Genomic DNA, 72,089 nt, shown 5'->3' with positions numbered 1-72,089 from the left:
AATCGGGAGCTAAGTTGAGTGCCCCACCCATTAAGGTAAGGATTACAATGAAACACAACACGAAAACTTCCCAGGGAGGTCACCCATCCCAATATTACTCTCGCCCCAGCACGCTTAACTTCAAAATTTGGATGGAACTTAATACGTTAGTGCTGGTATAATCACGCGAGACAGAAGCATCTGACTAGTAACGGAGAAACGAGATGAGATTATGTACCCGGAGTATTATAAGATAGGTAAAGAAAATCGTAACAAGGTCTTAAGAAAAACAAGAAGGATTAGCTATTTGCTAACTGACGACACACTTGAATGCCATAGCTCTTCAACATAGAACTAGTTAATGAGAGAAAAACCGCAGAATGGCTATATAGGCCAGTGGGCGAGGGAATTTCGAACCACTTGGTAGCCAACTCTGAGGGCGAAAAAGCAAAACCCAAAGGTAAGGGTACTAGCGGATGTAATTTACAAATGACAGGAAGCAGTGCCCAAGGTCGAAAATCCCATAATATGACTAGGACTACAAAACTCATTTTGCACTCCAGCGCCAGATGACTCTGGAGGGAATGTTACTTGTGGAATAACGATATTAGTCCCTACTCCTTTGATCAAAGGTTACCTAATCCGCCGAGAAGGTGTAAAATTATAGAGTAAAAAAAAAAGTGGTAGGACCTTACGGAGTCCCCACAGCTATTATCCCAAGCGAAGGAGCCCAAGTTGCAACTAACTACCAAGAGGTGCAAAGATAAGTTCAGCCAAACTACCGAGATGGAATTAGTACTACGGGTGAAGTAAGACATGGCCACGATTGGACCAAAGATCTACCCCGACCTCGAATGTAGGAAGGGAGGAAAAGCAGGGTAAGACATGAGGACTGGCGAGGTAACGCTAGGATGCTTCTTGTACCCTCTCGTATTTTTGTAAAGGTAAAAAAATGACACAAGATATGTGTCTAAGAGGATTATAAGCGGGGGTAAGGGAAATTGTGAAAAGGTTTAAGCAAAACTGACTGAACTAGCTGGTTACTACAGGATAGCGAGCTTCTATGCCAAAACTCTTTTGGAATTACACCAGATCATGTTAGACAAAGCACAGAACGACTACGAGCACCGTTATATGGGGGGACTGCAACATTATTCGGTAGCCAACCCTAAGGATTGGAAAAAGAGGGGAAGAAGGACCCAAAAGATCGAATGCCAGTTAAAGTTCTGAAAAGAGTCGAGAAAGACTATACGAGGCTAACGGTTCCCAAATTATCCACATCATTATGCACCCATTTTATACTCGGTAAGAGTAGGGTGCTATATGAGTTGTTGTGATTAGGCTAATGAATCAACTCATTTGCTTCCAATCAAGAGCACCTATGCTGCTGAAATTAGAAGGAGTTATAGAACATGGATAATGGTAAGGTTCCGTGAGGTTTCCTCATCTAATATCCCAGATAAAGGGACTTCAATTATAATTAACGCCTTGAGATCAGTCCAAGAAGAGGTCAGGAGCACAGACAGGTCTTAGTACCGCATTTCTCCCTCGAGCTACTAAACAGACTGAGCGCACTATTAGACGCTAGAAGATATGCCACAAGCCGGGAGATTAACTTCGAAGGTAGCCGGAATGATTATCCATCACTTATCAAGTTGCCTACAATAATAATTACTACTCTAGTATTCCAATGGCCTCGACATGATTAAGCAAGCTATTGACTAAAAGCCCAGAGTCGGCAGGAATGATATACAGATAATCGACGTCGACATACAGAGTTCAAGTTGATGATTGGATGTTCATCATAGGGTCACCTAGAAAAGGAACTTGACCCAGAATATGTTAGACGGTATCAAGTTACTCATAAGGTGGGCAACGTGGCTGGTAAGTTAAGCTTACCACCTCAGTTGGAAACTATACGCCCAGTCCATTAGATACTGACGAGTCACCCAGGGTATATTCCATAAATGAGGTCCAGTAGATGGAATCCTATGAGGAAAATCCTACCACCATCCTGGATCGGCAAACTGGAAGATTGTAGACTAAAGACGTACCTTCCGTCAAGTTAAGGTGGAAAAACCAAAACCAGAAACAGGATGATCGGGGAACTGAAGAGAACATGGAATACAAGTATTTGCACCTGTAACTGATGTCTACAGGTAACTCCAACTCTTGAGCACTCGTATGTTAATAATATAGATGGGAATATATGTGATAGCATAAAGGAAAGGAACCCCTCTATAATTTATATAAAGTCTTACAGAAGGTTGCATTTAACATTCGGGGACGAATGTTCTAAAAGGGGGAAGGATGTTACACCCCACATCTTTGAACTCGGAATGTCGCTTAAGTTACTTAGAAGCTAGCATGTGAGCCACTTAAGTTACGACACTATCAAACGGCTCTAAGGAAGGGAAAAAAGATGACACGTGGTAGCCAATGAAGAAGCGACACGTGGCAGCACCTCAAGCAAGCAGGTGACCCACCTGCTTGGGGTCAAGTAGGTGACCCACCTGCTTGGGGGGGTGGACCCCACTGCCACGTGGCAGCCCATAGTTGGCAGCATGATACGGTGGCCCAATAGGGGCTGGACACGTGTCACCTCTTGGGGGTTGACACGTGTCACACCCTAAAGCCACATATATATGTTGATATATATCATATACTTCAGTTATCCATCAAAACATCAGCCAACATAGAGAAAAAAAACGTGAGGGAGAGAAATAGAGAGGCAGCCATGGTTCTTGAAGTTTAAAGGTTAGTTTTCCACTTTTCTTCCGTGAATTAATTATATACGGTGTACCTTAAGTACGTGGATACGTATATATGTATTTTAAGACCTTCATGGAAGTAAAACTCCAGCTTTGCAATTGGAATTTGGAAGAGAAAATAAGAGAAAACGTTAGTTAACAAACCCATTTTTGGAAGGGACAGTGGTTAGTAATATTGGTATAACTTCTTGTGTACAGATTCGTTTTGAGTGATTTAATATGTTTTGGAAAGGTATTTAGTGGATATGTAACTTTAATTCAGACTCCAACATCCAGTTTTACATATATCAGCTCTAAAAATGGTGATGAAGCGTAGAGGAGGTACTGCTCAGATTTGGTTTTGGAAATCCTACACGGACAGCTGTAAGTATTTTGGTCATATCCTTTTGTACAAAATTGATGTAGGGATGATTCTAAATTTTTTGCGACCCTAAGACACATGTATATAACTTTCATGAAGGACATAAATCCTTTTTCCCTCCATTACCCCTTCGAAACGAAGCGACAAGGTAAAACAGTAAGCTGTCCAGATTTCACATTTTGGATAGTTTTGGCGAGTTTGACAAGTTTAACATAAGGTATGGCCTTTCCTTTTAAATTAGAGTTTATGGTATTTTTATATGGTGTATTACACCCCTTGTATGCTGCTGGAAGTTTAAGAATGTCGTAGAAATGCTCGACGTTCGAAATAAACTAAATTGGAGTCGCTAGAGGTGAATTGTCATCGAAATAAAGTGTCGTTCTTGTGAGTTGCTGCTGCAGGGGTGTGGCTTGTTGTTGCAGGGCCTAAATATGTCCTAATGTGGGTTAGGGTGCTTCTGGTCGAAGCCACATGGCCCCTCGTTACGTATAATTAAAGGCGTCACAAAATAAAGGCTAGACGCCCTATTTTGATATCGTATTTTTGAATAAGTCGTTTGGAGTTTATGTTGTATATTGTTGGTATGAATTGCTGCAGGTTGTTGTTGTTGGTTAGTTGTAGGTCTTAGGGACCTAATTGGAAATTCGGATAGGGCACATTATAGGGGAGGTGCTGCCCAATTTTCGTTAACGCCTTAACAAACTAAAGAACTAGTCGAGGAAACGACTAAGGAAATAAATTCCATTAACATTAAGGCGTAACCTCAGATGCTGAAAAGTTAAAAGTAGTTGATATTCGTATTACTTTATATTGAATAGGTTCAGAAGACGACGAGGCGAGCAGGATAAAGGGTAACTCCCAAGAGGTATGTAAAGCTTTCTCTTGGCATGTTTTGGTATAAGTTCGTAAAGCTATCTTTCTTTCCTTTTGGCAAGTGTTGGCCTTAAGTGAACTGTGTGTGGACTGTGGGGATAATTCCATTCCCAGGATTCCAAGTATGCCTCATAACCCCCACCCACTGCTCAGTATTAGAGTTCTTGTGAAGATTAAGTATTGCCTAGTAGAGCTTCTACGTGTCAGAATGGAATGTGTGGGAAGCTATCTCTCATTTCCCTTGAAATGTATTTGATACGAAAATGAGATTACAATGCCATGGTGGTTCACCGAGCCCCATGAAGGGCCGGGTATGAGATATGTATGTTATGACCACCAGAAGAAAAGTACAGACCACATAAAGTGCACTTACTTTCTTTTTGGCATGTCCTAGTTGTAACCTAAATGTGATACGAGCTCCAGGGTAATTCCATTCTTAAGTACCTCTTATTTACTACTGGATGTTGAACTCTGCGGTAGTTAAACTATTCCCCTGGAAACTCCTATACGTTAAAGAGGTATGAATGTACAGACTCCAAGTCTTAAAACTAGTTGATAAAAAATGTTCTGATTCCATAAGTGAATTGGCCTTACCTTAGTATGCGTCTAGGGTACCTGAGATCTTAACTGATATAGCCCCGAGTGAGAGTTAGAGGGCACTTGAAACAACTACATTCCTACCCTGACCTCCAAGTGATGATTCGCTTGATGACTTCATTGAGTCTTAGATAATGATTTAAATTGTGTTTTGTTCCTCACTACTCTACTCGTGTATATTGTAATATTTCTTTCCCTGAGTCCCGGGCCAGGATATGTTCTCGTGCACAGTTCACTGCATTATTCACTGAGTCCCTCAATAGAGGGCCAGGATACGTGTATAGATATATGATGATGTGATGTAATAAGGTGGAGATGGCACCGGACCTATGATGGTCCTATAGATATGATTCACCGGACCCCTGAAAGGGCCGGCTATATGGTATGACTTGAGCATGCATGCTTTCGTGATTCACAGAGTACAGGTACAGGTTTCGAATTTGATATATTATCCCCTGCTTCTCTATTTCGAATATACCTCCAGTGTATTATGTTACATTTTACATACTCAGTACATATGTCGTACTGACCCCCTTTCTCGGGGGGCTGCGTTCATGCCCGCAGGTACAGATGCAAGTTTTGGGAGTCCGTCAGCTTAGGATTCCATGCAGCTCAGCTGGAAGAGGCTCCATTGTATCGGGGCCTAGTTTTTGATACTGTCCACTGATGTATAAAAATTATTTCGTCCATTCAGGGGTACGGCGGGGGCTCTGTCCCACCATATGTTGTCATTTATATGTTTAGAGGTCTGCAGACATGTATATGTGGGTTGTGTATGTAAGTTTGATTCAGCTGGGTTTACATGAGATATGATATATGTTATTATGTTATGGCAGCCTTGTCGGCTTGCGTGCCCTATCGTGTTTTGGTACAAACGAAAAGGGCTACAAGTTTATGAAAATGTTATCGCCCAATGGGGCTTTGTTACATGCTACTGTTTATTTACAGTTTAATGTGACCACAGCTGATAGATATGTATACGGGGGGTCCAGATCGAACCCCAGTCGCGGCCTACGGGGTTGGGTCGTGACAGTCCCTAATAGGACAATGTGCACCTCAACTCAGGCTAAAAGCCTAAGGTGAGGGTGGCTACTATAAGAGAAAAACGAGAAGAAAAGGAGTATGAGAAAAGAAAAACAAAGAAAAGAAAAAGAGATGTGCAATAAAAAAGAGCGAAAAGAAGAAAAAAGGGTGAGTGGACAAGATGAACAAATAACTTAGCAAACATTAGCAATAAAAAGTGTGAAACATAAGAAATATATTGAGAAAAAAACAAACAAAAAGCCACACCAGAAGTTAAAGTGAAGAATAAGAGTAAAATCAAGTTGTGGGTTGTAAGATGTGGAATCAAGGTTAAGGTAGTGTTTGGGGAGGGACAAAAGTCACTAAAATCTAAATACACCACACCCATCCCCGAGTCTACGTTACAGGCCGAAAAAGTCCTATAGTGATCCTAATTCAACTGTTCAAGAGTCTAAGTATTGAAAATAAGGGCAAGCCTATGGTATTGTGCATGAAAGATTAAATTTTTTTGTGAGCGTGATTGTTTTGCGTGTACCTAAGTTTCAAAGAACACAATATGTGTGAAAAAGGGACTTTTTTTTGGTGAGGGCACAAGTGACATTGCCGAAATATTTATAAAAATGGTGAATGTTGTTTTTGCATGTGAATTTGTCTATTAGTGTTGAAATGTCTCATATTGATCCGCATGAGCTAGTTTGGTTTGAAATATTGATTGTAAGTATATCATAAATGAAAATTAGAAAAGGTCGGGAGTCAATAGCCTTGTGATTGCTGTAAATTCTTGGTCTTATATTGGTTGTGTTATTTTAGTATAGTAGTGCCGCTTGAGGACAAGCAACCATTTTAAGTTGAGGGTGTTGATGTACCATGGATTTAAGAGACTTTTAATACTTTAAAATTGAGAAATTGCATATCTTTTGAGCATTTGTTGGTAGATTTGATGTTATTTGTGTTTTTTACAGAAAACTAAGCTAGAGTATTAATTGAGGATGCACATCACTAATTTCAGGGAGTTTGAAGTTTACGAGGACAATTGACGAGTTGTAGTAACTTCTACGAGTCATAGTTGGTAGCCGTCAAAGTGATAGTGAAGAATTGGAGCAAATTTGAAGTTATGAGTCAAGTATATGAATCATTCAAATTCCTACGAGTCGTAAAAGACACTCGTAGAAGAGACTGTAGAAGATGAAACCAGGACCTGATTTACGCCTGAAGTTTATGAGTCATCTTAGAAGTTATGAATCGTAGAAGTCTGCAGTGAAGAAGAAGAGTTCCTTAGTGCAAAGTGCTAGATTACGAGTTAGGTCTACGGCTTGTCAACTTAATGACGACTCATAGAAACAAGTCGTAGAACCCAACCGACTCAAAGTTTCCTGTTTATTATAACTCAAATATTATTGATTGTGATCACTAAGTTATGAGTAGCTAATTCCACAACTAGGGTTGCGGGAACCATGAAGAATTAAGGACGTAGACTTATTAAAAAGTAATTTTTGAATAGTGTGCATGCATGTATTATTTTTTCCTTTTTTTTTGATTGCTTTTAAACAGTGGCCAATGTTAGAACTCGCCTTATCCCTATTTGCTAGATCAAGGAGGTAACAAATGCAAAAAGGGATTAAACAATGAGATTTGAGGCTAATTATCCTCATCTAATTAGCTTGAACCGATCAAGGAATAGCTAAATCTCGTATCACTGGTAAGAGTTAGTAAAGCATACACTCGTAGATGGATCAAGTTGCGTAGTGAAATTTTCTTATTTGCCAAATCAAGTTGTGTAGTGAAATTCGCTTATTTGCCAGATCAAAGACTTAGGTGAAATTAACTTACTAATAAGGATTACTAATAAAAAAAGTCTACATAGTTAAGGACTCGTGGGGAACACATAAACCCTAATTTCACTTCATATTGATTTAAAACAACATTAAAATGTTGCTTTGTTACTTGATTCTTGATATTTGATTTCCTAATTAGTTTTTATAAAAAAGCCACCCCTTTTTCTCTACGGAAATAATTTGATTGCCAATACAAATAATAAATGATTAAACTAAGTCTAAACCATATTCCTCGTAGGATCGAACCTAACCTCTGTTAGATTCTATATTTGATCAACAACCACTTTATACTACTTTAGGGAGGTGTAATTTGAGCATATCACACCCTGAGGCGATACACTAGGCCGAATAAATACCTTATCCAATAGATCTTAAAGCTGAACACCAAACTCCTTGAGCTTCGTAGGGACCATATGATAAGGTGGAATAGAAATAGGATGAGTACTCATCTCCAAGTCGATGGCAAAGTCAATATAACAGTCGGGGGGAAGGTATGTAGGAAATACATTCACAAACTCTCGCACTATAAGGACTAAATCAATAGAAGGGCTATCCTTATTAATGTCTCGAACATAAGCCAAATAAGCCAAGAATCCGCTAGACACTAACCTTCGACCCCGAATAAAAATGATAACTCCAACAGGTGTGCGACTACAAGAGCCTTGACACACCACTAAAGAATACTGGGCATGGCTAAGGTAAGGGTCTTATCATATCAATCCAAGACCACGCGATGCAGGGATAACCATTTCATGCCTAGAATTATATCAAAACCTAACATAACAATCAATATAAGGTCAGCTTGGGTGTCCCACCCTGAATAGTCACCAAGCACGATCTAATTACTTGATCCATTACTAAAGACTCACCTACTGGGGTTAAAACACGTGATGACAATGCCAAGGGCTCTAAAAACATACCCAACCAAGGAGCACAATACACAAAGCATATGAAAAAGTAGATCCTGAATCAAATAAAGCCAAGGCAGGGTGATGGCATAAAGAAAGTGTACCTATGATCACATCATTTGATGCCTCAGCCTCTACCCTTGCTAGAGCTGCGTAAAAGTAACCTTGAGAGCCTTTACATTGAGTATCAATCCTACCACTTGACCTTCCTACCCTAAAACCACCCGTTCACCCTGATGACCACCCCGACAATCCTGACCTTAGTCTCTGTCGGAGCTGGTCGAGCTGCCTGTGGAGCTGGAGCAATATCCCTACTCAAGGGGCACTCTCTAGACCAGTGATCAAGCTTCCTACAATCATAAAAACCCTATAGAGGCCTTCTTTCAATAGCAGGGCGACTACCATGGCATGAAGTACCCGAGTGTAAACTACCTCGACCTTGATCAAGTCAGCTCTAGAACCAACCTGATGGTGTTGGTCACCCTTTGAAGTATGTAATAAGGACTAAACCAGTCGGCTGGACTTACCCTGCTGAAACATCTAGCGAGGCCTATCATACGAATCCCTGGGCCTAGGATGAGGCCCACTATAGCTATCCTCATATCGAGCCCTCTTACCGCTGCCCCCATAGGCCTCATGATGGAGTTGCTCAAGTGTATGGGCATGGTCCACTAAATCCAGAAATTAATGGCTCGCTAAAATCATAAACTGAGTCTCACTGTGTAGTTGGATTCTTAACCCTCAAACAAAGCACCAAACTGTTGATTAAATTATTTTTTAGACTTTTCTTTATTTTAGAAAAACTCAATTGAACTTAATTATTAGTTATTGAATGGTCTTAATTTGATTCAATCTTGAGTTCGATGGTTCTTCCTTTAAAGTTTGGTGTGGGTTCCACTCATGACTATTTGGATCACGACATAAAGAAGGCTAATTGTCAAACTAATACAAAATTTTAAACAAATGGAATTAAGAAAGTAGCAAAATATTATAGAAAATCACCCTTTGTAGAGTAGAAAGTTGGAGTGCTGGATTGAGGTTCCTTTTCAGAACGCCTAATTATTTTCAAACTCAAAGTTGAGAGAAGAGAAAAATCATTACAAGAAGTTAGCTTTTAGAACATTAAACTTAGAAGAATTCAAGGTTTAAAGTTTCCCTTTTTCAAGTTCATCTAAGTAGAGAACACTATTTTTGTGCATTTAGCTATTTCTTAAACAAATGAGTCACGATATGATCTCTCGAGTCATGATGATACCTACTATAATTCACCAGTAGGTAAGGCGACCCTTATCTCTAAACTACAAGTAATGGAACTGAGGGTAGAAATTAAACCAAAAATAACCAACTTATAGAAATAAAGAAGATTCTAGCGTAAGCAACCCAAAACATATATACAAATAAAGATCCCTCCCAAAACCTAGAAATAACTATTATAGATCTACTACAAAATGGATACAAGAAGAAATACAAACTAGTCTCAAAAAGCAAAAGACTAATCAACTATATACAAAAGGAGACAAGTAAATCAGGGACACCATGTGCTCACCCTTGTCTCCAAAGTAAGACTGTTGCAGGCTCAAAATAGTGTTGGTAACTGGTGCTCAGACCAGCATCACGAAGACATATGCAGAGTGTAGTATGCATACCAAAACAACAAGTACTCAGTAGACATCATAGGTAGACTGAGCAAGAGTAGTAAAACTAATATGAAATCCTAGAATTTAAACATAACAGAAATGTCAAGGTGGGAGAAAATTATTAGTTATACACATGAGTGTACTAAGGAAAGACAAGAATAAGATACAAATAACTGAATCTAATAGTCCCCCATAAGCCCGATAGGTGCACAGAAGAGTTAAGATCCATAAAGAGAACCTGAAAGTACTTCCAAGTTTACCACAACCTTTCACAGACTTGAATCGAAGCAAAGAAGGAGATGAGGACTTTAATCAAGGCTGAAGGTAGCCATGGACTCTAACCAAGACTGAAGATAGCGAAGGACTCTAACCAAGGGTATAAATAGTAAAGGACTTTAACCAAGGCTGAAGATGGACAAAGACTCTAACCGAGAATGAAGATAGCTGAGGACTCTAACAAAGGATAAAGATAGCCAAGGACTCTAAGTAAGGCTGAAGATGGTCAATGACTGACTCTATCCAAGGACAAAGGTAGAAAAGGACTCTAACCAAGGCAGATGATAGTCGAGGCATGGACTTTAACCATAACTCGGTTGGGTAAATCAGGGACTTAAATTGCGAATAGAGATGAGTTGGCTAAATTTAGGATCAACAGTTAAACGAGTGTCTGTAATACCCCGTAAGACAAAAAGAAAAATGAAAGGAAAATCACATAAAAAATCGATTGAACTCAAGTCTACGAGTTGGTCTACGACTCGTAGGGACTTGTATGGGTCATAGAAATGAGTAGTAGTGTACATGGGTACAGGACTAGAAAGTTTGGCTAAGGAAAAGTCAAAGTCTACGAGTCATATGAAGACTGGTGGAAGAGTCTACGACTTATAGAAAGGACTCGTTGTCCATGCCTTAAACCCTGCAAACTACTGAGCCTCAAGACTTCGTCTATGACTCAACAGGATGAGTCGTAGACAAGATTACGGCTCATAAAAACTAGTCGTATGGAAACTTCAGGGACTATCCAAACTTGATGGTTTTCAGACCTGTAAGCGAGTCACTTTGACAAATCGTAACACCCACGATGAGTCGTAAACATGACTCATAGGAGTAACTTTAGAGGCTTGACTTTTCAGGTTTTTCTAAATCTACAGGAAGACTCGTAACTATGACTCATCACAATTCCTACGATTCGATGAAATGCTCCCGTAGGTTCAAATTTTGGAAATTAAATGAGGGATAGTTTGGTATTTTCCCTACATTCTAATAATGTATGTGGATGTTTTTAAGGACTAGATTCATTACGAATTGTATCCTAAATACTCCTAAAACTCTTTTATTCCCTCATTACTTCCCCAAACAAATCCTAGACTTCTCTCCCAAGGTTCCTTAAGAGTTCATCAAGCTTTGGTTAGGGTTTCTTCAAGATCAAATCTCTTTTCTCAAATTCAAGTCTAATTTCAATCAAGGTATGTGTGGATTGATTCATGGGTTCCTTCCACCCATGGAGTCTAAGATTTATTTCAAAAATCTTATGAAATCTCATTACTTTTAAAATTTAATTTTTATGAATTGTGGTGAGTTATTTTAATTTCATTTTAAATCATTATTTATGACCATTATAAGAATGTTTCTACGTAAATCACATGATTTCAAGTTGAATTACGAATGCCCATGCATGAAGCTATTTTCTATGGTGAATTATATGAATTATGATTATGGAGTTCAATGTTTTCAAGGTATCCTTATGGTTTTCAATCAAATTAATTATGTATATGAGTTTTACTCTAAATTCAAGTGTGAATTATGATCATGAATTATAAGTGTGTGTAAGATATGAATTTCATGAAAGTTATGAAAAGATGTGACTTAAGGCCCTATGTGGTGACTTAGGACCTTATGCTATGAATTATGCAAGTATGATATTGTAATGATGAAAGGCCAATTCTCACATTGCAATTATGTTATGAAATGAGCTATTCTATGAATTATGAAGTTTATGAACAAGTTATGATATATGCTAAGTATGTTTACTATGTTAATGTATTCCGTAGGATCTGACTTAGCACCGAGTCGACTTGAGGTGGGGGCCCTATCTAAAGCCTTAGTAGAAGCCTCATGTCTCTTAAACTACGTGCCACCATAGGTTGCCTTCATGACTTAGCTAGTAGATCCACATATAGCGTATGTACATGACCCGCCTAACGGGGTAGAGTCTACCTTGGCAAGTAGATTCCTCTTTTTTTCGTTGTATGGGGAGACAACGAGATTTCATGTTATAGCTCACATGGTCTTATTATCGGTCATGGTTCCTATCCCATATATGTATATGATTTTTATGTTATCTTATGATCATCAACTACGTCTCTTAAATGCTTTGATCATTATGACTTTTCTCATGGTTTTACTCATCCTCCTTATCATGTATATTCTTGATCATTACATCTTATGACTTATATTGCATGTCATGCCCACATACTTAGTACATTCAAATGTACTAACACATATTATTGCCTACATTGTATCATAATGTAAGGGTTGAGGTTGAGGATCATTCCCACACACGTGGCTAGTTGAGTTCCTACGGCAAAGTCTTGGTGAGTCCCCATCCATCAAGGGCAGTTTATGAGTTGTTGCTTCTTTCAAAGATATTTATCTTCTTTCATTTTGAGGGTGAGCTAGGGACATGTCTCAGCCCCCACCCATGTTCATGATTACAGGCATTAGTTGGATAGAACGTTTGAGTCTATGTTGTCAAGTTACATTCTTCGTTTATGATTCAAGATTTAGACTCCCTTATGTTGATTCCACATTTACTTTACCTTATGTATGCTTTATGATATGTCAAGAGGCTTGATTGGAGCCATCTGGGGTTTTGATCATCGTGTTATGATTAGGTCCTAGGTCGGGTCATAATAGCATCAAGGGAAGAATCCCAAATTGAGTGCCATCAATAAATCAGTCCAAGCCCAAACCAAATTCAACTTGAATTGACAAGAGCCTCCGAACAAGGACCAAGAATATAAAAACCGACAAAAGAAGGGACTTATGGATATAAGGTCCCAAGAACTGGGTTATTGTCTAGCTAAGGCTTAGACTATCAGACTCAAGTCTTCTACATCAATCTACAAGGAGCTAAGCCATCCCAAGTGACTTCGAAGAGATTTTAAGGCCTAACAACTCCAAATTACGCAAGTCTATGGTAAACACTACTCTATGCATATACTAAGGGAAAAAATGCTTCCATAATAACTACAAACCATATACAAGTCATACCACAAGGTAAGGATGATCAACTAAAGTAACTAATATACTATTGATGCACGAAAAACTCGACAAGGCCTAACATATAAATTCTAAGAATCTAGACATGGTCAACTAGCAACCCACCCCTAAATTCACACAAATCAACATATAATTACATATTCATGCTCAATCTAAGGAGAGGGAAGTCATAGCCTACCTTTAGATTTATCGTGTATGTTCCAAATCAAGTCTCCGAAGCTTTTATCTTCCTTACGGCCTCGGAATGCAGCCACACTATAAAAAATAAAATCACAATATTAATACGGTCATTTTGGCACCAAATTCGCCATAATCAGAGATGAATTCAAAATTTGATCTAAAACGGGATGTGGGACTCGCGTCGGGAATCCCAAAATCAACTCCATCAAAAGTTCCTAATCAACTTACTGAGCTTATGTCCCTAAATGGGATACAATTCAAGGATCGAAAAAGGAGAAATCAACCCATGCAAAAATTATCCAAAAATCACCATAAAGGAGCTTAAGTATCTCTTTCCGGGCAGAAATTACCTTAATTCAAAATGTCCCTCATGCTTCCCTGATCACTCCAATACATAGACACCCAATTGTGAACAATGTGCAACTTGAATCACCCAAAACAAAGGTCTAGAGCTCCCATAATCGCATTTTGAAAATGAGTAAGAAGGCTGAGATTTATAACTCAGCAATCTCATCGCTAAAAGTCATTTCCCGTTAAAATTCTATGTTTTTGTTCCTAAAGGTCTACACCAACAACACTAGATTTTGTTATTTTTCAAAGTTACCTAACAGACCCTCGTGATTCATTCATGACTTGATAAAAATAAATCAGATATGCTACCCCATTAAATTCGACATTCTCGACTGAATGAAATCATTGGATTTTCGAAAAAAAAAATTATGACAGAAATACCCCCTCGGAATCTCTTTAGGCCTAAAACTCAACTTTTCGCCTAAACACTCAAATCGCAACCCAAAACCTCGGGACTGAACTAAAGGTCCTTCGAGACCAAACTCGACAATATGGAGCTAATTGTGCAGATGAAATTTTCATCCAAGCACATTTACCAAGAATGTTGACTAAGGTCAAATTTAGGCGAAAACTTAATGGTTCAAAAAGGCCTAATGGTTCAAACTCGCACCGAGAGCCTCGTGACTCAAGCTGGCCATACTATTAGCCTAAAATGATAATATATATTGGGATGTTATGCTTAAAAATGACAAAATAAATTGAGTGTCAAATACTTGTACAAAAGACCCAAACCTGGAATATAATAAATTACTGTACATAAATTTAGGCTATGATTCTTAAATTTCATAGCTAAAAATAAATAAGAAGGGACTAAAGATATTCTACTACCGCCTGTGGCAACATATTTATTGTACATGAGCTCATTTTTTTACCAAACAATGTGATGATTTACACTATAAATACACTCGTGGCATCACATTTTCTTACTTTCTCAAAGTGGAAAGCATTGAAAAGATGCTTAAAACTCCCATTGAAGAACTGGGGATGCTTGAGCTTCAACAACTGAGAGAGTTCCTGCAAGAAAAAATGGAGGAAGTTGCACGTGTGGCGATGCAACTAATGGAGTGTGGTGTTATGTTCCCATATGAAATCCTTGGAAGTGCATTGACTCCTTCCAGGGATGAGTAAATCCTTCGTCAAGTTTCGATGTTGGACCAACTGGGTCTTGTTAAATATCTACTATTTTAATTTACAAAAACTATATATGTTTTCTTTTAATTTTGGGTTTAATAAATAAGTTAGTTATTTTAATATTTTGTTACATTTTATTTTTAGAGATTAGACATTTAACTTTTATATATATATTTTTAGTATAGAATAATTTATATATATATATATATATATATATATATATATATATATATATATATATATATATATATATATATATATAAAGAAGAGTAGTTTGCCATGTGGCAAGCTATTGAAAAGTCACTTGACAAATTTATGATAAAGTTAATAAATATTGTAATAAAAAAATTTAGTTGAAAGATTAAAAGTATTCGAATTTGAAAATATACTAGATTTTAATAAGCAAGATTTATTTTACTAGATTAAAAATAGAAAACCACAGATAGAAGAATTCTAAGTGAACTCTTACTATTTCATAAACTTATAATTTTTGAGATATTGTAAATTAAATTTAAATACATTGTATTTAAATATTAAATTAAAAGATAATAATAATAATAATAATAATAATAACAATAACAATAATAATAATAATAATAATAATAATAATAGGAGTAGTAATAATAATAATAATAGTATAAATAATAAATTAATAATAATAATAATAATAATAATAATAACTAAAAAGAAAGAAAGAAAGAAAAGAAGAAGAAACGAGAAAAAGGGGGAGAAAATGTGGGAAAGTCCTCTTTTTATTCGGTTATTGTTAGCTATAAGCAATATTTGAATTGTATTTAAAAAATTAAAAATAAATAAGAGTAATAAACTGATTTTTTTAACAATAGATTGTGATATTTGAATTTAAAGTTAAATGAAATTTGAGTTGGAATGAAATTCTACCTTCTTAACTTCTTCTTATATATTCTCCTACAATTATAAATAATATATAGATGATCATTAGCTATACTGGTGAATTTATTTACTTCATTTCTCATTTTCTAATTTTTTTTGTTTCAATATTTTTATTTTCATATGCAGATGAATGATTGACATATTATAAGCTAATGTTGTTTTCCAATTATATTCAAGCCTGAAATCAAGTAAGTTGTATATCTTATTCTAATTTTGTTCGTTTAAATTTTTGATAACAATAAATACATTTGATTACATAAAGTCGTAACTGAAAAATAAAATATTATTTTATTGAGAATTTTAGTCAAACATTTAGTTTTTTAAATACTAATTATTTTTATACTATTTTGTTTATATAAGTGTTCATACTATTTTATTTATTTTTGTTTTTTATTTTTGTTCTTGTAATAATTTGTTTAGTAATCCGATGTCGTGAGAAATTGTGGATGAAGACAAGAAGATTGAACAACTGATAACTCAATAATTTTATTTTGATGAAAAATATTTTTAGAACTATTTAAGGTATTTTCTTTAAAGTCTTTTACATAATGAGTTTATGATTTGCAATCATTTACAGTAACCAAGCGGGCGATAATATTTATACTGCATCCTAAGTATCAAATTCAAAAAATGATATTGTTGGCCCCTTTCGATTATGTGATTGGTTCTCTATTATCCAAGTTCTTGGAAGCCACCCCTTTTCCTCTTGCAACATATTCCTTCTCTAACCAATAACAATTGATTAAAATATTCACAAATACATCTAAAAATAAAAGAAAAGCAGCAACCAGAAAGAAAGATAACTTGGACCTTGATAGCTTCAGTTGTTTGGGCATTATGTTCTAGACAACAAAAGACAATGCAATTTCTTTAACCAACTTAGTTTGAAGAAAATTAATAACATTAAGTTTTGACATTAAAAATATTTCCTTTTCTATTTACTTTATTCAATCAATATACAACAACAACAATTCAGTGAAATTCCACAACATGGGGTCTGGACTTTATTCAATCAATATAATTTAATATATTTAATTTAAATATTTAATAAAAGATAAACATATATTTACATATAATAGCAATATAGAAAAGTAATTTGTAATGTAGTTAATAATATTATATTTTTTCAACTATAATATTATTGTGCTCAATTATTTTATCTTTATGATGTTATGTGTATTTGAAAATTATCTCATTTTTATTTAATAAATAAAAATTATTTTTCTGTAAGTATAGATAAGTCCATTAGACATATTAAAAGAGAAAAATATAATAGAAAATAATATCTAAATACTTTAACTGATATGAGTAGTAGTAATATTATAATTATAATAATAATTGTTTAAAAAATTATTATTATTATTATTTCATTATTGTTAAATATTTATCTTGATTCAAATAGATAGATTATAAGATAAATATATTATATTTGAAAAACTCAACTGCATATCCTTTGAACACAAAAAATTAATTTAATTCAAAGTTAAATTAGAGAAAAGTAAAATAATTAAAATACAATAGAAAATGTAAATGGGGGGTTGGGGGAGGGGGGATGAACTATTTTTGATAGTATAACGATGTAATTAGATAATGCACATATTATTATTTATAAATTTTAAATGGAAGAAATGGGAGAAAAGAAAAATAAGAATTTAAATTGGTTTTGACAATAAAAAATCTTTATATTGTAAATAATATAATAAGAAAAAAATATTAAATGCAAAAGCTTTATTGTTAATTACATAATTATTTTCACACATATTTGATTAGAGATAGGAGAAGGGAGGGGGGTGGGGAAGGGGGAGATATTAACTATCTAATATCCTTAGATTTTGAATAATATAATTTAAAAATATGAAGAATAAAAGTATTTTCTTTTTACAATTAGATGAATATTTTTTTCGTACAAATTGGATTAGAGGTTGTGGTATTAGAGTCATGGAGTGGTGGAGGAGGGGTCGCGGGGGTGGAGGTGTGGGGAGAGTAGAATAATTTTTTTTTTAAGAAAAAATGATGGGTGGAGGGGTGAGTGTAGACATTCTTTCCTGTATTTTGTTTTTGAGAAATACGATGATAATTGAACCTTTTTTCAAAGTTACATAATTTTAACATGTTCAAATGAGATATTTTAATATGAAATAATCAAAAATATTAATTCAATATTATCCGAGCATCGCGCAAATATATATATATATATATATAAGCCTAACCTAAACTACCCATCCTACAAAACCTACCCTATTCTACCTAAAAACCCAAACCACCATCTGCCCTCAACTCCCCCCACGTTCCCTCCCATACCCCTCACGTCTCTTTTCCCAAAAAAACCTCAAACAAATTCCATTCCCCCACGTTCCATTTTTTCTGGAAATACACCTATTGCATATTACTATATATATCACATACACAGAAGAAAAGGGACCACGCACAAAACAACACATGCACGAAAAAAAAGGTTAACGGAAGAAGAAAATCAAAGAGAGCACAGAAACAGGAAAAAAATCGAGAGAAAAATCAAGAGAGAGCACACCTAAAAACGCACCGTAAGTCAAATTGGGTCCAAATTCGAGTTTTCGGTAATTGTCGCTTAAAATTGTCTCATTTAATAGTTAGTGTTGGTAAAATTACAAGATTACAAATTTCAATTAAAAAAATAAAATAAAGAAGATAAATTCACTTCTTGGCTGAGGTGCGGATATCTCGCTCTCTTTAAGGAGTTTCAAACCCACTGTAACAAATATTTTCACTGATCCAGCAGTAGTCCTCTTGACTTGTCCCTTTCAGGATACAACAGCCTTATCACCAAATATAACTCAACAAACTCTGGACAAGAGTTGAGTTTAAAGCTCCACAAAAAAGATTACCTCCCTTCAATTAATAAGAACTGTCTTTTTTTTGACAAACTTAATGCACTCAATGTTTTCTTCCATTTCAAAACAAAGAAGACATCTCTATTTATAGAAGAGGAAATTATTCAAAGATAAAAAAATAATAGAATGTCATCATTATCACTTAGTGCACCATTATGATTTAGTGCACCACTTATTAGTGATAATTAGATTAAAAATACATAATGAAATGAATAATCTTGCACTAACTAAAGATGATAATGAAAGACATTTTTATGCAGTAAAGAGAGAATTATAACATATGTCACTTATGCAAATTAATATCACTCAATATTGATATTAAAATGTTAAAACTAACAATCGCCCACTCATTTTAATATTATATAAGAGAGTTTATCTGTTGAAGAAAGACTACTATACATAATAAAGGTGTGCTCTGCATTGAACCTCCAGTTAGTAAAATAATAACATTTACTCCAGAGTTGTAGTAGTCTCAGACTTGAACTACAACTGCTTAAGGGACATAAAATATTATTGCTCACACATAGTAATCAAGGTGTTATCATGAGCTTTATAAGCCAGCATATTACGGCCTTGTGCTATCCCGATTTTATGAGTGCTTTTGAGAATAAGCCCAATTCTCATAGGAAGTGGCCTACTTCCGCACTCACATAGGTGAAATTTGTCGAGAGTACTCCTGTAAATTTAACACTCCACCCATACGGGCTACAGATTTTCATTAAGAGCTTTTTTACACTCAACCTCCACAATTCACTACAGGAAACAATGCACTCACATCATAGGGAGGGAATAAAAAATAGTGCATTTTTTTCACAACAGGTCATCATATGATTCGTTTTCCCCATTGAACCTGGTTATAGGATCTCTAGTCTCCAGGCTGGGTTTCCTCATATATGACTCATGAATTTTTAAGCTTCAATCCCATCTCCCTCGATGTGTTTCAGACCTTTTCTCTTGTTAAAGCCTTAGTAAGAGGATTTGCAAGATTTTCACAAAATTTGACATAATCAACATTAATGGTACCACTTGTCAAATATGATCTTATATTACTATGTTTCCTCCTTATAGGTCCAAATTTACCATTGTAATAACGATTTTGAACTCTACCAATTATTGCAGTGCTATTACAATGAATTAAAATTGGAGGAATTGGTTTTTCAAAATAAGGTATTTCAAATAATAAATCTCTTAACCAATTTGCTTCCTTACTAGCTGAAGCTAAAACAATTAGTTCAACCTCAATGGTAGAGTTAACAATTATAGTTTGCTTTTTTGATTTCCAGCAAACAGCACCACCACCCAATGTAAAAATAGAACAAGTGGTAGAACAGGAATCACCTGCTACAGTGTTCCAATCTGCATCAGAAAAACCTTCAAGTACAACATGATATTTTTTATAGAACAAACCACAAATTTTTGTTCCAATTAAATATCTCATAACTCTTATTATAGCATGCCAATGTTCATTACCTGGCTTGCTTGTAAACCTGCTAAGTACTCCTACTGTATATGCAATATCAGGCCTAGTGCAATCAGTCACATATCTCAAACTTCCAATTATGCTAGCGTACGCCTTTTGATTTATCACATCATTTTCATTTTGAACAGGAAACAAGTGTACACTTGAATCAAAAGGAGTTAAAACATGCTTGCAATCAAGAAAGTTATATTTTTTCAAAATTTTCTCAACATAATGTGACTGGTCAAGGAAAATTCCATCACATGTTCTACTAATTTTTATTTCAAGAATAAAATTTGCCTCACCAAGATCTTTTATATCAAAATGGCTTCTAAGAATGTTCTTAGTATCATCAATAACATTCATATTCGAGCCAAAGTTCAATAAATCATCAACATATAGACAAATAATAACATGTGTATTATTTCAAGACTTATGATATATGAAATTATCACGCTCATTTGTTTTAAAATCATTTTCAATCATGCAAGAATCAAACTTTTTATGCCATTGCTTTGGTGCCTGTTTCAAACCATATAGGGATTTGGTAAGTTTACATACTTTGCTTTTTTGGCATGCTTCAACAAAACTCTCAGGTTCTTCCATATAAATTTCTTCATTAAGGTCTCCATTTAAAAAATAGTTTTTACATCCATTTGATAAATATGCAAATAAAAAATTACAGTCATAGCAATTAAAAGTCTAATGGATGTAATTCTAGTAACTGAAAAAAAATATCAAAAAACTCCAGGCCTTCTAGTTGCTTAAATCCTTTAGCAACTAGTCTAGCCTTATATTTATCGATAGATCCAAACGTTTTAACTTTTTTCGTAAGACCCATTTGCAACCAATTATTTTACAACCTGGCGGTAAATCAACTAACTTCCAAGTTTTATTAGAAATTAGTGATTCCATTTCATCATTTATAGTCTCTTTCCAGAAAATAGAATCATGTGAAGATAAAACTTCTTGTAAAGTGAAAGGGTCATCTCCATCATTAAAAACATAAAAATCATGACCAAAATCTTTTTCTACTCTAGCTCTTTTACTTCTTCTTAACTCAAAATCATCAATTTCTTTATTTTTTTAAAATGGAAGAAGAAGAACTATGTAGTGATAAAATATTTTGGTCAATCCTTTGACCCCCACTATTTTTAGAATCAAAAGAAAATTTATTTTCATGAAAAATAGCATCACCTGATTCTATTACAATATTATCTTCAAGATTAAAAACTCTATAGGCTGTACTATTTGAAGCATAACAAAGAAAAACACAAGTAGTAACTTTCTTATCCAATTTTGTAACCTTGAGATCCATTAGCCTCACAAAGGCTAGATAGCCCCAAACTCTTAGATATTCCAAACTTGGCTTGTGGCCTTTCCACAACTCAAAAAGTGTTAATTTAGTTTTTTATGAGGTACTCGATTTAACACATAACACATAGTCAAAATAGCTTCACCCCAAAAATTTAAAAGTGCATTTGACTCAATAAGCATGGCATTAGTTGAAGGAGAATAAGGAGGAGTAGTTTTATGAATTATTCCCAATGATCTAACAAAAGAATTAAACTCATTTGACTCATATTCACGGCCTCTATCACTTCTAATTCTTTTTATTTTCTTTCCAAACTGATTTTCAACCTCATGAAGAAAAAAATTAAAATTTTCAAAAACATCACTTTTATTTTTCATCAAGTAAACATATGTAAACTTAGAAAAATTCATCAATGAAAGTGATAAAATATCTATTTCCTCCACGATTTAAAATTCCTCCAAGTTCAAAAATATCAGTGTGAACTAATTCTAATAAATCAGTTTTTCTTTCAACTTGAAAATGAGGGCTTTTAGTGATTTTGGCTTTACTACAAGCTTCACACTTTTCAAAATTCTTTTTAATCACTGGAATTAATCCTAAACTACTCATGATTCCAACATGACGATCATTAATATGACACAAACGAGCATGCCTAAAATTAGTAGAAGAAAGCATGTAAACAAAAGTAAAAAATTTATTCATTTCAACATTCAGTTTAAACATTCCATCACAAGCATACCCCTTTCCCACAAAAATACCCTTTTTCACAATTACATAATGATCAGATTCAATAATCTGTTTAAAATCTGTTTTGTTAAGAAGAAAACTAGACATCAAGTTTTTTCTCATGGAAGGAGTATAAAGTACATCTTTCAAAGTTAATACCCTTTCAGAGGTAAAACACAATTCAACATCTCCCGTTCCAAGCACTTGAGTAGTATGAGAATCACCGAGCATGATGGTTTTGAGCTTTTCAAAAGGAGTATATTTTTTAAACCAATCTTTGTCATAATAGACATGATGGTTTGCACCAGAATCAGCCCACCATCCATCAACATTCTCAACCATGTTTATGTAACATCCCCTAAAAACGTTGTATATGATGTTTCAATTTTTGCCTAAACATGATACAGCCTCTGTATTTTGGTCATAACTTTTTATAGGAATATCCAAATTGAGTGATTCAAATTTCTGAGTAACCACGAGATCATTACCTACAACTTTTATGAAGACCATATTTTAAGATTCGGATGCTGTGACGGAAATGAGTGTTTATAGAAGAAACATCATATCTCACTGTAGGTTTATCCAAATTGGTTGATTCTTGAACGATATAAAACTAGACTTCCATATATACAATTATTATGAAGACATCAAATCCTAATAAGGAATTTATCTTATTCAAACATAGCTCCCAAAAAGAGTATTCTGTCAAAGAATAACTCATTTCACCTACCATAGAAAGATCTACATACATTTGACATCACTCATGACATAAATTGTCCTCCATTTAACATCAACCATGACATCAATATATTCCACTAAATTTTCAGATTTTTATTTATAATTATTTTATTTATTGTTAGGTCCTCTTTCCCACCTATAAATACCCACCTTATTTCCTCATTTTATTCATCAAGCTTTCTCAAGCAAATCTTCTCTCTATACACTTCTTTACACATTCTCAAATATAGTTTTAGTTCTTAGTAGTGAAGAAATACTATTCCGGTAATTCATATATTCCGGGTAGTACACAAAACGTTCCGACAAAGAGAAAACCTAGGACTCAAGAGTGATCATTAAGTCTTCCGGTACCAACTAAAGCTTCGGTTTCCAGGTATGTAAGGCTTCAATGAGAGTATTCCTTCCATTCTCATGTCTAAATTATTTTGATTATATGATAAATTATATTTATTTTCTCTAAGCTCTACTCTAAGTTATGTGGGTATTTATCCATGGGTTCTTCCACCCATGTAGTCCAAAAACTCTTTCAATTAAATATCTTGATTTCAAATAATATTTTCTTATGTTAATTCTTAATTTTACTTAATAGTATGAATCATGGTTAAACTAATGATTATTGCTCTATTTTGATGCAATATAATTTCATATGTATGAATTGATGGTTTACAAGTAATTCTTTTATTTATCTATTTAAAGGTTCTTGAAATTCATGATGGGTTGTTTAAAGCATGATTTTTAATTAATGGATTTCAAAGTATTTATGTATATTTATTTACATACATATTTGCAAGTTGAAGTGATTTGAACCCACCTAATTTTACTATGTTTTTAATAAAGTTTGACTTGAAAGCTTTGACTCCAAATAAATATTTATGAAAGTAATATCTATGATAAAAAAGGGAGTCTTATGAAATGAAATAATGATGAAATGATATGAATCATGGATTCTTTATGCAATAAGGACAATTCTTGCATATTTGAATTATCAAATGTTTTAATGAGCTATTCTACCTAATATGATGTTTGAATTCTCAAGTTATATGCTATGAATATTTTGAAGTATTAAACTATTCCGTGGGATTGACTTAGCACCGAATGAGGCATTGAGGTGGGATTCGGTAAGGGAATCCTAGTAGCAACCCCTTGTCTCATTAACTATGTGCCAACATAGGAGCCCTTGTAGGCTTAGGCTAATGGATCCATAAATAGCCCTTAAAGTTAAAGTTAAAGAAACGAATGAAGTTGACGGAGTTCTACCCGGAAAGTAGTCTCCCCGGCCAACGTAGGGGGTTATGTTGGATTCCATGTAATAGCTCGCATGGTCTTAAATGTTGGTTATGGTTAATTTCCCACAAAATGAATGTTTTAAAGGATATATATATGATTTATTATGCATATATTAAATTATGTTCCATATTACATAAATGTTTTAATGTTTCCTCAATGTTCATGCATCCTTACATACTTAGTACATTCAAAGTACTAATGCATACTCTTTTGCCTACATGATATCACCATGTAGGGATCAGTGCTCTTCCTCATTCTCCTCCACGTGGCTAGTTGATATTCCATTGAAGACTACTTTTGGTGAGTTCCCATGTTCCAGGAACAATACTCCTTTATCTTTCTAGTTTATGATGTGTTAAGATATTTTACTATGGAATTTCTTTTATTATGATTGAGGGTGAGCTAGGGACTTGTCTTAGCCCCGTTAAATCTAATAGTTAGAGGTATTGTTGGACATATATAAGTTGAAGATTTATTATTATTTCCGCTTCTTTATTTATCATCATTACCTATGAAAGGCTAAAAGAATGCTAAGAGGCTTGTTTGAGGTACTTTCTGGTTCCTCATTCGCCATGTCACGTCTAGGCCCTAGTCTTGGGTCATGACAAACTTGGTATCAGAGCCCGAGGTTTTGAATGATCCTTGGAAGTCCAACATACCGCATCGAATAGGTTCTTGTTCATGGTTGTGAAGCGCGCCACAATTATGAATAAGAGACTATGAGACGTTTAGGAAAATTTTCACTTCTTTCAAATTCATGTTGTGCCTTAGAGTGTCCTAAGCTTTCCTTTAACTAACGACCCATTTTGTGTTCTCTAGATAATGACTCGTGGAAGACCACCTCGAAGATCAAGGATTGACGATGAGGACCAAACTCCTCCGATTCCTAATGCCCAACATCATGAGGACGGGGTAACCCATGCCGAGTTTCGCAGTGTTATTACTTTGTTAGCCCAAGTCGTAGCTGACCCTGCCGATTGTACCTATTCTGTGGCATAGGTGCACTGGCGGTAGATAAGGTATAGTTGGAAGGCCTCTTCTGGAAGAAGGACCTGTTGCCCTTGTTTTGCCTCTGTTCACTCTGATGGCCCATTGATTTTACCTTCTTGCTCAGGTGCTCTTATCTGTCCCTTATTTTCTCATCTTCTACCTATTGAGCATACACCATTAACCTGGAAATATCCATATCCGAGATCAACAATGCTGTTTTGCACTCCTTCTTCAAATGCCTCCCTAATTCGGAGACGAACTTCCTCATCTTTGACCTTATATATGGGATAATTTCTGGAGCATACATGGATAGTTGGATGAACTTCAGGCCATACTCCTTAACTGTCGTACCTTCTTGTTTCAGATTTACAAACTCTTCCACCTTCGCTTCCCTCAATTCTCGTGGAAAGAAGTGGTCAAGAAAAGCTCCTTCAAATTCATCCCACATAGCAGGTTCAACATCCTCACCCCTGCTTTGCTCCTATTAGTTATACCAGATGTTGGCCACATCCTTGAGTTGATAAGACACCAAATCAACCCCTCAACCTCCGTAGCATGCATAGCTTTCAGAATTTTCCACATCTTATCAATAAAGTTTTGGGGGTCTTCATCAACCTTAGAACCCGTGAATGCTGGCGGATTTATCCTCAGGAAGTCTCTAATTCTAGTGGCAGCAGACGGCTTTTAGGAATTAGAGCTAAGAGTCGGCGAACTCTGGTTACCATTTCAGGCAGCCATTAGTTGTGTGAGCATTGTAATTTCCCCTCGAAATTCTGCCTCTGATGTGGTTGCAGGCAGAGTAGCAGGCACTTGGGGCACCTCCGCATACCTCACAGGTCGGCCTCTAGCCCTTGCTGGGCATACCTTAGACTGAGGCATCTCTGCATTTTCGGCATTCCTCTGGCTGACAGTACGTTTTGGAGGCATTATCTGTAATGTATAAATGCACGAATTAGAAGGGAAGTTTCATAGAGTTTAACTCTATCACACGAATTCAGCGTATGAAAGAGGGGAAACAGTTCCTAATGTCTTATAGCCTCCTGATTATAAGTGTGGTGCACAACACACCCATAAGCAAGACTCTACTAGAAACGGCTTCATAGACTCCTTAGGACACTTGAACTCTGGGCTCTGATACCATGTTTGTCATGCTCCGGAAGGGTACCCTAGACTTGACCGACACTTGAAAGCCATTTCTGACCTCCAAACGAACCACCTAACTTAATCATTCCGTCATTCGGTCTTATACGCTCAAAGGAAGGCTCAATTATAACATGTTATTTACAATATAGGGGCCGATGACCATATATGTTTAACTCAACAAAATAACTATAATAGGACTCCCCAAAATAACAGTCCAAACTCCCTACACTCTAGTCTATGAAGCCTCTATCAAAGTCTAAAAGGTGCCAATGACAAGTCCATGGCTACCAACAATCAAAATAAGGGAAATGACAACAAAACTGTACAAGAAGGCTCAACATCCTCCGGGAACTAGGAGGACTCACCAACTAGTGGGAAGTGTATGTAGATCTTCAACGGAGCGCCGGTTGATGATCTGTAGTACCTGTCTCTGCATCATGAAACGATGCAGGCCAAATGATGTCAGTACATGGAATGTACGAGTATGTAAAATGGCCGAATACAACGAACATCAAAGAAGAATGAGTCAACTCGGAATCTCAACTCATATATATATATATATATATATATACTGGACACTCACTCAAATGTCCTAAGTCTAAACAAGAATATGATTTAGACGGGACCAATCACATATCATTCAACTCAGTCTGACTCAGAGTACTATCAAGACCTATTTGGGAGTTTCTCTTATCCGACAACCATCACTTATGAGCCAGTGACAGTACAACAAGCCGACGTTGTTGCCACGTCCGTTCATACTTTGCCAGGGCATGAACGAGTCAACCAATCATGGATCCAATCCAACCAAGTCCTATAATGTTAGGACAAAACTCTTAGGGAAGTATCCGACTTTAACGGATCAATCCCCCCTACGTTTGGCAACAGAGGTATTGGGTTCGAGTATGGACTATACTCTTGCCCAATTCGGTGCTCGATACTCCTCCCAAGACTCAATGCTCATAAAACTTCATCCAATCAACTCAATCAACTTATATCGACAAGTCTCATTACAACCTTGTCAACTCATCAACTCCATCATGATCAAATCTCTCTCAATCATACTATCCGATCAATCTCAATCGTATCTTTCAAAAGAAATTTAAAAGCACATTTATAGCAACATATAGACATAACCAATCATTTACTCTATCTATTTAAGAAATCCTTGAGACTCATCACACTTTAAAATAGGTAACACTTCTTAAGAAAATAACATCTTTTATCATAATCCACATAGTTAAGAAGATCAATAAAACATATTTAACAACTCATCTTCATCAACTCATACTCACATAAAGGCTCATTTTAGGAACTTCTTGGCTCAACCACATCAACACATATAGAGTCCAATAAATAGGGGACCAAGTTCATACAAACATAAACCATACCAAGAAACTCTATTTTCATGAATATCTAACCTCAAAGCAAGAGTAGGGCATATGGGTGGACTCAACCCATGTTTTAGATAGTCTTACATACCTTAGTGAAGACTTAAAGAAAACCTTGTCGTTGGGTCTTCAATGGAGAACTCAAACCTTGAAGCTCTTGGAACTCTTCTTGTTGGAAATGGAGAAGAAGAAGAAGAGAGAGAGAGAGAGAGAAGCTCCTAGGGCTTTTAGAGAGAGAGTGAGGCTGTAAAAATGTGTTCCAAAAAGATCAAGGGTAATACATATATAATTTGGGACAATTTTCCACTTCTCAAAGTTCATAAAAATAGGCTAAAATGCACCTGGCGCGATAGTGGCGCATCGCGCCATTGCAGTGCCAGGCCGATTACGCCTAAAACCTGCACACCTCGTAGTGGCGCGCTGCGCCAGAGACCAAACTACTGAGGCATGTTTCGGGCATGATAGTGGCGTGCCGCGCCCCTACAGCGCCAAGGCCAATATTTTCTAGGTTCAGAAATTGGCTTGAAAAACCCTACACACCTTTTAGTGGCGCACCGCGCCAGAGCCCTAACTACTAAGGCATATTTTTGGCACGATAGTAGCGCATCGCACCACTGCGGTGCTAATCCCAGTTTCCAGCAATTCCAACCCAGCCCTGAAACTCTACTGTGCTAGTTCATCTTAGGATCGTCATATCTTTCGACTCCGAACTCCAAAAATTATATTCTTGGTGGCGTTGGAAAGAAGACTCGATGACCTTTAATTTGATAGGTCGTGGGCCACCCAGATTGTCTTCTTTCAAAATATATGGTCGTTAGAAGTCGACCCCTTTAACGAACTCCTCCAAAACTTAGCCACGACGAACCATTTGGACTTAGCTTGGTCCTAGGGGTCCTCTGTGACCCCATATCACCTCCAACACTCCTCAATTTCTCAAGGACTCGTCTTAACTCCTGCAAATGCTCCAAAATACTCGAGTTCGATCCTACCCGAATACAAGAAGATTCTGAATCTTAGGGAAAATTTTTTGAGGGGTGTTACAACATATTTGTCTACGAGCCTCTAAACAAGATACATATGACCACAAGGAGGGCGGTTTCTGCCATGCCCAAATATATACACAAAAGTAGTACCAATGCAGTGGAGCTCCGAAACAACTGGAGCGCTCTTAGTGTACTACTGGTGGAGCTCCTAAAGACCGAACTCGTCTGCCTACTCACCTGCGTGGAATGAAACGCAGCATCCACAAGAAGGGATGTCAGTACGAGTAATGTACTGAGTATATAAGTCATGAAAATTAGCATAATAATGAACACAAGGTATGAACAACCATATCATAGAATCATAGAACATAAAGTGAGATAAGAGAGTAACCTGTACACATGAGTGCCTTTTAGGCCGGATGTCATGCATGCTTGTCTTTTCCTTTAAAAGCATTTATTGTTCATATACATAGAAAATAGAACATGTCATATCGCCCATATATGTCCCGTGTCCAGGCATCCCTCGTCCGAGATAAAAATTACGCCAACTGACCAGGTGGCAATGCATCTATAGCGCAACATATGGACCTTCCCCATATCTCCCATATACATATATATATATCATATAAACAGCATGCATGAGAGCCAAACGAAAGCCGTGTATATATTGGAGTAATGGAAGGTCAGTAACCTACGATTATATTATGGACTAACCATGGTCGCTTTGTCTCACCTTGAAGGAACAATTATTATAAGATGAGACTATCAACGAAGGATAATCTTAAGAGAACGTAGAATAAGGTCACAATCTCATAGGGTGACAAACCACTTACATATGCACATAGAGAAAATTGTTAAGACCAGTGGTTACGTACATGGATCGACACATGGAGGCTCAAAAACAAGTTTTGGGTTCTACGTAAAGGAAATTTCATTAAAATCATACATATACATGTACATAGTTTGCTTGTTTTACAAAGATCATGCCAAAGAAGGAAGGGTAAGCCTAACATACCTTGTCCGCTTCCTTAATCAATCCCACTCAACTCTTGGCCTTCCCGAAATCTATAACAATGTTAACGAATGCAAACACTAGCTGTAGATATTCAAGATTGTCATCCTAAACTAATATGTTGTCTATCAAAATTTTAGCAGCACTTCCTCTGTAAATACATCATCCCCAAGAATCTAACTCTGTCAATTTTATCAACAACAATCTGAGAATTCAACTCTGTCAAATTACCAACAACAATACCAATCAATATACTACTTCCTCCAAGACCTTCCAACTCCAGTAAGAACAATAACAATCTAATTCCTTTTTTTCAAATTCAATTACGACAACCCAATAATTTATACGCCAACCACATCATACTAACAACCTTATCTTCCATACATGTAAGAACATTATATTCAATTTACTTAACCTCTAAAACAAGTCTCCAATTACTACAATATCACTAAAACCATTAAGCTTTTATTAGCAACCTAGAAGCCATAACAACACCAACCAAAACACTAAATAAAATCAATTCACCATAACTTGTCAAACCACCCCCATTTTCGACCACAACAACAACACACATATTTTCATATACTTCATCCATTTCTTTACTCTACAACATATACCAACCATCCATAACATATAAAAGAAGATTGAAACCTTACCTTTTCCACTTAGTTCTTCAACTTAGCTAGAGTTGTGCCTTGCAAGAATGAATGGTTTTCTTGTTCCAACAACCACTGCATGCTAATTAGGGCCTTCAACTTGCTTGGAATGCTAGAAGAAATTATTTTTGGTGAAATATTTTTCAAGATTCGTGCCTATTAGAACATGGCCAAATGGCCCTTTTCATTTTCTCCCTTTCTTCTTGCTCTCCAAGCTTCTTGAAACCTCTAGGAAATAAAAGCCAAGATGACTAATAAGTCATCTTTTGGACCCTTTTTTTAAAAAAAATAATTATATCCATATGGGCTTTGGCCAATCACTATGGATGGCCACCTAGGCCCAATTTATCAAGCCCATTTTTTTTGCACTTCATGAAAATTTTATTTACCAATTTCCAAAATTTTTCCTTTATCTTCCTCCATATTTTCATGAGTCGTATTGCGAATTTCCCTTTTTGCCCCTACCCATTCTTGATATTTCCACTTCATAATTTTCATAAGAAACTTGTGTGCTAACAAAATAAAAATATGGCCTTGTTTTTAACTTCTCGCGGTTTTTCTTAAATTATTCAAAAATACCAAAATGCGGGATATAACATCCTCCCCCCTTTAGAGCATTCATCTTCGAATGTTGAACCGGCCTTATGGTGTAGTATAATACGCCGGGGAGGTCTCTTTTATAGATGTCATATATGACCATTTAACACATCCATTTTAGAAGCTCCTTACTCTCTACGTACCCACTTTCTTTCTATTCCGGAATACCAATGTGTTAGGACTTTCCAGCCTTAACTAGTGCGGATCCAGTATCAATTTTACCTTGTAACATTTGCACCTATGTCCTTTACTCTGCCTCATGAACTCCGTCCGGTTAGGGCCTTCTATATATCGTAACACTGACTGCTGGGATTCACTTGTCAATCAATCAGTCACGAATGAGATGTTGTATACATATACATATATATATATATATAAATATATACTATTTCATTCACAAATATTTCCAGACGCTATTCTAACTTACTTTAATCCAAAAGCCATGTCGCATTTCCTTCCTTTTCACCAGTCTAGTCTATCTCAGCCTACATGACCCCTACAGGGTTTCTAACGGCTTCACATACCATAACTTACATTAGGTTACCCTAATTTTATATTTGTCTCCTATACCTACCGTTATGAAATTTTCAGTCCACTTCCCAGGGGGTCATCCATCCTAAAATTATCTTCACCCTAGCATGCTTAACCTCAAAACTTTAATGCATTTTGGTGTATTAATACCAGTATATTTTCCTACACTCCCTCTCACGACTTTTATCATGTACTCTGAAGCAAGTTGGGGTCTTAACAACTTCCAAAACACTCTCGTAATGCATCTTTCCCCTTTAAATACCATCTTAACCTTCGCAATCCCCATTATTCACCCTTTACCTATGTATATGACTACTTTTATCCTAGATTTCCAAATTCCCAATACATTTAACAATACAGAGAGCGGTATACGATAAAGTGGAACCTAGATCGATAACCACATTCATATTATAGAAAACAAATACCGATAGTGTACCTATAGTCGCGTCTAAGGAAGGTTCAAGATTCTATCGTCCTGCTAATACATATATATAGTGCGGAGGACCGGCTGAGCTGGGTGCCCCTCCTCCTCTGCCTTGACTACGGCTTACTGGAGTCTGGGAAGTCTGTCCAGGAGGGCGTATAGTCGATGATGAACCAACTGCTAATCCGTCGGGCTGGGCTATGTCTTCTTCATACTTAGTGGGCAATCACACATTAAATAGTCAATCCGACCATAGGCAAAACATGCACCGTATCTAGGTAGCACCACCTAGAGTGCGTCCTGCCACACCGAGGACACCGTAGTGGGGGTTGCCCTGTCTTGTAAAAATTAGCTCTATGTTGGGACCCTGAAGCTCTAGAACCCTAATCTGGTCCTAAATAGGTAGGACGATCAAAGCTTCTATCTGCAAATCGAGGAGGTTCGCTGTAAGCTGATTGGACTGAATACCCGGAATGAAGTTGTGCCTGTCACACTCTGTACTCACTTCTAGTTTCGAAAATCTGCCTCTTTTTCTAGAACCTCCATCTGAATAACGTTCATCTCTTTGTGGCTGATGTTGTTCCTCCAATTTTTGGGCAGGGCCTGGATACGAGCAATAGTCATCCCATTCTAGAGTGAAACCGCACTCCTTACCTAAATATGGCCCCAACCTACTCATAAACCAATGTACACAATCTCCCATATCGACCACCATGGTTGGGGCATACCTGGCCAAGGAGTTAAAATGGAGGCTATATTCCCGGATGCTCATATTTCATTTCTTAATATTCAAGAACATATCGGCTCGAGCCCGTCGAATCTCCAGTGGTAGGTAATGTCGTAGGAATGCTTCAGTGGACTCCTGCCAAACCGGGGGAGGTGCATTTGCTCCTCGTGAAGATATCCAATTATTATACCACTGGACTGCCACATCCCACAATTTATATGAAGCTAACTCCACTGACTCGGTATCCGAAGCATGTATTATCCCCAGTTTCCTCCGTATCTCATCTATGAAACCTTGAGGGTATTCCTCTGGTTTTGATCCATAAAATTTCGGTGGTTTCAGGGTGATAAAATCTCGGGCTATCGCACTCATCTCCCTGTCTCCCTGGCCCTCACCTTATCGCTGAGCTTTTGTGGCAACTAATTGGGTCAGCAACTGAATAACCTCTGTTATCTGCTGGCCCGAAACTGCTGGCGGCGAAACTAGAGTATTGGGGCTAGAGCTGGAGCTCCTTCTTGCTCTGCCGACCTGGGGAGAGCATGAGAAGTCTGGGGAGAAGCTTCATTATTAGACTCGTCTTCTTCTACCTCCGCTGGTGGCTCTCGCTCAACTCTTCTCCCAGCCACCGTCTTTCCCATCAGGGCCGCCATAGCTTTTCTCTTTACCGACATTACTGAAACCATAACACAGATTAAGAGGAGGCCATAGAAATTTGGTAACATAGGTCTATCACACGATCTAGAGTACAAAGAAGATAAATGTGGCGCGCTTCACACCCTTAAACAGGACTCTACTGGACATGACTCGTAGATAACCCTTAGGACCGCCTACTCTGATACCACTTTGTAACGATCCAACTAGGGCCGCGATGGGTACCCAGTAGTGTTATTCCGAGCACCTACTATAGCGTATCCTATTCTTACTACTGAGTGGGCCGAATGAGCGATACCATTGTTAATAGCGTAATTATAACCATGCGTCAACAAACTTTGCTACCATATTACATAGTGACGAACAAAGTTGTAAAATATCTAGCTGTACATATCTGTCTACGAGCCTCTAAACAAGATACATATGACCACAAGGAGGGTCGGTTTCTATCGTACCCAAATATATACATAAAACTAGTACCAATAAAATGGAGCTCCGAAACAACTGGAGCGCTCTCAGTGTACTGCTGGTAGAGCTCCTAAAGACCGAACTCGTCTGCCTGCTCACCTGCGTGGCATGAAACGCAGCATCCACAAGAAGGGACGTCAGTACGAGTAATGTACCGAGTATGTAAGGCATGAAAATCAGCATAATAATGAACATAAGGTATGAACAACCATATCATAGAATCATAGAACATAAAGTGAGATAAGAGAGTAACCTGCACATATGAGTGCCTTTTAGGCCGGATGTCCTGCATGCTTGTCTTTTCCTTTGAAAGCATTTATTTTTCATATACATAGAAAATAGAACATGTCATATCGCCCATATATGTCCCACGTCCGGGCATCTCTCGTCCGGGATGAAAATTACGCCAACTGACCAGGTGGCAATGCGTCTATAGCGCAACATATGGACCTTCCCCATATCCCCCATATACATATACATATACATATACATATATCATATAAACAGCATGCATGAGAGCCAAACGAAAGTCGTGTATATATCGGAGTAACGGAAGGTCGGTAACCTCCGATTATATTATGGACTAACCATGGTTGCTTTGTCTCACCTTGAAGGAACAATTATTATAAGATGAAACTATCAACGAAGGATAATCTTAAGAGAACGTAGAATAAGGTCACAATCTCATAGGGTGACAAACCACTTACATATGCACATAGAGAAAATTGTTAAGACCGGTGGTTACTTACATGGATCGACACATGGAGGCTCAAAAACAAGTTTCGGGTTCTACGGAAAGGAAATTTCATTAAAATCATACATATACATGTACATAGTTTGCTCGTTTTACAAAGATCATGCCAAAGAAGGAAGGGTAAGCCTAACATACCTTGTCCGCTTCCTTAATCAATCCCACTCAACTCTTGGCCTTCCCGAAATCTATAACAATGTTAACGAATGCAAACATTAGTTGTAGATATTCAAGATTGTCATCCTAAACTAATATGTTGTCTATCGAAATTTCGGCAGCACTTCTTCTATAAATACACCATCCCCAATAATCTAACTCGGTCAATTTTATCAACAACAATCCGAGAATTCAACTCTGTCAAATTACCAACAACAATACCAATCAATATACTACTTCCTCCAAGACCTTCCAACTCCAATAAGAACAATAACAATCTAATCCCTTTTTTTCAAATTCAATTATGACAACCCAATAATTTATACACCAACCACATCATACTAACAACCTTACCTTCCATACATGTAAGAACATTATATTCAATTTACATAACCTCTAAAACAAGTCTCCAATTACTACAATATCACTAAAACCATTAAGCTTTTATTAGCAACCTAGAAGCCATAACAACACCAACCAAAACACTAAATAAAATCAATTCACCATAACTTGTCAAACCACCCCCATATTCGACCACAACAACAACACACATATTTTCATATACTTCATCCATTTCTTTACTCTACAACATATACCAACCATACATAACATATAAAAGAAGATTGAAACCTTACCTTTTCCACTTAGTTCTTCAACTTAGCTAGAGTTGTGCCTTGCAAGAATGAATAGTTTTCTTGTTCCAACAACCACTCCATGTTAATTAGGGCCTTCAACTTGCTTGGAATGCTAGAAGAAATAATTTTTGGTGAAAATATTTTCAAGATTCTTGCCTATTAGAACATGGCCAAATGGCCCTTTTCATTTTCTCCCTTTCTTCTTGCTCTCCAAGCTTCTTGAAACTTCTAGGAAATAAAAGCCAAGATGACTAATAAGTCATCTTTTGGACCCTTTTTTTTTTAAAAAAAATTATATCCATATGGGCTTTGGCCCATCACTATGGATGGCCGCCTAGGCCCAATTGATCAAGCCCATTTTTTTTTGCACTTCATGAAAATTTTATTTTCCAATTTCCAAAAATTTTCCCTTATCTTCCTCCATATTTTCATGAGTCATATTGCGAATTTCCCTTTTTGCCCCTAGCCATTCTTGATATTTCCACTTCATAATTTTCATAAGCAACTTGTGTTCTAACAAAATAAAAATATGGCCTTGTTTTTAACTTCCCGCAGTTTTTCTCGAATTATTTGAAAATACCAAAATGCGGGATATAACAGTCTCCTTACCGAACCATTTGGCGAGTCGCTAAATGGTGATTTAGATCTCCCAATCCAATAGTTTCTGAAGCATTTTTGGCACTTTTCGGCGAGTAGGTCATGGTTCGCCGAACTATTCGGCGAGTCGCCAAATTGGTTGTGAGCTCGCCGAATTGTCCTGTCTGGATGTGCTTCAGTAAAATGACCATAACTTTCTACTCTGAACTCTAGATGAGGTAAACTCAGTGGCATTGGAAAGAGGACTCAAATACCTTTAATTTGATAGTTTGTGGGACACGTAATTCATTATATAATAAGATATATGGGTATTTGAAGTTGAACCTAATTCAGACTCATACGAATACTTAGCCGATGGAAATTCTTTGGACTAGGCTTGATTTTAGGAATCGCTTATGACCCTAAATTACATCTAATACACTTTAAATACTTATTAATTAATCCTAAATCATATATACAATTTGAAGTCTTCGAGTTCAAGCCTATACGCATATGCAGAATGGTCCGAATCTTAGCGTAGAAATTTTGAGGTGTAACATAAACCACATTTAATACCCTTCAAATACTTAGAAATTTATCCTAACGCATACATAAAATTACAAGTCATTCAGTTCGAGTCTACACACATATGAAGAATGGTTCGAGTCTTGGTGAAAATATTTGGGGTGTTACAAATGGGGAGAAAATAGATGTCATTGGTGAGATACAACTTGTGTTAACAATAGGGATAGTTGATTTTACCATAGACTTTCAAGTGTTGAATATCAATGCATCCTATGATCTGTTGCTGGGGAGGCTGGGTACATAGGCCTAGGGCTGTCCTATCTACTTTGCATCAAATGATCACGTTTGAATACGACAGATAAGAAGTAATTGTTCGCAGTGAGGGAAACCTATATATATACAAAGACTCTTCTACTCCATTTATCAATGCTAACAATGGGTTTGAGACAATGGATTATCAAGCCTGCTAGGTAGTGGTTGTTGATCATATCCTTGCGGAAATCTCATTCCAAAACCACAACTACCCGCAACATCTGTCATGGTGGTAAATGAAATGTTGAAGCATAGGTTTGAACTAGGAAAAGGCTTATGGGTATTTTTACAAGGAAGAGTTCATCCAGTGAGTCTGCACAAGAGCCTTGGTAACTTTGGTTTAGGATGCAAAACCACAATCGAGCATAGAAGGAGGGTTAAGAAACAAAAAAGGGAAGCGTGTTCACTTACCAAGCCGATACCGCCAATTTACAAATCCTTCATCAAACCCTACCCTACACTAATGGGTCTTCCAAACTGCTTCTCCCAAAGCCAATGTTGGATGTCGATGCAGAATTGATCATTTATTTTCAAAACTTGTTCATCGAGATCTATATAGTTGAAGTCAAAGAAGGCCCGAGTAACAAAGATGTGAAATTCATTGGCCCTGATGTCCAGCTGAACAATTGGGAGGCCACCCCTCTCCCCATTAAGAAGGAGTCTTGGTAGTTTGTCTTATTTTCCTTTATGATATCCGATTTATTCCAGAGTTGTAATTCAGATTATTTTCTTTTCTTGTTATTTTATTGTTCTTTTTAGGAAATATAATTTCCATTTTTCTGTTTCAGTCTAATATATATCCCTTTATTTTTCTCATACAGTTCTTTCTATGACGATTCTAGTGATATGACATGCATGAAGAATTTTTTGCCAGATCTTAAAATCCAATCTAAGCCCGAAATAGTAAGTCGAGGATTCAAATATGATGAATATGGTGTATTTGAGGAAATAAGCAAGGATTTTGAAACTTTAAGAATAAATCAAACCCTAAAATAAGTGAAACCGAGGCAATCTATCACGATCCAAAATGGGCCATGAGTGGCACCCACACTTATCCTTCTAGGTGGGAGAACCAATGCTACAAACCCCAACTTATGCTAGCGATTCAATTTATGGAATACTACAATAATGCGGAAGCCCAACTTACGAAAATAAGAAACAACAATCCACTAGGGTCTATTACATATCATTCCCAAAACCTGAAAGTTATCACATCAAGGACATCTAATCTTAAATATCAAGTTTAAGAGTATCAAACACCATAATAGATAAATAAACTTGTTTGTGTCAAAAAACTAAGGACATCAGGTCATGACTAAGAGAATCAAACATGAACTAGGAGAATAACTCACCCTGGAATCTGATATACTGAAGACTGGCAGTCGAAGTCGATGATACACTGGATGCACTCCACCAAATAAAGCAAAAAAAAATACAAGTAGGGGTCAGTACGGGGCAACATGTACTGAGTAGGTATCATCGGCCAACTCGAAAGAGAAATCAATATGGATAAAGTAAGCAGGAAATCAACTATAACACTTAACAGGTGGCAAACAACAAGATCAAGATCAAGTGACTACATAATGAAACAGATACATAATCAGTCAACAATATTCAAAGTATACATGAGGACTCAGGCCTCCATACCACACTCTTTTGGGAAATGAGTTATTTGAGATTGGGTAGCATTAAGTCGTTTTAATTTGTTTTTCTTTAATATTATCGTATCGGAATGTGACACCCGATCCAATAATATCGTATCGGCTCGTGACACCCGATTCAAATATATTGTGTCGGAATGTGACACCCGATCCAATAATATCATGTCGGAATGTGACACCCGATCCAAATATACCGTGTCAAAATGTGACACCCGATCCAATAATATCATTTTAGAATGTGACACCCGATCCAAATATACCGTGTTAGAATGTGACACCCGATCCAATAATATTATTTCGGAACGTGACACCCGATCCAAATATACCGTGTCAGAATGTGACACCCGATCTAATAATATTATTTCGGAACGTGACACCCGATCCAAATATACCATTGACAGACTGGTTATGAATATGATGATGAGACATTTGAGAATATTTTAGCCACATATATCGTACTTTTGGTTCTGCTGCACCTTATAGCATATTTCCTGATACTATTACCGTTCCTCAGATGGCTACGCGAGAGGGGCGTTACGGTTGGGTTTGTTAGCAATGCTGAGTATCGATATCGAGATATAATTCTTCCTGAATAAGGCTTGAAACAGGTAGATACGCAATGGTTCTCATTCTCCTTCTAACAATTTTTGGCTGATCTTAATCTTTTTCCATAAATACTGAAAAACCATGAAGTAGTTGTGAACTCTTTTGTGTGTGACCAAAATCAGGGATCTGAGTGGGATTTCGGCGTATTCTCCGGTGTTGAGGGTGTTAAAAACCCAGATCCAAGGATATTTGAGATTGCTTTGAAGAAAGCAGGCAATGTAGCACCAGAAGAAACACTTCACATTGGCGATAGCTTGAGGAAAGACTACTTACCTGCGAGAGGTGTTGGGATGCATGCTTTGTTGTTGGACAGATTCAAGACTGCTGATGCTGTCAATTGGAGGAAATCTGGTTCCACTGTGCTGCCTGACTTGATCACTACAAAAGACCGGCTGACTTCTGAAGAATTGAAATGAAGTGACATGTGAAAGTCAGTTTGATAATTTTCTCTCCTATGATTGGTAGATTAGTATTACAAGAATGGGAAAATGAGCTATGAGTTCTATGAATGTGATGAGGAAGCAGTTGGTTCAATATGTCACATGCAGTGAAATATCATCTGTCTGTTCTTCTTTCTTTGTGGCAAGCATCCTTATGCCCAGATAGAATATAGTGTAACTAACTGTTGATTGAGAAGTTGATACATAAATCACATGCACAATTAGAAGCAATCTTATGTCCTATCGACCTGGCGTACATTTCTTATGTTGCAGTTTTATTTATCCAATCCTATATTGAAAACGAGTAGTTGAAGCATAGTGACACTAGCTTTGTTGTGTAATCAGTTGAAACTCTAAGAAGTGAGGTAAAATGCCTTTTTGCCGCTGCATATTCCTTCCTTCGTTTATGCCACAGGTGATGAACTCGCTATGGCTATTAAATGTATTAGTGTTTTATGCTACTGCATAGGTGGCTAATAAAAATCCCTGCATGTCTTGACTTGTCTTACCCCAATTAAATTTGTCAAAGGCTAATGCTGCAATGTTCACAGCAGTAGCATGCATTTCGTGTTTGCGATTTCGCCTAGGTGATACAGTTTAAACTCAATTAGTTTCAAGTTTAGGCCGACTGATAAGAGCCATTGGTCTCTCTATACTTGATTTAGCATCTTAAACTCGTTGTCAACAATCCCAGCACCTTCATGTGTGTCCCCATCCCCTCGTCTTGCTCTTCATATAATGGTTGAAGGAATAAGTTATCGTCTATGGTCGCCTGATCGGTCTTTTATAACTCTCTTCCCAATAGTTAGCTTTTGCGGTTGAGTTAGATCTAAGGTATGTTTTCTTTACATTTAGTTAGTAATGTAAAAGAAAAAGTCATTTTTTATATAAGAATGTCTATTTAATTTCCCTTTAACTCAAAAATACTTTTAATAAGATAATAGTTGATTGAGAAAGCAAAGTGCAAAAAGTGAAATATTTTAAATTAAGCAATGTCGTCCCTTGTGCTTGAGCAAAACAAAAAGCTATTGATGAATGTTATATTTCAAGCACATTCAACTAATAAGATTTTATTTCCCAAAGTGAATGAAAAAAATACCACAACTGATTACCTCCTGAAGAAATAGAATAACAAAGGATATACATATTATTTTTGTGAAAGGAAAGTCATTGTTATATGCATTTGTCGTACACAGAAATATCTTGGATAATTTTCTTTAAGTATCATCTATGATAAAAGAAAACAGATCTTGTAGACTATTTTTTGTCATAACCATATTAATACATTATGATTAATTGTTATTGATTTTCCTATATATTTTTTCTTGAAGGATGTAATAACTATATGGTGTCACTTTGATATAAAATATTCAGAAGTCAATGGTGAATTTTCTCAAAGACATGTTAGAAATGTTGGAAACGAAGTGAACCAAAATAATATTTTAATACACAAGGAAAAAAATATTACACACAGACAAAAAGAAATTCTCAGTTTTAAGAGCTTCATCCTTTGTCTCTTAACTCTCTAAGAAGCTTTACCTCCTCTTTCTAAAAAACATACACAGAATTACATGCATACAAGCACCTATTTATAGCTAACCTACACCTCCATATAGAAGACTCTAGCTATGATTGTTTTCAATCAACTTTGACCAATTTGAATTCTCCATCTTTAGTTTATGTTGCCAGTTAAATTCCTCCATCTTTAATTTACTTCTCTGAGTTGAATTCTTCCTATTTTTTAATCTTGCCAATTTTGACTTTGTTGAAATTGGTTTGAATTTTAACACTCCCCCTCAAATCGAACTTTTCATTCCAAGCTTTTCTTTGAGTATGTGAAATATGTCTACTTTCAATGGCTTCGTAAATATATGTTCTAATTGGTCTTTTGTGCGACAATAGACTAACTCCACTGTTTTGTTCTTAACTTGTTCACGGATAAAATGATACTTTGTATCGATGTGCTTGCTTTGACTGTGTGACATCGGATTCTTTGCAAGTAATATGGTAGACATGTTGTCGACATAAATTGTGACCGGATCTTTCTGTGCAAAAGACAATTCTTCCAAAATATTCTTCAATCAAATTGCTTGACAGACCTATAGATGTTGTCGCGGGTATATATTCTACTTCACATGTTGAAAGAGCAACAATTTGTTTTTTCTTTGGTGACCATTAAAATGTTGTTGAGCCAAGACGGAATAAATATCCGGACGTGCTTTTTCGATCATCTAAGTGTTTTCCATAATCAATGTCTGAGTAACCAACCAACTTCGAATTTTTAAAGTGTGTATAAAAGAGACCATGATCCATCGTACCTTTAATGTATCTCAAAATTCTCTTTGTGGCAATTCAATGATCTTGTTTTAGCTTTTTCATAAATCTGCAAACCAGTCCAATTGCATACATAATATCTGATCGCAAGATAGTCAAATACCTTAAACTTCCAATTACTCTTTTAAAGAAAGTTGAATTAACTGGCTTGCTTGTTGAGTCAACACTTAACTTCATGCCTATTCTTCTGGCGTGGCTACAGGCTTTCAATGCACTCTGAACTTTTTCAGAATTTGCTCTGTATATTTTTTTTGAGACATAAATATGTTATCTCTCATTTATTTCACTTTGACTCCAAGAAAGTATGACATTTCACCAATGTCTGTCATTTCAAATTCTTTAGTCATAGCTTTCTTAAAGTCATTGAACATATTTTGATTATTTCTGGTGAAAATCCCATCATCCACAAATAGACACACGATCATGATGTCACCAACCTTATTTTTCTTCGTGTATAATGCATGCTCGTTTGGATTTTCGCGAATCTATTCTTCTTAAAATATTCATCAATTCTGATAGTCCATACTCAATGAGCTTTCTTTAATTCATACAAATTTTTCTTCAAGCAGTAGACTTTATCTTCATGTCCTTGCTTTATATATTCAAGTGGTTGCTCGATATAAACTTCTCCCAGGTAGCCATTTAAAAATGCTGAGTTCACATCCATTTGATAAACCTTCCATTGATTTTGTGCTGTAATTGTTGTGAGAAGCCTTACGGTATCAATCCTTGCGATCGGAGCAAACACTTCATCATAATCTACTCCATATTTTTGTTTGTAGCCTTTTGCAACGAGTCTTATTTTGTACTTTTCCACTTTTTCTTCTTTGTTGGTTTTCATATTATACACCCATTTGACTCCAATAGGACTATGTCCTTCTGTCACACTTATTAGCTTCCATGTGTCATTTTCTCTGATGGCAGCAATGTCTTCGTCCATTGCTTTTTTCCATTTAACATCTTTAGTTGCTTCTTCATATGTTACTGGATCATATTCAACCATTAAACAGAATAACGAATAGTTGAGGGTTGTCTCTATAGGTTCAGTATTGTCATAGACCTCACGGAGACTATGCATTTTTGTTGGAGCTTTACTTGAGCTATTTCTACTTGATGATGAAAATGTTTAAAGAGTTGTTGTAACAGGGCTTTGTGATGGACTTTGTCCGTCACCTTGTTCATTTTGATTAATAAAGTCATCATCATTTTCATCATGGAAGAATAATCCTTCAACTTTCTTTTCTTCTTCACTTCATTTCCAATAATCACCTTCATCAAATTCAACATCTCTTGAGATAATCACCTTCTTCGTGAGAGGATTATACAACCTGTAAGTTTTGCTTCTTTTATCATATCCAATGAAGATGTACTTTTCTCCTTTATCATCGAGCTTCTTTCTTAATTGTTCAGGAACATGTGCATATGCAATACATCCAAATATCTTGATATGCCCAACTCCATGCTTTTGACCACTCCATGCTTCATTTGGTGTCATATATTGTACTCTCTTTGTTGGACAATGATTCAACAAATAAACTGCACATTGAACAGCTTCAGCCCAAAAACTTATTGGTAAATTCTTACCTTTCACCATACTCCTTTCCATGTTGAGAATGGTACCATTTTTTTCGCGACTCCATTTTGTTGAGGTGTTTATCTAACTGTCAACTGATGAATAATTCCATGCTCTTTAACTAAATCTTCAAATAAATTTGCAGTGTATTCACCTCCTCTATCAGACTTGAGTATCTTCAGGTAATACCTACTTTATTTTTTCATCATTACTTTAAACTCTTTGAATCTTTCAAGAGTTTCTGATTTTTCTTTCAAAATATATACCTAACTTTTTCTACTATAATTATCAATAAAAGTTAGGTAATACATGTTTCCACCAAGTGATGGTATGTCAAATGGACAAGCTAAATCCGAGTGCACAATCTTGAGTGGTCTTCTAGCTCTTCTGGACTTTCCAATTTCAAAACTTTATCGGTGTTGTTTTCCTTTAATGCAGGCTTCACATAGTTGATCAGGTGAATTTATTTCTAGCAGACCATTCACTATCTTTTCTTTTGCTAACAGTTTTAGACCAGAAAATCCAAGATGTCTGTATCTCAAGTGTCAAATCCATGAGTCATCTTTTATAGTTGTTTTCAAGTACTTCACATCGCCAGACTCGATATCAATAGTGAATAGGCAATTTTACATCATATTAACCTTGAAAACAAATTCTTCATTTTTGTTTCCCAAGGTCATTAGCAATACTTTATCTTCACTTCATATCCTATTTTAGAAAGCTGGCCAAGGCTGATGATGTTGCTTTTCAAAGCTTACATAGTAGACATCAGGAATAAATTTCTTTTTCCCATTTTTTTGAGTAATTTTGATTTTGCCTTTTCCTTTAAGAGAAACTTGTGATTCATCGCCAAAGGTTACTTTACCATTAACAAATTCATCTAGTTCAGAAAACAACTCATTTTGACTAGACATATGATTGCTGGAACAACTATCTAAATGTCAAATATTCTTCTTGGATTCATCTCCCTTGTAGGTGAGAAATATGCGAGATTCTCTATTTTGATCTTGAACAACTGTTACATGGCTTCTTTCTTCATGTTTAGGAGCTGATCTATACTCATATCTATAATGACCATATTTATCATAATTATATCATTGTACCTGAGATTTATATCCCTATTGAGATCTATTTTTACCTCGACTTATGCCTCAAGCTCCTCATCCACGACTTGTGGCATGAAAGCCTTCACTTGACTGTCCTCTATTATATCGTCAATTTCCTCGTCCACGATCACCTCTATTACCACCTCAATATCCTCCACAGTAATCTCCACAGTTGTTTGAACTTTGTACAGAGTTGTTGCTCATTTCGCCTTCAGTTATGGATAACTTGCTTTGCAAAGCTTGATCCAGACTTTCAGAATCATCACTTTGCTTCATCTTTTGCTCATGGGCTAGAAGGGAACCCACAAGCTCATCAAAAGATATCTGTAATAGATCATTTGATTCTTCGATGAGGATAACTACATAATTGAATTTGTGTGCCAATGACCGTAAAATCTTTTTCATTATTATAACATCATGAAGAACTTATCCATTTCTTTTCATCTCATTTTCCACCTATTTAATTCAGGTGACATAATCTATTCTTTTCAACGTTTTCATTTTCAACGTCTCAAATTTAGCTCTAGAGGTTTGCAAACATACCCTTTTTACTTGTTTTGCTCCTTTAAGAGATTTTTGCAAGATCTCCCACGCTTTCTTTGATGTCTTTGCACCAGATATTTTTTCAAAGGTTGATTCATCAATATTTTGATGAATTGTGTTCAGCGCTTTACTATCTCTTTCTCGATTTTTTCAGCACTCGTTTTTCTTTATTTGATAGAGCCGCCTCAGCTGCTGCATCTTCCAGTACATCATAATCGATTTCAACCATATTCTAATAATAAATTTCACCAAGTAGGACTTTCATCTGGATACTCCAGTTTCCATAATTTGATTTTGTTAATTTTGGAACTTAAAACTAGAACATATTTGACATCGTGGCGTGTATAAAATCAAAGCTCTGATACTACTTGTTGGAAATGTAGTGAGCCAAAATAATATTTTATTACACAAAGAGTAAAATATTACATACAGAGACAAAATAAAAACTCTCAGTTTTAAGAGCTTCGGCCCTTCTCTCTTAACTCTCTAAGAAGTTTTGCTTCCTCTTTCTAAAAAACATACATAGAATTACAGCATACAAGCATCAATTTATAGTTAACCTACACCTCCATATAAAAGACTCTAGGTATGATTTTTTCAGCCAACTTTGACCAATTTGAATTCTCCATCTTTAGTTTATGTTACCAAGTTGAATTCCTCCATCTTTAGTTTACTTCTCCAAGTTGAATTTCTCTTACATTTTAATCTTGCCAATTTTGACTTTGTTGAAGTAGGTTTGAATTTTAACATGAAATACTGAAATTTAGAATTTAGCGTTTACTTTTGTTAATTTATAAAATTTTCTTTAATATCCATTTGATTACTAGCTAGGTCATGAAGGCAACCTATGTGGGCAATGTAGTTTGGGACTTTACGTTGCTACTAGAATTCCCTTAGATAACCAACTATGTTATCCAACCAAACCCCACCTAGAAGTCCTGGTGCTTATTCAATATCCCAACAGAAACTCATTAAAACATAATCATAACATAGTAGGGAAAAATAGTAACTGCCTATCAATCTATCTTTAAGACATATTAGGAATAGGTCATCTATATAGTGATTCATAAGAATCCACAACTTCGGTGAGAATTGTTCTTATCATCATCTTTAAACATCTTTTGATATTAACTCTAATCATCATCATAACTTTAACTTTAGAATCATGAATCTCAACTTTAACTCATATGAAACTTTCATTGAAAATAATTTAACTCATGATCAACTCATAAACTTATCTTAACTTCATTATCATAGCTTGAAAATATAGCTTTCTACATGAACATCTATATTTCAACTTGAAATCATGAAATTCATATGAGAAGATGCATATAAAGATCATTGATAATATTTAAAAATGAAATCAAATCAGCCCAATGCAATTCATCAAAACTAGGGTTCATAACCAATTGTAAATTGAATGAAAACTTGAGAAATCTTTGGGACTTCATTGGTGAAAAGTGCCCATAAATCAATCCCCACATAACTTTCTTGAATCCACTAAGGATTGAAGAGGAACCTTGAAGAAATCTGGAAACCCTAGCTTCTACTTGAAGGAGAAAACCTTGAGAGACTTTGTTCTTGGCTTAGGAATTTTGAGAGAATAAATTGAATAGAAGGGGAATTTGAAGTATTGAATATTTATAGACTTTGAATTTGTCCATAAAAGTGTCTAGGTTCATTGAATTGATCTTTGGAAAAGACACAATTACCCCTCATTAAACTCGGAATGTGACCTACGAGACCATTCCTATGAGTCGCCCAAACAATGATGAGTCATCCTGCAGGTCTGAGAAAAAGGCCTAAAAATTGAGTCTCTAAAGTTAGTAAACGGGCAGTTTCTACAACCCGTAATCTTCATCATGGCTAGGTCACCTTTGTTCGTCCTACAGGTCCCAAAATATACAAAAAGGCAAGTCTCTAAAGTTTGGTGACAGGTGGCTCTTACGACCTGTCATAGCTTCTACGACCCATACTGCAAGTCGGATACTTAGCCCTGAGGAATTTCTTGAACGAGGCCTCAGAAGTTATCCTATGAAAACTTTCTACATGTTGTCTACTAGAGAACGAACCATAATAGTGAGTCGTAGGACCTGCCTTTAAGGTTGGTCCCAACTAACCATACCGACTCCCTCCATGACTCATTTCTACGGGTCGTGTAAACTTCCACGACTCGTAGAGACAGTCATGAATTTGGGTCCTATTCAAGATTTGAGAATTTTTCTCCTTGGTTCCAACCTTCCAACTTATGAGTCTTACAATATCTCCCATACAATGCTTCGAAAGGAGCCATTTGGATGTAGAGTGATAACTATTATTATAGGCAAACTCAATCAATGGAAAATATTCATACCAACTTCCTTTAAAATCAATAACACATACCCTTAGCATATCCTTTAAAGTTTGGATCGTTCTTTCAGCTTGACGTCGGTTTGAGGATAAAAAAATGGAACTTAATTAACCTTTGTACCGAGACCCTTTTGAAATGACCTCTAAAAGTATGAAGTGAATTGTGTACTGCGAATCAATATGATGGACAAGGGCACACCACGAAGTCTTACCAACTCACACAAATAAAACTTAGCATAATCTTTGACACCATAGGAAGTCTTAACCGGTAGAAAATAAGTCGACTTGGTCATTCGATCTACAATAGCCTAAATGGAATCATGTTGCTTCTTAGTATGAAGCAAACCCATTACAAAATCCATATTTACATCTTCTCATTTTCAGGTAGGAATTTCAATATCTTAGGATAGACTTCCCGATCTTTGAGCTCAACTTTAACTTATTGGAAATTTGGACACGTAGCTACAAACTCCGCTATGTCCTTCTTCATGCCATTCCACCAATGCACTTATCTCAAATCACTATACATCTTAGTGAAACTCAGATGAATCGAGTATTAGGAACTATGGCCCTCATTTAATATCAACTCTCTCAACCCATCAATGTTAGGTACACACAAATAGCCTTGGTAACATAGCACACCATCTCCCCCTTGGGAGAAAACCTCAATGGATTTTTCGAAAATCAACTTCTTTAACTCAACAAACATTGGATCTTGGTCTTGCTTGGACTTTACATCCGCTACAAGAGATGATTATAAACCATTATCAACAAGAACATCTCCATCATTGGAATCAACCAAACACACACCTAAACCTACCAACCTATGAACATCTTTAATTAATTATCTCTTATCTTCTTCATCATGTGCCACACTACTCATGGATAATCTACTTAGTGCATCGGCAACCATATTAGCTTTGCCCCGATGATACAACACACTCATATCATAATCCTTCAACAATTCAAGCCATCTCCTTTGCCGAAGGTTCAAATATTTTTGCTTAAACACATATTGTAAACTCTTATGATCGGTGAACACATCCACATGGACACCATAAAGATAGTGTCTCTAACTCTTCAAGGCAAACACAACCGCCCTAGTTTAATATCATGGGTTGGATAGTTTTGTTCATTCACCTTAAGTTGCCCAGAAGCATAGGCTATTACCTTACCATGTTGCATCAATTCACAACCAAGACCAACCCTTGAGGCATCAAAATACACCACAAAACAATCGGAACCTTCCAGCAAGGTCAAGATAGGAGCGATAGTGAGACAATACTTCAATTCTTGGAAACTCTTTTCACATGCTTCCAACTATTGAAACTTCACCTTTTTTTGAGTCAACTTGGTCAAAAGTGACGATATCGATGAAAACCCTTCCAAAAATATCCTATAGTATCCAGCTAGGCCCAAGAAACTCCTAATATCCGAAGCAGATAATGGTATAGGCCAATTCTTAACTACTTCGGTTATTTTAGGATCAATCATAATCTCTTAACCGGACACAATGTGACCAAGGAAGGCCACCTCTCTTAACCAAAACTCACATTTGTTGAACTTTGCAAATAGTTGCTTGTCTCTTAGAGTTTGCAACACAATCCTCAAGTGACTTGCATGCTCCTCCTCATTCGGAGAGTAAACCAAAATATCATCGATGAATAAAACCACTAATATATCTAGGTATTTCTTGAACACCCTATTTATTAAGTCCATGAAAGCCGTGGAAGCATTGGTCAAACCAAACGACATGACTAGAAACTGATAATGGCCATACCTTATTCGAAATGCTTTTTGGGGAATGTCACACTCCCTCACCATTAATTGGTGATAATCAAAACAAAGGTCTATCTTGGAGAAGTAACTTGCCCCTTGCAATTGATCAAACAAGTCATCTATTGTCTGAATTGAATATTTATTCTTGATGGTTACCTTATTCAATTGCTGATAATCAATGCACATACATAGTGAACTATCCTTCTTTCTAACAAACAATACGGGAGCATCCCATGGAGAAATACTTGGCCTAATGATCCTCTTGTCTAACAAGTCCTTCAATTAATCCTTCAACTCTTTTAACTCCATCGGAGCTATCCGGTAAGAAGGGACAGAAATAGGTTGAGTATCCAGAAGATGGTCTATACCAAAATCAATCTCCCTTTAGGGAGGAACATCGGGTAAATCATCGGGAAACACATCTGAAAATTCATTTACAATAGGGACCAACTCTAGGATAGGGGCTTTGGAATTCTCATCCCTAAACCTCACAAGATGATAAATACAACCCTTGAAAATCATCTTCCGAGCTTTAAAGCACGACATGAATTGACCTTTAAATATGAAATTACTACCCTTCCATTATAGCACCGACTTATTCAAAAATTGAAACTTAACCACTTGGGTTCTACAATCAATAAAAGCATAACATGTATATAGCCAATAAATCCCAAGGATAACATCAAAATCGGTCATCTCAAGCTCAAATAGATCACATAAAGTAACTTTATAGAACACCGTAATTGGATAACTTTTATAGAATCTTTTAGCCATAACCGACTCACCTATGAGAGTATAAACGTAGAAAGGCTCTAACAATATCTCGGTACTAACATCAAATCTCATGTCCACATAAGGGGAAACAAATGACAAATTTGTACCCGGATCAAGCAAGGCATAAACATCATAGTGAAACACCCATAATATACCTGTAAAAACATCAGGCTTCTCCTCTACCTCTTGCCTACCATAAAGGGCGTAGAACCTATTATTGCGTTGACCACCCTTTGATTGCCCTTGGCCACCTTGAGCAACTTTGCCTTGAGGACGACCATCTTTGACCTTGCATTTCTTAACATGATGTTCCGACATACTACAGCAGTGGCACATATTTAACTCGGCTAGACATTCACCCTTGTGGTTCCTACCACACTTTTTGTATGCGGGAGCAACTTAGCCTATTGAAGCACCTCCTTGAGATTTAGGGTTGAGCACCCTATTTTTGTCAAACCTTGGAGTAGTAGCATTAGAAAACCCTTGGTTGGAGTACTTTTGATGAAAATGAGGACATCCACCATTTTTGGACTTAGCATGAGAGAATTCACTATCACCATCACCAGTCCTTAGCCTCTTAGACTCCCTATTTTTCACCTTTAGCTTCTCACTTTCTATTTGCTCCACATAGTTCATGAGTCTAGATATATCCATCTCTCAAATCAACATCACTATTTTGCATTTCATTGCAACCATATCCGACACACCTGATATGAACTTGCTCATACGAGCTTTTGAGTCGGTAACCATGAATGGAGCATATTTTGACAATTGAGAAAACTTAAGGGAATACTCCCTCACACTCATACCACCTTGCTTAAGGTTGATAAACTTTTACACTTTGGCCTCCCTCAACTCTAATGGGAAGAAGCGATCAAAGAACACCCCTTTGAACTCATCCCAAGTCACGGTCTCTGCCTCTCTAGGCCTCTCACTTTTCCATTGATCAAACCAAATTTGAGAAAAACCCCTTAATTGGTACGTAGCCAACTCCTCCCTTTCAATCGGGCTAATTCCCATGATCTCAACAATCTTATGGATGTTATCGACAAACTCTTGGGGATCCTCATCAACTTTAGAACCCCAAAACTCCGGAGGATTCATCCTTATGAAATATCGAACTCTTGTTGTCACCGTATTAGCATTTGGATTCACGGGAGAAACCACCTCACAATTTACTTGAGCCATAATAGCTTGAGAAGCTCTTGAAAGGTCACTTGAAACTCGGGATTGGAAACTTGATCATTCATAGGGTCATTCAGAGCTTCTTTCTCCTCTTCAACCATGTTCCTTCTAACAGGGTATCTTCATAGATGCATATTCTGAAAATTACAAAGAAAAAGCGTTAGAGGAAAAACACTTAACCACTCTACCGAACGACATAGATCATGAAAGAAGTGAGATGTTTCCTAAGACATTTCGCAGCCTCCTATTCATGGATGTGGTATACTTCGCATCAATGAATAAGAATCCACTTAATGCGGCATGTTAGATTTCCTAGGACTCTTTTAAACCTTGTGCTCTGATGCCAAATTTTTCACGATCCGACCTAGGGTCTAGTCATAATACGGTGATTGGGATGTGAGGAACGCCAACCATAAGTCATCTTAGCATACATACCATACATAAGGTAAAGAACATATAAATATAAGAAGAAATAATCATTAAGTGGGGAATGGGACTAAGAAAAATCAACTCTATAAATATCCAATCCGGACTACACCAATGAATATCGTCTAAACATGTCTCTAGTCTAGTCTTTGATGGGGGCTCAGGACAAGCTCCTAGCTCACCCTAACAATAGAAGAAAGTGTAAACAATAGTAACATTAATAAAAGTCTTGTCCTCGGTAGAATGAGGACTCACCAAATTCTTTGAAATCTAAAGAAAATCTCTAGCTGAATTATCTTAACTTCATAATCATAGCTTGAAAATACAGCTTTATGCATGTACATCTATATTTCAACTTTAAATCATGCAATTCATATGAGAACATGCATATAAAGATCATTGATAACATTTAAAAATAAAATCAAATTACCCCAATGCAATTCATAAAACCTAGGGTTCATAACCAATTATAAATTGAATGAAAACTTGAGAAATCTTTGAGACTTCATGGGTGAAAAGTGACTATGAATCAATCCCCACATACCTTGCTTAAATCCACTAAGGATTGAAGAGAAACATTGAAGAAATCTGGAAACCCTAGCTTTAGCTTGAAGGAGAAAACCTTTAGAGACTTTATTCTTGCCTTAGGAATTTTGAGAGAATGAATTGAATAGGAGGGGAATTTGATAAATTGAATATTTATAGACTTTGAATTTGTCCATAAAAGTGTCTAGGTTCATTGAATCGATCTTTGAAAAAGATAGAATTACCTCTCATTAAACTCAGACTTATGACCTATGAGACCATTCCTATGAGTCATCCAAACAATGACAAGTCGTCTTGATAACTCGTCCTACATGTCTGAGAAAAGGGCCTAAAATTCGAGTCTCTGAAGTTTGCAAACGGGTAATTTCTACGACCTGTAATCTTCATCATGAATCATCAACTTCGTCCGTCCTACAGGTCCTAAAAACTGCATAAATGCAAGTCTCTGAAGTTTGGTGATGGGTGGTTCTTATGACCCATCATAGCTTCTACGACCCATCCTACAGTTGCATACTTGGCCCTGAGGAATTCCTTGAATGAGGCCTTAGAAGTCATCCTACGAAAACTTTCTACGGGTCGTCTACTGGAGAACGAATCGTAATAGTGAGTCGTTGGACCTCCCTTTAAGGTTGGTCCCAACTAACCATAACAACTCCATACATAACTCATTTCTATGGGTTGTGTAAACTTTAACGACTCATAGAGACAGTCGTGAACATGGGTCCAGTTCAAGATTTGAGAATTTTTATCCTTGGTTCCAACCTTCTGACTTACGGGATCTTACACATATATATTATATGTAAAGTTAATTTTCAAATTGTAAGATGATATGAGGTACTTTAATTATGTCACACCCCGTGAGGGTACCCTAGACGTGGTCGACCTTCAGAAATTATTACTGGCTCCCAAGCGAATCGCTTGGCCTGCTCACATATCCGTTCATTCATTCAATCAGTGGAAGACTTAAAATAAAGAAATAAATAGGTGGGAAAATCCAATCAACAATCAAACTCAAGAAAGAAAAGGCCATAGGCCAACAAATAAAACTCCAATCTATGTAATGAGAATAATCTGATAAGAACAATTTAAGGAATAGAAATACTCAATCAATCCATCTTTATCTAGTCTATGAAGTCTCTATCTCTACTATCCAAATGGTGTCAATGACATATTTATGGCTACCTTAATTCAAAATGAAAAAGACTAAACTCAAAGAAAGAATAATAGAAGTGGTATCCTCCGAATGCAGGGGAAGACTCATCAATCAGCTAAAACTGAACAGATCCTCAACAATGCGTTTGTTGATGATCTCTAGAACTTGTCTCTACATCATGAAATAATTCATGATGCAGGTCAAAATGGACTTTCGTGTGTGGAATACATAAATATGTAATATGGCAAAATGAAATATATATCAAAGTAGAATAATATCAGTTCAGACATCTCAAAGAAGAAAGATGAGAAACTCAATCAGGATGTCATTAGTGCAAATTAAGAATAAGGTTTAGGCAAAGACCAAACATATACAATCCAATCTAATCATTAGAGTACTATCAAGACTTATCTAGGAGCTTCTCTTATCCGTCAACCATCACTTATGAGACAGTGATAGCATAACAAGATGACATTTTTGCCACACCCATTCAATACCTTTCCAGGGTAAAGAACGAGTCAACCAATTACGGATCCAACAATCAATAAAATTTTATCATGCCGGGACAATAAAATAGGGAAATATCTGACTTAATGGTTCTATCCTCTCCTACGTTTGGCTACATAGCTATTGAGTTCGAGCTGTTACTTATTCTTACCTAATTCGGTGCTCGATAATCCAACTAAGACTCAATGCTCATAAGACAATCAATCTCAATCAAACCAATCAATATGTCTCATATGGACTCTTATCAGTTCATCAGTTTTATCCAATCAATCCTTTCAATCAATCAATTATCCAATCATTCCCAATTATTTATTTAAGCATAGTTTGGATAATCATTTATGAATACATTCCGTTGAGACCATTCATTTGGGCTCAATTATGAAGTTACAAACGACTATCAAGTTTCGTCAAGACTATCATCATGCTCACATCCTAATAACAATCATCCATTCACAAGTTTGAGGCTCTAGACTCAATTCTTAGGCATATACATCCAATAAATTAGTCAAAATAATATTAGGGTTTATGAAATAAGTAGTTTAAATTATTTTTTCAAGAAATAAGTTTGTAGAAAACATCAATTACGTAATATTATGTAAAATATGTTAAATTTAAGGAAATTCTGAAGAAACACAATTAGGGGGACTTAATTGATTCACAAATCAACCTATTACAAACATGGGGAACATGGAAGAACAAGTGTTCATGCTTTAATTTAGCCTTTCATATTTGGAACAAAGGTTGGACAATCAAACTGTGAAGATTTGACTTGAATCCTTTGAACCCTAGCCTTCTCTTTTCTACTTAGCCCTAGTTCTCAAGTTTATTTAGCGTAAATGATAGAATAAATATGCTTAAGACTAGTATGGGATCGAAACCGACCTCAATACGTCATGGATTAAGTATAGAATGGATAGGAAAAAGATCGAAATGCTCCTTAACACATAAATCACATTCGACGTATGTGTTTTATGACTTATTTATGTGAAAAAAGTTTCTGACTAGATTTCAGGAAAAATGCACTATGCAGGAGCAAGTCAGCGATGCGGACTGGTCGCGCACTCCTTTGGAATTGAAATTTTGCCCTAAAAAATTATCTTTTGATCCAATTGGCCTAAAATTTAAAAAAGACCATTTTCCCACATGATTTTCTCCCCTGATCGATATTTTGGCCTCGGATTAGCCAAAAATATTAAGGCTGATACTTTATGTGAGCACGCTATCCCCTAGGGATGTTTTGATAATTTGTCGGGGTATAACAAATTATAAAGATCATATCAATACTTGAAAATTATTTTTATCATTTTAAGATGGTGAGAATGAATGATACTTACTATTTGAGATAGTTAGTATGCCTTCAATTTACAATTCTTAATGAATATTGTGATATTGTGTGATAGTTTGTCGATATGTAGATCGTAAGAAAATAATTCAAAATCATAATAGAAACGAGAAGGCTTTTAATTTTCACATTTTAATGTATGATTTTGGAGAAATTGAAACTATGTTGGGTATCAAGATTAAATAAAATAGTGGGGGTACTTTAACGAGTAAATCTCATTAGATTGGAAAGTGCTAAGTAAATTAGTCGCTTTAACAAAGAGAACAATATCCTATTTGATCCTAGATCAAGTTAACTAATTATGATGAAAGAATTATGACTTGACTTGTGTAAACAAGCACTATTGAAAGGGCCAATAGTTGAGTTCTTGGTTTTTCTTAGAGAACAAGAAATTTGAGAAACTCTAAGTTTCATACTATTTTATAAGGATATATCGATATTAATTGGATATTGAATATGTGAGAAAAAATAAACTCACCACATGATGGATGTTTATCTTTAGAGGAGGTACAATTTCTTGAAATCAAGAAATAGACTTGCATTAGTAGAAGCAAGAAAAGGAGTTGACTAGTTGAGGGATTCTATGTTTTAAAGTGAATTCATTGATTTTTTGCAATATGAGCTCAATTTTATGATAATCAAGCCTCTCTTACTAAAGTATATAAATATTATACAACTATGAGAAGTCAAAATGCATAACATTATAATTATGTGAGAAATTTAATTCAAGATGGAATAACTTCTATCACATTGGTGTAGTCAAAAGAATTTGTCTAATCTATTTACTAAACTTCTTAAAAGGAAGTTGTTGAATAAAAATTCAAATTTGATTATGTTAAAACTCCTTAATTAGGTCCACCAATAATGGAAACCCTACCTAGCACTATAAAATGAATAGTGATGGGTTCAAAGGGTAACAACAAGTTATTGATATGTGGATGTTTCAGTACTAACTTAAGAGATATACTAGTACTGGTTTTCATAGATTAGAGGGTTAAATTCTAGCACTCTTAATGAGGTTCAATTCTAGGAACAAGTGTCTCAAATATGACAAAGACACTGAAAGAACTTCACCTATATGAACATACAAGTGGTGCCACTTCCATTGAGAATTGGAGTTACTTTCATAAATGTTCATGAATTTTGGATAGCACATGGCCATAAAAGTGCTATGTGTGTTTTTGAGGGGAAAGCAGAAATAAAATATTTATGTATGTAATATCACCGATGTTATCACAAGAAGTAACATGTTCAAAGCTATAATGCTACATGAGATTTTGATTTTATCTTGAGACATTATACTAAGATAATGTTTAAATTGAAAGATACATTACTCTATGCATGAACATAACTTGATCTTTGTGTCCTAATTTATATTTAAACAAGTGGGGGATTGTTGAAATTTTGTTAAAATTAAATTATTAATATAAATTTTCTTAAATGAAAGAGTGTATCTTTTCATTCTTTAGTTGGTGTCTTTTAAATGAAAGAGTGTACTTTTTCATTCTTTAGTTGGTGTCTAATAAATGAAAGAGTTTGTCTTTTCATTCTTTGGTTACCATCAATTCTACTTAAATCCAACTACTGCAGATTCACGATTTTTTTTACATAAAACATTTTCTTTACAACATTCTCCAAGAAAATATTTTCTTCTCCAAAAGATCAAGTCTTCAAGTTTTTTGCTTTTCAATAGGATTTCTTCACTATTTGCTTAGTGTAGAAATTCATAGGCTTGTCATATCCACTAAAACTATTTGCATACAATTCTATAGTAATCTCGTGGAGGAGAGGGAGCAAATATTATTTTTAGAAAACTATTTTGCACATGTTTCAACCCTACAATCATGTGTTCATTGTTCATATTATCAAACTTTCATCTTAGTGTTCTTCTTCATATAAACTTGTGGCCTTGACATATATTTTCCAAAAAAAGGTTTGAAGAGTTTGGATAGTTATAGGATGTCCAAAATAGTCCAAAACGACATAGTTTAGGAGTTAAAAGAAGAAAAATTGTCCAAAATAACCCTGACTTGAAAACTGTCGGAGTGTCCTAAGGACGGGACCTATGGTTCGTAAGACTTTCCACAAGTCGTCCAAAGCATCCATAAAACCTTTGTCCCAAAATCAAACGCTACTGAAATTGCATGTCAATCCTAAGACTCTTGTCCTACGTGTCGTGGAAAATCCTACGAGTCGAAGAACAGCTCGTAGGAGTCCTGTACCAAAATAAAAGCCACTGAAATTTTACCTCTACTTTATGATCCTGGCCTACAGGTCGTAGGAAGCTCGACGGGTCGTACAACCCAGTCGTCCTATACAACATTAAATCCCAAAAATTCAAGTCCTTAAACCTACTCCATACAGTCCGTAGGACCCTTTCATAAAACTCATCTTGAACAACTGAAATCTGGCATGTCTTAGGAGCCTTCCTACGAACCCCTCCTACAAATCGTAGGACATTCTACAGTTCATAGATGGTCCTCGTAGGCCAATCCACAAACTTTCAAAGTTTTCCAAGTGTCCAGGCTCCCCATGAGTGGCTTCCTACTACTCGCAGGTCTTCTTACGGGTTGTAGGTTGACTCATAAAAGTCTGCACCATATTATTTTTTGTAAATTTTTCTTTCATTTTGACTTTCCAACATTCGGGGTATTACAATAACATATTTTGGTGTAGGTAAAGTTATATTAAGCATTATGATTGGACCATTATGTATTTAAAAGTTATGTTAGGTAATAGATTAATATTGTAGTATATAGAATTAATAAATTATATCTAGATATGATGTATGACCACCATGACTCATATTAGTTGATTTATTAATAACAGCAAATGATGTTGGATTTAACATATTGAGCACATGATGAATGAAATATTTACTAAACCTTTAAGAAAGTGTGTCAAGTGGAAAATGTAAGATATGGCCACGTGGCTATTTATTTGGTTTAATAAATTATATAATTATTATGTTAACTATCCTAATTAGAGATGGAAAGTTGCCTAGTGATTTTAAAAGGGCTAATCTTTCACGCCGTGAAAGTAACCGTTCAAAGAAAATCTCCTCTTGTTAAAAGGGTCCTCTCTCTTTGCCAAAGAAGACAACGCTCTCTCTTCTTCTTCTTCTTGGTGTATTATTTTATGCATTTATTAGTTATGCATGAATTAGTTATATATGTATTAGTTATTTCATCTTTTATCGTGCATAAAATAATACATAGATAGATACCCTTATAATTTATAAGTGCATTAATTATGCGGCTTTCTAAATTATCAATCAAACGTACTAATTTTATACATGAATAAAATATTTCATATCTATCTACCGCATTAATTATGTGGGTTTCTAAATTATCAAGCAAATGTCGTATTAATTTTATACATAAATAACTTATTTTCTATCTATTTGCCTAACGTCATATAAGTTATACGAAAATTAATGCATGAATCGCCTATTTTTTATGTGCTACGAATCGACCCCTAAATGTGTATGGAATGATATCTATATATTAGGCGTGTGCTTTAATTAGCATACATTAATCAAAGTATGTCATTGGGATTCGTTAGTGGATAAATCAGTGCACATTCCTATATGTACAAGGTTAAATGCATTTAGTCATGATATCACAAGGAACTTGTCAAGAATTCATGGATTAGGACTATTGATCTTCTCAAAATAAAATAAAAGAGGGAGTGTCTGTATATATACACACACGTATACAGAATGTCCCTATCAACAAGCTGCATTAAAATTGAGAATTTACCAGAAAAAACATAGCAGAAAATGAATGATTTCGTTGACAAGGAAACTACGCCCAACGTCCGCAGAGGCGGGCGGTCATTGGTGCTACGTCACTTACTACAAGTTTCTTTGGATAATGTATCAGATCATCTTCCTCGTGATCCTTTCTTAAATCACTTCAGCCATCGTCATCTATTGCGGCGATTGTTCCTTCGAGTCAGTGAAGGAGTCAAATGCAGCTTTTGCAATATCATCATCTCTGGTTTTACTTATGCCTGCGAAAAGCATTGTGATTATTACGTTCATGAGGTGTGTTCGCCACGATTTTCATCCCGGTTATGACCACTCTCTTATTCTAAGGCACTTTCAGTTGGCCAAAAACAAAGAACAGTTTCATTGCTCGGCTTGTGGTTTTGATGATTCTGAACTTTCTCTGTTCCAATCATACTATTCTTGCAATTCGTGCAATTTCAATCTTTCCTTTCCAATAACCAGTGAGGCTGCTCCTCTCTTTTGATATATTTGTATGAAAGAAGTTCCCACTTCGGGATGCTGGATGTTTTACAACCACGATCATGATTATCTATGTCACTTTGATTGTGCTGTTGTAACTGAATATGCAACAGAGAATGATTTCATTGGTAAACTTCAAAACCGGATGCAAACTCTGGCTCTAACTAAATGCCCTACTGCATCGCCTGGTCAATCGTGTGGAGATGTCACTCATTTCACTCATCGACATGCTCTCAAAGAAATTAAGAGCCCGTTTGGATCCCCTTTTTAACTTTTGACCGTGTTTTCCTAATGCTAACTTTAGGCCATAAAGTTCTTAAAGTAAGTCAAAAATGAAAAATTAGGATTCCTAATTATTTTTTCTAATTGCTTAAAGTTATTTTCTTTGACCATAGAAATTACTTTTATATTCTTTATATTTTAACTAAATTCTCAAACTACCCTTTTTATTCTTTTAACCTTAAAATTCACATCATTTTTCTTATTTAAGCATTTTTATTCAAATACTCAACTGCTTATTTATAAAAATAACTTTCAGCACATCAAAGTTCTAAAAACACAAGTTGCACCTCAAGAGCCTCAACGAGTTAGAGCCCGTTTGGATGGCTTAAAAAAATAACTTTTAACCGTCATTGTGCTGCAGCTCCCAAGACCTTGACCTAAGCGGATAATGTCTCTTACGAGCTATTCTTTTCATTCCCGTTGAAACAAGAGATGGCAGAGATAGATTGCAACATTTGTTCCGATATAGTGGTGATAAAAGATGGATTGTTTTACTATAATCTAGAGCTTGATGAAGCTTTGCACGTTGCTTGTGCCCTCATGGAAGAATCTGGATGTGATATGGCCAAGATGGACATGTTATCCTTTCAATGCTTAAAGGAATTGAGGATAATTTGATTAAACAGAAAGGACATCCTTAGAAAATTTCGACATTCAATGGATGTGAACTTATTGGCCCTTTAATCTGTTGTAAGCTCTCAAGTTCTTAGACCTTAATCAAATTGCTCTCCTTTTACTTTCAATTTTCTCTGCCTATAACCCTGAGGCACTTCGCGGTACGTTTGGTGGACATGTTGCATTGGTTCAGATTATATGATCAAATTATCAGAACCAATGCAACAAAGTACTTACACACATCCTGTCTACAATGCCTTGAGTAGGCTATTGAGCATAAATTCAAGGTCCACACATCCTGTGGCAGAGCCATGAATTCTAGCAACGAGATTAAAAAAATGTTAGAATGCAACATTTAGCCCAAGTTCTTTGTTCAATCACATTGTAAAATGTAACAATCTGTTAATTTTTCTATGACAAAGGTAATTCATCTAAATTATCTGCGCATACCTGTGTTGAATATACCAGGGGCCCGGGTTGTTTGGTTCACGTACAAAGAAAGTTATGCAGGGAATATGTAATGGTGCCCAAGAGTCTTTAAATCCTAGGTTTGCCTCTGATGGATAGTACTGTTCTATAAGAACCAATCCAGGTAACATCTCTTTGCTCTTCCATGAAAGATAAAAGAACAAGGGGTTAATTATTAAGCTAAGCCTGAATACTGTCTTTGAAGGAAATCTTGCAATGCTATTGCATCTTCTTTTGAAGTAATTAATTAATCACATTTTTTTTTTGAATTCTTTGACTAAAAGACCTAACGCCCTGGTTGGTATCTAGACGGCACCTAACATATATCCAAGACATTCAAATTGGTACTAGTACAAAAAAAGGCTTTTTTTCAAGTCTCTTCTATCTCTTATGGACGGACGTTAAAATGTTGGATTGTTTGATGCAAGTAAATAGTCAAAGTTCCCTTGTTTAATCCTAGAATGCTTGTTTGTCAAGGAGCATCAGATATTTGCTCCAAGCTATCTTTGAACTCTAATAACAAATATCTTCAATATACAATCGAGTTTCTCAACAACCGTGGACTTGAGCAAAGGGGCAAGAAAATAGCATGTTCGGCAAAAGTGGTGATTCTGATGTGTAGTTTACTTTGTCACTCTAGTCTTATTTTGTTCTTAGGTTTTTGTATTTCTTCATCAGGTTGGCATCTATTATAATGTTTACTAATTCTATTTTAGTTGTTCATGAAAAATGGAGTGAATCTTCAAAAAAGTAGAAAGAAAACGGCGTCGTCTTGGTTTGAGTTTCAAATAAAGAGAGTTTGCACAAAAGTAAGAGTTTCTTACAGACTAATTGAAAACTTTCAAACAAACGAACAACGTCTTAATTTGAGCTTTTTTCTGAAATTTATGGTCCGTTTCCGTTTCTATATCTTGACAATTCTATAACAAGAGTGGAAGTTACATAACGGTATATTCTTGCAATAAACAAATCATACAAACTACAATCAGACATTTAGGAGATAATTAGATTAAAAGAATAGCACATAGGAATTAAGGATAAGCTAAACAATCAAACAAACAGAGAATATCGGCTCCATAATATTATGTACTTTGGCTTGGACTTTTTGATGCGGCATTTTCCACCTCGCGGCTCTGATTTGTTTTCTTTTCTCCCTCCAAAGTCTTCCTTAGCAGACGAAGCTCTTTTATGTAATAGTGAAGTCTATCTATGACCAAAGCAAGAAACAATGTAAACCCTGCATTTGTACACACAAAAAAGAACGACATTATTTTTTATGTCATATACCTAAGATAGAATCATCAGGATCTCTATTTTAATTCATCTCAATTTAATCTTATACTTTAAAAGTATTAGAATTTTTCTATATTTTCTATGAAAAGACTCTTAGAGATCCAATATTAGACTAAAAGAACACCTAACATGATTAAATATTTATCCAGATTAACCTATATAGAGATCTTTTTTCTTCCAAACATAACGTTACGAAAAAATTAGAAAAGGAAAGATGGAAAAAGTTGCAAGACAAGATTCACCCAAGAGTGAGGCTTCAAGAAGGTGATTAGCCAAGAGAACTTGATCAGTTGGATTGACGGTGCCAGAATCTGTTGCACGGTTCTGCATCAGAGTGACATTGAACAAGATGGAGACTAAAACAACGAATAACGTTCCTCCAGCACTCTTTACTATAACAGGTCCCCTCCCTTGCTTCGATTTATCCAATGCCATTAAAACCGGTTTTCTTAAAGGGGTTCTGAATATGAGGGTCAATGTCACCACCACTTCAAGAAATACAAGCCCAAATAATGGTTGAATCATCATTGTCGTACGTCGTTGGCTATTCAAAATAAAACACAGCTTTTGTTGTTGTTGTTATCGTTAGTGTTGATGATTTATAAGTGAGAGGTAAAAGGAATATATTTAACTCAAGATCTCAAAGCGTGCTAGTAACAAGATGCTTAGGGACTAAGAAGCAGCAAAGAACAAGGGAAAATCCCAACTTATTTACTTGTGGTTTGGTTTAGGAATGTGTGTGGTGGAACGTAAATGGAGGCTTCTTTTACTGAACCACTGAACTCGTCAAAGGGAAGCCTTTTGTTATGGTTAATCAGGCCACCCAATTGTTAAATACTTCGTCTCAACAATGAATTTCAATGCTTAAAGGCAATAAAGTTAGTGACATAAAGCCAAACTTTAATAAGACACATATAGATTATTTTTTTCATACTTGTTATTTATAGTGTAACATACGTATACAAAATTATTTATTAATATCAAGATGTAAATAGTTTAATGCTAGATTCTAAACAAGGGTGGCTCGATAGAGTTACAAAAAAGGCAAGCGTCTTAGGCCCCAAATTGGAGAGGCCCCAATTTTTTTTTAGCAATAATAGGTTATGGATTTTTTTAAAAAAAAATATTGAGACTATTTATAAAAATATATATTATCACTTGAAAAAGAATTATTAAAAGAATCAGTCATAAAAAAATCAACAATTTTGCATCCCAAAGAGGTAGAAGAAAAAACTCCGTAAGAAAAATATATTAATTTATTTTTTAAAGTTTAAAGCATCCATTCGATTTTCGCTTTAGGCCATTAATATGCTTGAGCCGCTCCTGATTCTAAAATATTTCTAAGTAGATAATTTTTCTTTTTTTTTTTTTTTGGTAAAAAAATAAAAATCTTTTACTTTATTTTTTCACAAACTAAAATATTTACTATCTAATAAATGGGAAGAGCCAAGCACCATCCCATCAACATATGTGCTTCCTGGAATATAATTAACATTGAATTACTTGATATTTCTATCATTTAAGATTTTCTATTTTACATTTTCATGCTTTAATTATATTGTACTAAATGTTACATTGAGTACCTTTTCCACCATGGACAAAAAAAAAGTACCGCATCAGTAGTTTATCCTTTCTTATATTCAGCTTTAGTATCATTTCACCCCCGCTGCTATTGTTGTTGCTGCATAACTCCTTGGACCTACTTCGTACGATATGACTAAAAAGGGCAAAGATGAAAAGAATTTCCTCAACCCATGCGAGATAGAAGGTTCGTATACTTGTTCTTCTCAATATAGCTATGCCTGAGTCGTAGCATAATTGAATAGGACTAGTGTAAGTTACTTTCTTGTATTCTCATGGAAGGGGAGAGTCTCCCTCATTTATGCTTTCTTAGTCGATTTGTATCAGGAGGAGTCCTCTCATAGGTTTACTGCTTTCTAGTTATAGTTAGCCCTTTTTGTATCGGGGATGAGTTAGCCGACCTTAGTAGGTTAGCCGACTTATGTACCAACATAGGATCGGAGGTAAGGCTTTATGTCTCCCTCCTTGTATTTTTCTGTTTTAATTTTATGTTAAGGCTTGGGGGTGATGCTCAACCCCTGACTGTGCACGAGAGGTGGGAGCCTCGTGTAGGGTCTGTTCCCAAAAAAAAAAAAAAAAAAATCAGCTTTAGGAAAAAAGCATAAATTCCCTCGTTAACTTATTTTGAAAAGTCAGTTATATATTTAAATTATCATGACAATCTATTATATAATTTTACTATTTAAAAGTAAATTTAATATTACCCTGAATACGTGTAACATCACTCTCACACAGTATATGATATATTATACTCGCTGCCACATCAACGTTGCGTCAGCGCCATGTCAGATATTATAATTTTTTATATTCTTTTCTTTATTAATTAATTTTTTTTTGTTAACTATATTTTACACTAATTAATTTCTAATTAATTATTAAAATTCTCTAATAATTATATCTTATTCATTACTAAATCTCACCACTTCATCTCTCATCTCACCCAAAAAACTATATTTGACTATCTTCACTATCGATTCTTTGTTCTTCACCATCACTATATTGCAAGATAGTCAAAACGCGTTTTGAACGCGTAGTCAACAAAACGCGTTTTGAACGCGTAGTCAAAAAGGAACAAAACGCGTTTTGAACGCGTAGTCAAAAAAAGAACAAAACGCGTTTTGAACGCGTAGTCAAAAAGGGAGGTTCAATACGCGGATTTTACGCGTTTCTAGTTTCCTATAAATAGAAGATCTCTTGCCCTCATTTATCCCATCCCAGAAAGAGAGAGTAAGAATACAAAGAGAGTTATACACCAAGATAAATATTTTAGTCTTGAGTGTCCTCTTTAGTAGTTGTTCCTTTTACAAGAGAGAAGTGTTAATTGTTGTTTTCTCCTTGTATTTGAGAGCTGTGTACTCCATATTAAATAGTGAGATCCTTCTACCCCGTGGTTTTTTCCTTCTATCATTTAGAGGGGTTTTCACGTAAAATTCTCGTGTCCAATTTATTTTCATTATTTTCATCATATCAAACTTTAGTTGTGGTTCTTCCTCCCCCAAACATATATCACCTTCAATTCTTCTTCTTATTCGTCATCCACTATCAAATATCACCACCATAATTTTTAAAATCCCAAATACAATGCACTAGATTTTATTTTTTAAAAAAGAATCTTGATTTTCTCATCAATCCATTGGATTAAAGTTCAATTCTTTATAAATTTTAACTAGATTTCTTCTTTTTCCTTACTAGGTTTTGAAAAAAATCAAGATTCAAAATGGGGTAAATGAAGAAAAGTAAAGTTTTCATGGAATTTAAATACATGTTTTTATGTTTCAAAAGACTTGAAGATTCACCGACGATGACGACGACGACGGCGATGGTGGCTAGAAAGAGGCTTTCCAATGTTGTTTTATTTGTCTCACACTTTGAAACTGTGATGAAAAATAAAAAATGAAGAAGATGAGAATAATGGGTGATGTGAAGAAGAAGAAATGTGGGGGGTGGGATGTAAGGAGTATTTTGATGTTTTAAATTTTTTTTACTTTAATTTTTTGTCTGACGCGCATGCTTTTATTTTTTATTTTTTGCTACGTCAGTTTTAAGAGGTATAAAAATTCACTTTTAAGTAGTAAAAATGTATAATAAATTGTCATGCTAATTTAAGTATGTAACTGATTTTTTGAGGTAAGTTTCAGAAAAAAATTATATCTTTTCCTATTGAGCTTTCAATATTCCACATATAGGCAATAGATGCAAGTACGTAGCAGCCTTTGCTATCATGACCATGTAAGCTCCATAAATATTTACCATATCATGTCCAAATCTCTATTTGACTTACCACCTAAGTACTTAAATTCAAATTAATTCAAATTATCTTATATGCTTTAATACTTATTTAAAAAGTTTAACTTTGATGTAATTATAGAATTAATACTTTTTTCGTTTTAATTTGTTTCTTTGATTTTGATTTGGCATAGAATTTTAAAAGAACAGAAGACTTTTGAATCTTGAGGTCTTAAATGAAAAATATGTAAAATGTAATGTCATTTAATCTTATGATCTTAAATATGACACCTACAAAATTACAATTAAAGAGTTGTCCAAAAAAATACATTCTTTTTTAAATAGACTAAAAAAAATAATAAAAACAAACAAATTGAAACGAAGTGGGTAATTCCTTCATCTACCGTTCTAATGAAAAGGAGTAATATTTCCAAGAATTACAAAATTCTTCTAACAAGGCAATTACTCAGACAAGTACCGCTCAAATCCGATCCAATTTTTTTTAATGAAAAAAACTAAATAATTATAGAAAATAAAAATATGGACATTTACTTTTGGTATATAGTGAAGACGTAAAAGTGGACGGAGAGCGGAGAGAGTAATAAATAATATAATTGGAAGGTATATGCATAGGAGAAGTCATTATAATGTATGGAGAGGCCGGAGTGCCTTGCACAACAATCTCTATCTCTAAACAGAAATATGAATGTAGGGTTAGAGTTGAATTTATGTATTCTAAATGTATATTAGAGATAAATAATCGCTTCCCCATCCGTTGAATTATGGTACCCCAATTCTTTCGGAAATATTTTATGTTTTAAGAGACCCCTTTCTTTCTTTCTCAATGTCCTATCTATCCTTTTTTTTTTTTTTTTGCCACTGGTAATAATAAATCTTTCATTAGTCTTCTCCATTTCCTTTTCCATTTCCATCGCTCTAAAAATTCATTTTTCATTCGTGTAATTACCTTTCTTTTGTTTTATTTCAATTATCACTACTTTCATGCCCAAGAATTTAGGGTTCGTTTGGTATTCTGGACAAACATAGATAGTATTGGAATAGAAAAATTAGTTTGATTATTAATCGTAGAATAAATTATATAAAAAATAGTAATTTGTATCGAAAGGGTGGAATAAAAGTACGAGGATTAGTTATTCTGAGATAAAAAAATGAAAATGACAAAGAAAGAAACATGAGGTCCCTCACATCCTTTTTATACTAAATAAGGTATAGGTTGTTTTTGTAAACAATCAACTTCTTTTTTAGAAATTATGCAATGCATGTTATTTTTATATAATAAATCAAACAATGAATAAGATATAATACCACGATAACTAATCTAATTATAATTAATTCAAATATAACTAATTCCAACATAACTACACCTTATTGTTATATTTTCATAATCTTCAAATACCTTTCTTATGTGTTTCTTTTTAGGAGGGTATAATATTCATTCTTTTATTTGATCAACTTTGCAAAATTTGGGGTTTCATCTAAATTTCATTGTTTTTGGTGTCTTATGTCCTCATTTCTTTAATATTAGTTCTTGTCTGATTTCAATTTGTTTTTCAAATGTAGGCATACAAGAGAGTAGTATACTAAATTGTATATATTTTCGCGGTATCTATATTATCACAGCTATAATCATGAGTGGCAACATGTCAGGACCTCTTGACCGACCATTCAGACCAAGTATGTTTTCAATCTTGATTTAGCAATATTTCCTCTTTTTGCCCTTTAATTTGGCATTGAATTTGTTTTGTTGTTTTGCATTATTTCCAGAACAAGTTAGGTTATTAGACTAATTAATTTGTGTTAAAGTATCATATTGTTAGGGAATGGATTGTCGGTTTGCTTATATAGACTTGAGCAATTCTTCCATCATGAGCTAGATTTTAGGGTTGAGTTCAAGTGCCATATTTTTACATAGTATCAGAGCAGGTTCAACCCGTTTAGATTTCTGATCCATGCTCAAGTTAGGCTTGGGCGTGAAGGGGTGTTAGACTAATTAGTTTGCTTCCTCATTTGTGTGAATGTGTACTTTTATAGGTCTAGAAAACATTGACATTCAAAACCATGAGCATGAGAGGAAAACAAGGCTTGGGTCTTTCAAGAAGAAGGCAGTTAATGCCTCTACCAAATTTAGACATTCTTTTACAAAAAAAGGCAGAAGGAACAGCAGAGTTATGTCTGTTATTTTTGAGGATGAGCATGATGCAGAGGAAATAAAGGCAGTTGATGCATTCCGACAAGCACTTATCTTAGACGAATTACTTCCCGCAAAACAAGATGATTATCATAAATTGTTAAGGTGATTTACCTCATTATGTGTTTTTGATGACAAGTATTTCTTATCGAAAGATTTAGATCTCGTCTAATCTTTAGTCTTAATGATGAAACAGATTCTTGAAGGCTAGAAAATTCGATATTGATAAATCAAAGCAGATGTGGGCTGATATGATCAAGTGGAGGAGCGAATTTGGTGCAGAAACTATTGTGGAGGTAAACTTTTTTAAAATGTTGGTGAAAATTTGTGTAGAAGTAATCATAATCCAAGAAATTTGAGGGAATGTGTTGTTGTACATTTTTATTAGGACTTTGAGTTCAAGGAAAAGGAAGAAGTCCTTAAGTACTATCCACAAGGGCATCACGGAGTTGACAAGGAGGGAAGACCAGTTTATATTGAAAGAATTGGTCAAGTAGATTCTGTCAAGCTTTTACAAGTTACAACAATGGATCGCTATCTCAAGTACCACGTGCAGGAGTTCGAGAGGACCCTCAATGACAAGATGCCTGCCTGCTCCATTGCATCCAAAAGACACATCGATACAAGCACAACTATTCTAGATGTGCAAGGAGTGGTATGTCACCGTGGAAAAACTAAAAGAAGGAATTTATGTTTATTCTATTGCGAGCTTATACTAATCAGTAACTTAAACTATATAATTCGTGGAGTAGGGACTGAAGAACTTCAACAAATCAGCAAGGGAACTCATTCAATCCCTCCAAGCTATTGATGGTAACAATTATCCTGAGGTACTTGATTCTTTTGCAAATAGCTTAAGCCATTATGTTATATATATATATATATATATATATATATATATATATATATATATATATATATCTTCTTGTTTGATGTTCTTATCTTGATGAGTTGCTGAGTTTGCTTGCTTACTTGAATTTCTTTTATCACTGCTTAGAGCTTATGCCGCATGTATATCATCAATGCTGGTTCTGGATTCAGGCTCTTATGGAACTCTGTCAAGTCATTCCTAGACCCCAAGACTACAGCAAAAATCCATGTACATGCACATAACGTCTTTCCTTCTAGATGCATTGATTCTGTCTCACTCTCATTAGAATAACAACTTCATGGCCCTTTCTTTTAGGTTCTTGGTAACAAATACCAGAGCAAGTTGCTTGAAGTAATTGATGCCAGGTAAAAATATAGGTAGACAAATATTTTCTCTAGTTTCTTTAGCTTTTAGCGTAACTCATGCTTCTTGGATGCACATGTTTATTAGCTAATTTAGCATATAATAGGAGAAACATTCTTGAATAGTCATATTTATTTAGCTTGAAATGTGCATTTAAAAGTGGCTTTCCTGCATAGAGCCTAATGCAATTTATATTCATTGTCTTATACCAGCGAGCTGCCAGAATTCTTAGGCGGTACGTGCACTTGTGAGGACAAGGGAGGATGCATGATTTCTGACAAAGGCCCATGGAATGATCCTGAAATAATGAAGGTACATTTCAACCTCAGAATTTTATATTTACTTACCTTATGGCATATATTCTGAATGTACAGTTCCAATTTTACATGTCTAAAATGTGTGATTAATTTGATACCAGATGGTTCATAACGGTGAACATAAATGTTCAAATAGAATTTTCATCTCAGAGGATGCAAATGTTTATCCTAACGTTCAAAGGGATTATGTGGCTCATACTCAACTCTCCCCTGTCCAAGAGGAAGTAAGATACTTCGTCATCCATCATTTATGAGCATATGTCCAATTTTTTTTACTTTGAATATTTCATAAATGAGGGTTCGAACTTTCTTTGCTGTTATTTTGATACTAATCCTCATACTTTGAAACCGATTGTACTATGGCTTACCCGTTAACCATATTTGTACTTGTCATATTTTCTTTTTTATCTATTCATTTACTTCAAGTAGAATAAAATGGAACTGTATTGTAGGTTGACATGATGAACAAAAACTACCCTAGAGCATATGAACATGAAGACTATATGCCTATGGTGGACAAGGCAGTTGATGTAACTTGGACTAAAGCCAAGGGTACAAGTTCTTCTTCCATTATTCAGCAGATGTTACTACAACAAATATAGGATTTTGTGGCAATTATTTAATGGCAATAATAAATATGGATATTTATAACCAGCACTCTATATAAATGCCGTTAAACGCTTTAGAGACACTGGATTCAATGTCATTTACTCAATTTCCACTAAAAGGAAAATACACTTCCGCTAAATCTCTCTTTTGTGGTAGTGTGTTGTGCTGACTCAAAATAACCAATTGCATGTATCTAATGCTTTCATCCTACTTGTCTCTTCTTTTATTAACTTCTATCCGTCTTTCTTTGCAGGCAGAGATTTCTTCCCAATCCACGATGCTTCTAAGTCACCTGACGGATTTAGCAACCATCTATTTTCCGGAGTTATGACCCTTGTAATGGGCATTGTGACATTAGTCAAGATGACTCGAAACATGCCAAGGAAGCTTGCTGATGCCACCCTGCAGGCTCATGGCTATCAATTAAGTGAACCTACCATATCTTCAAGTGAGTACTTCAGCATGATTAAGCGTATGGAAGAACTTGAGGAGAAAGTCATTACTCTTACCAATAAACCTGCTTCCTTACCTCCTGAGAAAGAGGAAATGCTTAATAATGCCATGAAACGCATCGATACTTTGGAGCAAGAGCTTTCGGCTACTCATAAGGTATAAATATCCTTTCAAAGTTAGAAAATATATTATATTTGAGGTACGGTATAATATAATCTGCATTTTATTTTTTTACTGGCAGTCTCTTGAGCTAGCTCTGGTTCGTCAAGCGGAACTTCTAGCATACATCGAGAAGAAGAGGAGGAAGAAGAAGTTCTTACGAATATTTTGAGTCTATTTTAAATGGTGTGGGGATGTATTCTTCTTGAGACATCCAAAGTTTAAAAATAGGTTTGGCTCGATCGGGTGAATCAACTAGAGAAGAAGATGTTAATCAGGAAAACTAGAAGTCTTCTCTGCTCCTGTGATTATCTGAAAAACAAGAAGCAACAGGAACACTGAACGTGGGATGGTTGGATTCACAATATTTTGGTCGACCATTGCTGTGAAAAGATGTCAATGATCATTAATTGTACATAGTTTGAATGGAATGGACTAATAGGGGTCTAGACTCTAGAGAAGTTTGGCACTGGGCTATGTATTGAAGTTGCATGTGTAAATATTTCGAACACTATCAATGCAGTTAAAATCGCTTGTAGGTTTCTTATCTTTTTCAAGTCTCTTATATAAAGATTATACTGTTTATGTGCAGTAAGAAAGAAAGGCAGAGGGAGAACAACGAATTGTGTACCTTTTCAATGCAGCGGAAATTGTTGATCTCACCACTAATATAACTTTCCTATGTAGAACTTTGATCCTCTAGGAAACGAAGTTAATTAATATCCGCGTACTAATTGCTTTTCTTATGTGTGTTTCATGAAGAGAACTAGAGAAATCACTTTCTCTATTGAAGAAGAGGAACATGTATAGATGGAGAAGAAAGAGAATTATTTTCTTGTTCTCACATTGCAAACAACAAGTGCAGTTCTTATTCACTTTACCGATTGTGCCTCTCTTTCTTCCAAACGTATATGTACCTGCGCAATGTGCAAAAGTTATTAAAGAATATTGATTCTTTGAATACATGATCACATTTTATAAAATCAAAGGAAACAAATCATATAAATATACACACAGAATCATCAAATAACATTTTGATTCAACACATATACCATAATTATACAATTGTTTGTATAAACATTTCAAAGTATAACATGATTCTTGATGAGAGTTAATTAGAACCAGAGTTACAGTTAGTTAGAATCACAGTTAGTTAGCTAGTTAAAAGTTTGTTAGTTAGTTAACTTGTTGCCAAGTCACAGTCGAGTTAGTTAGGTTGGTTAGATTGATTTATTCATGTATATATGTACATACATCACTCTGTAATGATTATCTTGTCATTCATTTTTCTCTTCAATGGAATACAT

General features: G+C 35.5%; 2 protein-coding genes and 2 pseudogenes across 2 annotated transcripts; 2 read left to right on the top strand and 2 right to left on the bottom strand.

Moving 5' to 3' along the window:
• Positions 1 to 49: 49 nt before the first annotated feature.
• On the bottom strand, positions 50 to 169 carry LOC129877895 (5S ribosomal RNA; annotated as a pseudogene).
• A 33,655-nt stretch (positions 170 to 33,824) lies between these two features.
• Positions 33,825 to 39,443, top strand: LOC129875662 (uncharacterized; annotated as a pseudogene).
• A 22,136-nt stretch (positions 39,444 to 61,579) lies between these two features.
• Positions 61,580 to 62,607, bottom strand: LOC129876939 (uncharacterized). Its single transcript, XM_055952416.1, has 2 exons — positions 62,237 to 62,607; positions 61,580 to 61,938 (listed from the first exon to the last, which is right to left on the bottom strand). Exons 1-2 carry the CDS (start codon positions 62,520 to 62,522, stop codon positions 61,784 to 61,786), a joined length of 441 nt encoding a protein of 146 aa, XP_055808391.1. The 5' UTR covers positions 62,523 to 62,607; the 3' UTR covers positions 61,580 to 61,783.
• A 4,843-nt stretch (positions 62,608 to 67,450) lies between these two features.
• Positions 67,451 to 71,425, top strand: LOC129876752 (phosphatidylinositol/phosphatidylcholine transfer protein SFH3-like). The gene is made up of 12 exons (XM_055952250.1): positions 67,451 to 67,496; positions 67,854 to 68,115; positions 68,207 to 68,306; positions 68,399 to 68,665; positions 68,763 to 68,840; positions 69,008 to 69,109; positions 69,197 to 69,246; positions 69,457 to 69,556; positions 69,663 to 69,785; positions 70,014 to 70,113; positions 70,424 to 70,779; positions 70,865 to 71,425. The coding sequence occupies exons 1-12, from the start codon at positions 67,451 to 67,453 to the stop codon at positions 70,952 to 70,954; spliced, it is 1,674 nt and encodes a 557-aa protein (XP_055808225.1). The 3' UTR covers positions 70,955 to 71,425.
• Positions 71,426 to 72,089: the final 664 nt, after the last annotated feature.

This window comes from Solanum dulcamara, chromosome 12 (genome assembly GCF_947179165.1).
Source record: "Solanum dulcamara chromosome 12, daSolDulc1.2, whole genome shotgun sequence".
Taxonomy (NCBI): Eukaryota; Viridiplantae; Streptophyta; class Magnoliopsida; order Solanales; family Solanaceae; genus Solanum; species Solanum dulcamara.
This window is presented reverse-complemented; position numbering and strand designations above follow the sequence as displayed.

Coding starts and splice junctions, on each gene's coding strand:
- LOC129876752 (XM_055952250.1), top strand. CDS start 67,451: ATGAGTGGCAACATGTCAGGACCTCTTGACCGACCATTCAGACCAA. Junction 68,116..68,206: donor GATTATCATAAATTGTTAAG/GTGATTTACCTC, acceptor ATGATGAAACAG/ATTCTTGAAGGCTAGAAAAT. Junction 69,786..70,013: donor TCTCCCCTGTCCAAGAGGAA/GTAAGATACTTC, acceptor ACTGTATTGTAG/GTTGACATGATGAACAAAAA.
- LOC129876939 (XM_055952416.1), bottom strand. CDS start 62,522: ATGATGATTCAACCATTATTTGGGCTTGTATTTCTTGAAGTGGTGGTG. Junction 61,939..62,236: donor TCTTGAAGCCTCACTCTTGG/GTGAATCTTGTC, acceptor GTACAAATGCAG/GGTTTACATTGTTTCTTGCT.